This window comes from Camellia sinensis, chromosome 9 (assembly GCF_055761805.1).
Source record: "Camellia sinensis isolate YWXY chromosome 9, ASM5576180v1, whole genome shotgun sequence".
Taxonomy (NCBI): Eukaryota; Viridiplantae; Streptophyta; class Magnoliopsida; order Ericales; family Theaceae; genus Camellia; species Camellia sinensis.
Window position 1 is genome coordinate 200,102,022 of NC_138969.1, and position 72,089 is coordinate 200,174,110.

Below are 72,089 nucleotides of genomic sequence, written 5' to 3' on the forward strand. Positions count from 1 at the left end.
TCCCCCAGACTCTGTCACTTCATTTCACTAGCTCAGCAAATCTTTCTCGAGCCATTTCATCGGTGCTCAACGACAGCAGCATCTAGCGACTCAACTGCTAAATATCTGGCAAACAGAAAGGGAATTGCTGCGCAGATTTGTCACCCATTTCAATACAGAGGCCTTACAAGTGGAGCAAAATGATAACGAGGTCATTCTCACAACCTTCATGGCTGGCTTGCGCCCGTTGAATTTTCACTTTTCCCTTTCAAAAAATCTCCCATTCGCAATGTCCACCATTCTCTTCAAAGCTCAGAAATACATGAATACTGAAGACTCTCTAGCCACCCTTTTACTTTCCATCGATAGTACAACATCTTAATCAACAGCTCAGATCACCCCACGTGCATGGACGTGCTTTGCCACCATCATTAACTATATTTCCCTTCCCGTCTTTTCCACTTCACATTATAAAGTGTGTTTCTGCCCCCCGAGCCTCGTGCCCATCAAATGCCCTATCAATGACACCCTCAACGGTCAGTTGTTCCTCACGCTCAGCCACCCTCTCGGTCGGCCATCCTGAGGGTCAACCAACTTTGCCAGTCAGTCGACCACTGCCACAGTCACCTACCCCGACAGTTGGTCGTCTTGCCAATTGACCGCCCTCATTGGTCGGCCACTTTCATATTCGATCAACCCCACGGTCGGCCGCCTTATTCATCAGTCATTCCTCACGCTCAGCCATCCTGACGGTCCACCTCCCTTTGTTAGTCGATCACCTCGTCGGTCGGCCACGACCATGATTGCCCGCTCTCACAGTTGGTCATCCAGCCAATCAACTACCCTCGTTGGTCGAGCACCTTTACAGTTGATCACCCTCGCGGTCAGCCACTTTGTTGGTGGTTACCTACATGGTCAGCCGTCCTGACAGTGGACCAACCTCGTCGATCAGTCATTTTGTTGGTCAAGCACCTTATCAGTCTGCCACCTTCATGATCGACTCCCCTTCTTGAAAACGGAACTTACCTGCCCGCCCTCTATCACCTTTCCCGCCTTGGGTGACTATTTTCACCTTTCATATTCCCTTCGTTAGACTGAAACTACACTCAAGAATGGGGGGCTACTGATGGGCACGACCCAAGAGGGCCTAGCCCATGGCGCAGGGTCCAGCTCGCGGCCTAGATAGACTTAATCCACCCATGTTCTAAGCTTTCCAAGTAGTCACATGGTTAAAGCTCAGTAGCTTTGAGAATCTAATGTTGGGCCAGGACTAATAGCATTCAAACATCTGTTAGGCAGGGAATTAGCTACATAAGCAAATAAAAATCCTGCAAAGTTATTGTATCCATACATCAGCCATTAAATGAGGCATTCACGACATTAAATGCAGCAAGAGCCTTCACGTCGGAGTATGCAGAATCACCATGAACGATGGCAACTAGGCTATAGACTTTTGGCCAATAAGACAGCTTGGAATGGATAAGGAAATGATGGGCAAGGGAAATAGGGAAGCTTTCGAGACACGTTTGGGACGATATATGGTATTCTTCCCTTTCTTCTTCTACTCTCGCTAACCAACCAATATCTATCACAATTTCTCTACCCTAACCTAACTTGATCGTCGGAGTGTTCACGAGGTACTACCCCCTTATGAAACTTTTTGCAGCCATGCATCAAGAATTCGACAACCAGCAAACCCGTTGAAGGCGCAAACCAGTCTGACCCATCCACCATTGACCATATTGAATCATTAAGGTTCATATTCAAAATAAATCCCATCTCACCATTGCACTTTCTATATTCCATTTTGTGCTTTAATTCTATGTTGTTAACATTACTAAATTCAAAATCAACCATCTATAATTGTAATATCATTTTAAATTTTAAAATCTTACTATTAATTGTTTTTAAATTTAAATCTAATATACTTTGAAGTAACTCTTTCACCACTAGTGGTGATGTATGTAATAGGGATTTCCATTACAACTAGCACTGCTGGAAAATCTACTTTTAGCGGCGTTTTTTAAACGCCGCTATAGGTACAACAAACGTCGTTAATTCTTTTTGTGACGTTTAATATCAAACGCCGATGCTGCGGCCGTCGCTATAGCTTTATGACGTTTAAAAAATATCGTTATATGACTATAGGCGGCGTTTTTAAAAACGCCGCCAAATATCCCACCAAAGGTACTATGACGTCACTATCATTTTAGCGACGTTTTGAAAACGCCGCCATATCTTTTTAAAAACCTACCATTAGCTTTTAGAGGTTTAGGTGGCGTTTTCAGAAACGCCGTGATATCCCTTTTTTTTAATTTTCTTAAATTTTAAATGTATTATGAACAAGGACCTATTGACCTATTGATGTAATAATAAATAAGAAGGCAGCCTAAATAATAATACATATGTACGGTTTTAGAAACACACAAACGAAGAAATTTAAGCTCAAAGCATTAATCTTTACATGCTTACAAACTCCAAAGGCCTTGTTACATAAAGATTTAAAAAACAAAAAACAAAAGGTTGGGTCAAGAGGGTCTCATCAGAGAGTAAAATCAATTTTGCTGGTGTAGCCAATTTTGGGGTCGGGTAGTTATTTGCTGTGCGAATCCTGATGATGCTGCAGTAGTTGCAAACAGTTGCAGAGGATTGATGAACGGCCTTTGCTGATTGTTGCTCATTGACAGGGAGAGGTAATTGCCTCCGGTGGTGGCTCCAATTTGACCTCCATTGCTGTTGCTGCTAAGATACTGAACCTACAACCACACGATTAAAACAATTTATTAGCCGGTCTAATTAATTAACCCAGACTTGATAGTTTGATGAGGGTTAAAACATGTGAAGCATGTGAAGCATTGAGTTTTCACTCTCATTGACGAATTATAACAAATGTGTTACGTACAGGTTCTAAGCTGCGAAGTGAAAAATAGAACTAACCTTTTCTTGCTGGAGACCGTTCGTCGAAATTAAGCTGTGAAGTTAAAGCCGCTAGAATACCATACTGGAATTGGAATTGGAAAGTAATTTCATAGCTCAATAGAAGTTGACAACTATCATAAAACCATAAATGTAATTTCATACTTACCTGTAAAACTCAATTATATATATATAATCTCAAAAGCCAGACCATCTTCCATAATAAACATGACCACATATAGTCTGCCACGAAAGACAGTATTAACAAAAACATGAGCCATTTTTTTGTCTCACACAAAAAGGCTTTTAAAAAAACAACATATTTTTGTGTACTTTTTTCAAAGTATTTAAACTTTATAAAATCATCTAGACAGATCTAAAAAAAGTTTAAGCAAAATCGGACCTAACTTTAAAAATGGACAATAATTAATCCCAAAAAAAAAAAAATTAAATACAAACCTAGCTTATTCAGATGGCTTTCCAACAACTTGTCCCAATAACAAGCCAGCCAAAGCTTGTCAAGTCTCCTTCATCCAGGTCCAACACAGTTTATAGATGAGAACACTACACCCTCTTCAAGTAGCGTGGCTGGCTGTCCTTGCAAAGTAAATCCTAAATACTTGTATTCACCTACAAACTACAAATAATTGTAGCCTTTCTGATTTCCCAATAATTGTTGAACATTAATACAAAGATTTTCTATACATGCCCAAAACAAGAAGGAAATGCTGAAAAAAAAATATTCTACAGCCATAAAAAGCAAGAAAAAAACAAAAAAAAACAAAAAAAAATCTCATTTCTCCAATTAGCATCATCATGGTGTATACTAGTTCTCAAAACACTTAACCTACCCAAAAGAGAGATGAAAATAAAAAATAAATAAAAATAAAGGAAAAATACAGTAAGGTGATGTTATCTATACAAAACCTCATTACATTGACGAAAAAAAAAAGCAATCTATCAGACTTGGTGATACTAAATGACTAGTATTCCCTGTGTACAATCCCGGGTGGAATGCTTCCGAATATATGATTGTGGTCTAGATTCAAATATTCAAGGTTTCTCGAGAGATTACGGATGTATTCTGGAAACTTGCAACCAAAATTGTTAATGTTCACTTCCAAACGATGTAAATTGGTGGCATTGATCAAAGAAAAGATAAAGTTCAAGTCCTGCCTTAAGCTTTGAAAAGTTTCTTTTTGATCAAGTATTTCTTGCAGAACAAACCTTTTAGAGAAACAAGCAAACTTGAGTAAATAATAGATAGCTTTTAGAATGAATGAATTAAAAGATCACTTTGAAGAAAAGAACAAAACCTCAAACCTCTTGTACGCATACAAATGAGCATCCATCAAATCAGCGCGGATTGCCATCGACACAAGCAATGAAAAACAGAGCCCCCAGTAAGAACCAACTACCCAGTCGAAATGGTCTTTAAAAAGGCAACAAAACAAGGAACAAAGAGTTATTACACATTATTAGATATCATCTGTGCTTCCCCGTGAGCAATAAATCAAACTGGTGACTGAAATTTCTAATCAGTTACGCAGGCCCACAAGAGCAATAGATCAAACTGACAAATGATTTTCTTTTTTCTTTCCTTTCTTTTCTGGTACAGAATAAAATTATTTTTTTTGCCAGCAGAGAAAGATAAGAAATAGCTGTTTTAATGAAGGAGATGAAAATGAGGAGGCATGAAAATTTAGGGAAAAGAGAAGAATGCACTCAGCATGTGACAATAATTAAATTCTTTTTTTCCTTTTTCTTGGGTACAAAGACAACCAGAGAATATTAATATGAAGGTCACCAGTAACATCTTTGACTGCAAACATTCCTCTGCAGTGCGCCCCCCCCCCCTCCCAAAAAAAAAAGGTGGCCCCATGAGCATAGATGGCAAGGAATTAATTTAAAAAATAAACAAATAACAAGGGACAACAACCAATAAATAAATGAAGAAACTCATCTCAGTCATTGCACTAAGCACTGAAGAATATTTTTCTAACACAGGAGATTTACAGACCTGCCCCACTGCTCCAAAATATGATTAAAAGATTGTTTTCTGGTGAGCGCCAATAGAAACCTTGCAAAGCTGCCGGAAAGAGGTCACAAGCACCCAAAGCATAAATAATGAGAGCATTCATTCCCATCCACTGAATATATATATATATATATATATATAATTACAAATACAAATATAATATATGTATATAAATGAACATAGAATCGACTTACTATGTAAAAGATGATGGTTAAGAGGAATCCTGATGCTCCTGCAGTAATGCACATATAGGCAAGCAAGAAATTGTAGTAATATAACACAAATCAACAAAAGATCGATCATGTGATTGCACCTTGACATGTATCGAATTTAATAAATACACTTGAGAAGCAATTTAGGCTGCAAAAGCATGCTAAATAAAACCAACAGCATTACAACAGAATTATCATCCACATATATATATATATATATAAATGAGTAAAAAAGTTCACAAGCTAAACTCAGCTCAACTTGATAAATTTTATTTATTTCTATTAGAACAGTTGCAGGAAAAATCCTGACAATGGGGTATCTGTAATTTGCAGAATGTGAGGGGGAATCCATGTTTTTGACAAACCTCATGGAGTGTGTCTTTGTAATTTACCCAAAAATACATCAAAAATATATGCAACACTTCCAGATAAACTAAAAGACTTTTAGCATCATGGATCATTAACTGAAAACAAACTTTGGAAGCATTAGGAGATGACTCACTTGTAAAATTGTCCCATGGTTGCACTTTTTCAAAGGTAATGAAACAAGAATAGAAGCTCTTGAACTCATGTAACCTGCCAGATTAATGGTAGCCTCTCCAAGGATACTGGATCTAGCTGAACCCTACAATAAGCACATTGTTAGTTTGATGTTATCAATTGCTAAGACCATGAAGAGGAACCCAGTGAGAAAAAATGATGGTTGGCACACAGCTTGTCAAATCTTAATTAAAACGATATTGAAAGACACAATGGTAATCAACATAGGCATCAACCATCGAAACGACTAGCTTGAATAAGAATTGCTCAAATTCCTTTGGAGCTTCATCATGTGAAATCCAGACAGACTCTGACAAAGTCTCTGTCCATCGACACATCCCATTCCGTACTGATGCTTTCCCTGATTTGCTGACAGTTTTCCCTGTTTCTGTGGAGAGAAGAGAGACATAAAGCTTGTCCCATCCTTTGGGTACCTAGAAGGGAAAAAAAATAGAGAGAGCAAAACCATGAAAAAAATTAAAATTAAATGAACAATGTAACAGGGAAAAAAAAAGAAGTTAAAACAAATAAGCTTGGATAAAAACTCAAAACAGAAATCACTAGGTCATAATTCTAGGGCAGGGGAGACAATAGCGTAAGCCAGCCTGTTATTACATTAGATTACAAAGTCCATTTTTTTTTAAACTATTCAATCAGTCAACATTTTGTGATAGTTACAATTTCTTAGGTAGTGACATCCATATGCCTTCACTCTAAATCCAGAACCGCCTAGCATGACTGTAGTAGTGTAATTCAAGCTGATGTTGGACAGAAGTCAGCAAAATCTAATAGAAGTCCTACTTTGTATCACAGTTCAGAGATAAAATATCACTGGTGCATAAAAAAGAATGCATTGATTATTTGCTCTTGTTCTGTCATACAGCAGAACTCTCTAATTATAATGAGAGCCATGACAGGCTTGAACAACAATAATGTATCAGTGTATCACAAGTCAATATTGCTGGATGCCCAACCAGAGGGGATTTGACAATCCAATTAAAAGAACCCATGTATAATATATTGATTATCACAAATTCATACAAACAAAAAGAAGAAAGAGGAGGCAGATGATGAAGAAAGCAGCAGCTGAAAGCATCTTTACCTGTGATTCTACACTGGCACATACAGCATAAATGCCCCAGTTTCTGGTGTAATTATTATATAAATGTACTTTCCCAAACCTGACACTGGCACATACACTCATTTTCTATAAATGTGGGCTGTCCTAGTTCAAGAACAAGAACAAAAAGTCAAGGTACTCTTGATAGTAAGTTTAAGAGTTTTGTTAGGATGACTAACAAAACTAATCCCTTCACTAAGAAAGCTAACAAATCAATCTCAATACACACTTATCAACAGCCACAGAGTCAAGCAATTAATCTAAAATAGCTATCTACTAACATTTCACATCAAGTTAGGAAAACTACAAATATAAAAATAAAAAAGTTGTCCTTTCCCTTATCAAGTAAGAATGTCAATGCAGTATCAGTTTTCATAAGACATTGAAAGCAATGAATTCTTTGAGGTAGAAGGTTCAACTTACCAGTCAAGCCAAACATTGGACCTCATACTTTAAATCCTATTAAATATTAGGTACTTCAAATAAAGCTAGTAGGCATTAACTCACACAACTTTTGGGGTAACATCGGCAAACTAAATTCTTAATTATGGATTTGTGTAGTTAATAGACTGCTTCCAGAAAATAACAATAGCATAGAAAAGTTTTCTTTGTCCATGATGACCAAATGGGAAGAAAAACCAAAGTAAAATTCAATGAGCCAAACAATGAATAGCAGTATCAGCCACAAAAACAGACATTACTTGGAGAACAGATTGTTGATGGTGGAACAAATGGAGAAGGGGCAAATGGTGGAGATCCAGGGCAGGGTTTCCCAGTAACCGGTCCACATAGATTTATGTTATTAGCAAAACTGCAGAAGGTACACAAAAAATTAGCATAGCATTTTACATCAATCATTCAAGGACACTACAGAACAACAGTCTCTCTAACAAGAAACCTGATGGGAGTGAATAGTGAAAACGAGCCACTGTCTGGAATACGTCCAGATAAGGATGATTATTCAATCAATACATAGAGATACATATATAAATGCATATATATACTTGTATAGAGAGATTTTTAGGAGAAAAAAAATTTCCAAAAAAAAGTACAGATAATGTGTACGTAGAGAATAAGATTGTGCGAGAGAAACAGAGATCCAGAGAGATTGAGAGATCGAGAGAGAGGGGGACAGAGACAGAGGTCGAGAGAGAGAAGAATCGACGAAACTGAGATTAGACTGAAATCGAAATCGAAATCGTGCATATGGTTAGTAGACGATGCAGATGCAGATGCAGATGCAGATGGTGATGGCGGTGGGGGTGGAGCTATGAAATCAAAATCATTCTGACATTGGATCGACCGAATGATGAATCACCGAGCTGAAGAAGGTTGAATCAAGTTGAAGGAACTGAAGGGTTTAGAGAGAGAGAGAGAGACAGAGAGCGAGTGAGAGATTTGAGGGACCGATTTCTCTGAGGCTCTAGGGTTTCTCAGATTCAAATAAGTTGTGAGAGATTTGAGGGTTTGAAGAGAGAGAGAGACACTGTAACACATTTGGAGGCGCTTTTCAAACGACTTCATTACTTAAACGGTACCGTTTTAATAAAAATAAAATATGACGTTTATAAAACGTCGTTAAATATTAAAAATAGTGGCGTTTAAAAAAACGCCGTTAAATAAACGCCGTTAAACCATATATTTCCTGTAGTGTAGCTAGCCGACAATTAGCTAGGCGAGGATTTCGAAAAGGTTATTTCTTTTTTAATTTTTGTCTTAACAGTTGTATTCTCATACACTCGCCAGATTCTGGGGTGTATAAAATTATTTGGATTTATTTATTGGTGGCTAATTTGGCAGAAGGGAGATTAATTTAATGCATTCAAATCAATATATAATATATAATATATATATATATATATATATATATATATATATATATAATATTTTTATTTTTTCAATTAATGTATTAACAGAGGATATGATATCGTTTTATTGATGTTAAATATTTGTAATTTATATAATGGGTGTGACTTATAATTTTTAAAATACAATATTATAACACGTATTAGTATACTAATTGATATATTAAGAGTTAATCACTTACAAGTCTTATTTACAAATGTTATGGTAGTTTAGGTCTTATTTAAGATTTTTTGAACTAATAAGTTTTATTTAATAAAACTAAAAATATTATCAATTTTTCCTAATTTTTAAAAGAGTAAATTGCACTAACAGTCCCTATAGTTTGGGAGTCGTGTCACTTTGGTCCATGACTTTTCAATTGTGATACATTTGATCCTGAATTTTGAATCTTGTTCTAAATAAGGACAATTGAATATACCATTGTCTAATTTTAAGGGTAAAATTATCAATTTAATAAAATATAAACTAATTTGACAAAAATAAATGTCAAAAAATATTTTTAATTTTTTAAAAATTATTTTTATCCACTAACGATAAAATTGATAAAAATTAACAAAAATTACATGATTAATTTTTAAAAATTAATTTTACATGATCATCATCCAAACACATAATAAAAATTAATTTGGTAAAAAAATAAATAAATGTCTAAAAAGTTTATCAATTTTATATAATTTTATTTTTAGTGGATAGAAATAATTTTTAAAAATTTTAAAATATTTATTTGACATTTTTTTTGTCAAATTAGTTTATATTTTATAAAAATTGATAATTTTACTCTTGAAAAATCTAATGATATCTTCAATTGTTCTTATTTGAAACATGATTCCATTTTTAGGGTCAAATTCCTTATTTGGATTCAAAATTCAAGGTCAAATGTGTCACAATTGAAAAGTCAGGAATCAAAGTGACACAAGCCCCAAATTATAGGGACTATTAGTGTAATTCACCATTTTTAAAACTAAGAATATTATCAATTTTGCATAGTATTGTTTAAGATAATTATTTCACTAACTAATAAAAAAAATAGAATATGAGATTAAACGTTTTTGGCTTTTTACCTATTGGTTTGATTCAACTATCCAATAAAACTGAGAACATTAACAGTTTTTTATTTTTTATTTATTTATTTATTTTTCAATTTTACATATCAATGTTTAATCATTATGCTCCTTTATAGATACAAAATTTTTAGTTTTACATAAAAAAAATAATTCATTTTTTTCAATTTTTTCAAAAAAAAACATACTTTTTTTTGCACATAATTTTTATTTTAGTTTTTTTAATTTGAAAGTTGATATTTTAAATTTTAGAAAATTAAAATAAATGTCAAATCATCATGTTCCTTTATAGATAATCATAAATGATGAACAATCATTGTTTGAAAAGTAATTTCAATTATTAAAAATTTAATAAGACTTAAAAGTTTAAAAAATCTTAATTAGGACTTAATAAAATATAAGTTTATAAATTAAAATTTGTGTATAAATATCCCATATATTAATTAGTATGTAGCACCATTAAATTTTAGGGGCTGACTTCCCTCCAGTTTGTAATCAGAGTGGATGGTACTTGAACCGTTTAATTTGTATAACTCATTGAATATTATATGCTTGTACACAATCAAATTGATCGGATATCGATACCTATGTAATCAAAATAGTTTTGTATAAAAAAAAATAGACAATGAAAAATGAATAATTAACAAAAATTTAATCCGATAAAATAACTATCAATATTCAATTAACATAAATTTTACAGACATATAGTGACCTTCAGATTCGTTAATGGTGTTGAATGGAGTCTAGGAAGAGCCAAAAAATCACCGCAGAAGCCAATGCTAACGAATATTTGTTAATTGAGTTCGGCACCCTTCCCCATTCTGGCCAGGTGCAAATTGTACAATTATATTTAAAAAATTGATATACAAATCTATTTTATAAATTTATTTTTTTAATTTAGTTATGTGTTAAAAAAATAATTAGTTAATAATTAAAAAATAGATAAGAAATAATTTATTTAAATTTTTTAATAAAATATTATATCATTAAATTTAAAAAATAAATTTAATTTTTGAAACTGAATAACAATATTCATTAAATTTTAATCCCCTACCACCCAAGTTCCACTGTAATATATGTGTGTGTCAATTTCCGACCACACTGTCAAACTGGTACTCAGCTGGAGAACACTGGCGGAATAGATTGCTTGAACAACCTGTCACAGAAAAGAAGAGATTCCGGCGGTGGTTCGTTCACCCGGGAGCACTCCGACTATCAAATCAGTTATTTCTCAAAGATAGCAAAAGTGCTTAACTCACTATTTAGAGCATAAAAAGTATACCTTAGACCTATGAGGGTGCCTTCTTTTATAGCCAACACTAACCTCATCTCAATAGAAGCCTAGCTTCAATGGATTTAAGATTACTGCTAATCTTGGACTTCTAGTAGAATTGGGATAAACTCTCTAAGAGTCTTATCTTTACCCAAACTGAAGTCCTCTCTCATTCTAGGACTCTTGTCCCTTATCCGCTTATTCTGGATTCTGGTATCTTCGCAAATAACCTTGGCCTAGCCGAGATGATCTCGGCGTCATGACCAGGACACGTGGCACCTCGGCTGGCACTTTGGTGACACCTCGGCTACGTGGTTGTCATTCAAAAATTATGTCCCCACAACTACCCTATAGGTTCTATTATCTCAGCATCTTGAGGTGATGGAACCTATATCATTCCTTCCTTTAATCATGACCCCGGTTTAACTTCAACTTGTAAATTTTTAAAATTGCAACAAGTGTTAAACATGTTCTCGGTTTAACTTCAACTTGTAAATTTTAAAATTTTCAACAAGTGTTAAATATAACATCGGTTTAATTTCAACTTGTAAATTTTTAAAATTTCAACAACTGTTAAACATAACATCGGTCTCTTGTTTGTTGGATCCATTGTTACCTCGGCCTCGCTTCGGCTAGCCATTTCCCTTCTCTTGTTTTGTCGTCTTCGTCCCCGGCGTGCTGAAGGACTGTAGGAACCATTTTCTGCCCCCTTTTCTGGGCACCCTTCTTGGCTGCTAGAATCGATGTATCTTGTAACGGGAACGGTAGCTGCATGACATTCTACATCATGAAATTGACGACCGTTGGCAGGTCCGCTAATTTGTTTGCCATTCCCTTCATTTCGTCGTCCCTCCGCAGACATCTTTCTTTCCACACTTAGAGGTCGTTCTCGTTATAATACCCGCTTCGGTCTGATTTCTTTGGTGTGTCGTTGGCCATCTATTCTCCTTTCTTTCCCACAGACGGCGCTAAATTGTGTGTGCTAATTTCCGACCACACTGCGAAACTGGTATTCAACTGGAGAACACTGGTAGAATAGATTGCCCGAACGACCTGTCACAGAAAAGAAGAGATTCTGGCGGTAGTTCGTCCACCAGGGGGCACTCCGACTATCAAGTTAGTTATCTCTCAAAGATAGCAAAAGTGCTTAACTCATTATGAAGAGCATAAAAAGTATACCTTAGACCCATGAGGGTGTCTCCTTTTATAGCCAACACTAACTTGATCCCAATAGAAGCCTAGTTTCAATGGACTTAGGATTACTGCTAATCTTGGACTCCCAGTAGGCTTGGGATAAACTCTCTAAGAGTTTTATCTTTACCCAAACTGAAGTCCTCTCTCATTCTAAAACTCTTGTCCCTTATCCGCTTATCCTGGATTCCAGTATCTTCGTAGATGACCTCGGCCTAGCCGAGATGATCTCGGCGTCATGACCAGGACACGTGGCACCTCGACTGACATTTCGGTGACACCTCGACCACGTGTTTTAAATTTAATTTTTGAAACTGAATAACAATATTCATTAAATTTTAATCACCCACCACCCAAGTTCCACTGTAATATATATGCATTAACAATACTAGTGCTAGTCATACACCATTTCTTAATTATATCCAAATTCCCAAAATTTTCCCATAATCCACATGCTTGTTATCAAAATTAACATAACACTCGTGCTATGCATGGAATTAAATAATGATAGATAAATTTATTTGTTAATTAATTAAAATAATTTTAAAAAATAGATAAGTAAATTTTAACTATTTTAATTAAGTGGTTGTTTGAAATTAACATTTTAAATGACATTTTGACTATTTTAAGAGATAAGAAAAGTTATTGTGTTTAGGAATAAATTTTTTAATTGTATAAGAAAACGTGAAGAAAGTTCATTAAGAAAATTTTTCATCTTGGCCAAGAATATGAAATTAATCTCATTCCATGACTTGATTCAATAAAATCATAAAGTCAATTTAAAAAATCATAAATTAAATAATTTGAAAAATATTAGTATATCTTGATTATATTTTCTTATCTCTATCTTATAAGACTATGGATATAAAAAACAAATTTCCAATATTTAGGTTGAGTAAGTCATTCGAATTGTCTCTATGATTTTGTGAAGTTACATGCCATTTGTGAGCCCTTCATATTAATTAGAGATTTGAAAAAATTATGAACAAATGATATAAGCATCAAGTTTGTCTGTGCCAAATTTTTTTTTTTAAATAAACAAAAATCATAATAGTCATAGTCATGCACCTATAACAGTATTCATATATATGATGACTAAATAATCAATACATATACCAAATAATTTGCAAGAAAAATGTTCAAAGATTGCGAGAAATTTTAAAATGAAAAAAAAATGAAAAAGAAAGAAGAGGCAATTATCAAAAAATTATTGAAATAAAAGTATTGCCAAAACTAAAAAGTAATATGCTTAAATATTCATAATTTATAATAACAAGATAAATAGTATACTAAGTAATGCAGACTTAAGCAAAAACATGATCTCACATGCATAAATGATGATCTAAATGACTTTCATGGAAACTTTCAAATTATTTGTAACTCTACATTCAAGGACTTTCATGAAAAATTCAAAGACTTCATTTAAGGACTATCATGGAAAATTTCAAATGATTTGTAACTCTACATTGAAACCGCTAAAAAAAAAAAAAACACACACACACACATATACACAAAAAAACAAAAACAAAAAAAACACAAAAAAAGGAAAAAACCCACAAAAAATTTAAATAAGTAATAAATAAATAAAACAAAACTTACATGTTGTCAACCTAAGTGACCATCATCGTAATCCGGATCCTCGGCCGCACTCCCCTGCGGCGTCTCCCTACCGCCCTCCAAAACGACGTCGTTTTGGAGGTTTTTTTTTTTTTTCCCGTTCTCTCTTTGCCCTATTTCTTTTGCTTACCTTATCTTCCTCCTCATCTGAACTATGGAACCCCCACCTCTTCTAACAGCTCCCCTCCTTTTTTTCCCGTAGCAACACCTCTTATCCAACCCTTTCTTCAGTAAAACCCATCTCTTTCATCCTGCTGCCAAGATTAAATTTCTCCTCTGGATCTCAATGAGATCCGTATGTGTATCTTACGATGAGGGATTTGCTTTTGTTGTCCATTAATACAGATACTTTGATCTGCCATGAACAAATAGGTAGAGGCAAACTGTTTTTTGTTATCAAATATCCAAAAAACAATCGAAATCATGCCGTTCTGAACTGAAATTTCACATTCCAAAAACCGCCACAAAAATAGAGCACCGTAAAATTTCGGTATTTAGTGAGGGTTGTGAGTGTTTGAGTTTGATATTACTGTGGAGGCCGCTGTAATTCCTCAATCAAAAAATATATATATATATATAGAATTTCAAGCATTGAAGATGAACCTAGAAGAGGACTAGAATTTGAAGGCAGTGAGGCAATAAGCCCCTTCTCTCTCTCTCTCTCCTCTTCTTTCTCTATTTTTGCTGGAACATTTTTTTTAATAGTAGTAAATTTCTTAAAAAGTAACAAATTCAGACCCAAGCTGTGAAAGAGAGAAAAAACCATGAATATATGTTTATCCAGAAAGTGATAAATGTAAAAAAGAGGGGAAACTCAGATTTTGAAGAGGGAGAGACGGAAAAAAAAAATCAATATATATATATGTATATGAAATTGTTTTCAAATATTGATATGAGTTTGAAATTTTATGTGAATTTGATCTTTGAAATTTGAAATTATTTTCCTTTCAAACCCACTTTGAAAACTTCATGAGTCTAATCTTGACGTTTTCAAACCCACTTTGTTTTCAAATATATGTATGTATCCCAAAAAATAAAAAAACTTCATGAATAAACCCACTTTGTATTTCAAAAAAAAAACACAGATGATGAAGTGAGCCGAAATTGTTTGCATCTTCCTGGAAGTTGTCACACCTCCCATCCATAAATCGTTGGTTTCTACTATTGGAGACCATAACAACATACAACTATTGTCCAGATCTGCAATGTTGGGTTTGAGAGGTTGTTTTGATTAGTACAACTATTATTGGGTTTGAGAGGCTATCAAGATTTGCCCCTCTGGCAAGGGTTCAAAAATGAGAAGGGGAACCTCCAAAACGACGTCGTTTTGGAGGACGGCAGGGAGACGCCGCAGGGGAGTGCAGCCGAGGATCCAGACTCTCGTAAGTTTTGCTTAGTGAAGTTTGAAAATAATTAAAACAAATCACTTAAAATCAAAATTGGAGGAATTACAATTAAAACATGCAATTTTTTTTTTTTTTTTTTTTGTGTGGATAAATTCATCATTGTATCATCAACTTTCTCTGATTGCTATATATCTAACAAAAAATAAATATATAAATATAAAAACTAATATCTCATGGGTTAACATCCACACACACAAACACACACACAAAAAAAAAAAAAAAAGAAGAAGAAGAAAAGAAAAGAAAAAAAGAAAAGTATTTAAAAGCTGTATTAGAAAAATTAATAAAACAATTGAAATAGATGTTGATGCCATATTGAAATGAAGAAGAGATTGAAATATTTGGATCGTATAGCTGCTATGATTGTTTATGGTTTTTGAATTGGCAATTTGCTTTTTATTTCTTTATTATTATTATTATTTTTGAATGATTACATCTATCTATATATATATATATATATGTATGTATGTATAGATACATAATGTATAGTATAGATAAATATGGAATAATAATTATGGAATTTACCATAAAAGTGCCCTTTTTTAAAAATAGATTAGTATATTCTCTTTTGAAAGTCATAAATCATGGAATAATTAACCTAATAGAAATTTTTTTAATTGTTTAAAATAAAAAAAAAAAATCAAAAAATTAGATATTGAATTTTGAAATTGTGATAAAGCTTTTTGTTATGGATAGATATAGTATAAATAGAATTTTCTAAAATATTTTATTATTTCAAATTTTGTGTAACACAAGATTTTTGCAATTGGTAAGTTTTTTTTTTAATTTTTTTTAATTATTTATTTATTTATTACTGTTGTTGTAGTGCGAATAAGAGATTTGAAAATTTATTCTAAAGAAAAATTAAGTGTATGAATAGATAGAAATATATGTGCACAAAAACTCAATCTTTGAATATTTGATATTTTTATTTTTTTATTTTGGTGAATTGATCCTATATTTAATAGCAAAACAAATATGTATTTTGAAAAGCATCTATATATATTAGGGAAATATGTATTTTCCTTTTAAAAATTACATATCATGGGCTAATTAAATTTTATTTTATGTTATATGGTTAAATGGAAGTTAGTCAATGGAGATTTTCTTAATTATTTAAAATTAATAAAATTAGTATGAGATATTGAAACTCTCATAAGACTTCTCACTAATAACTCAATTTCCCTAATATATACTAACATATTACCCGCGTTATGCATGGGTATAAATAAATAATTAAAAATTAGTTTTTAAATTAAAATAATAATATAAAATTTATTCAAAATATGTAGTAAAAATGATTTATAATCAACTAATTTTTATTAATTTTTATCAAAGTTACACATAAGAAAAGGTTTTTATTCTAATGGATTTTTATTGATAAATCTCATTTAGAAGTGTTTTAACCCAAAAACTCTATGAAGAAATTTATTAACCCATTTTGTCCCATGTATGTATAGTTTTATTCCATAAAGTCCTTTTTCGTGATTTACACTCTTTTTTTGGACTCTTATACCCTTATATTTAATTTTGATACCCTTACAAATATTTTTTGAACGGTTAGCAATTTTATGATGTAAATATTCATATTTTAACATTCATATTGGTAAGAATGTAATTGGCCTATGGCCCGTGGGCGGTCCGAAGATCGCCCCCGGGCCGGGGCGGGCCCGGTCCATTGACAATGTGAATATTCACATTGACATGTTAACATTCATATTGATAGAAGTGTAAAATTGGCCCGCGGCCCGTGGGCAGTCCGAAACCCGCTCGTGGTCCATGGGTTGCTCGGAGCGGGCCCGGCCCGTTGAGAATGTGAATATTCACATTAACATATTAACATTCACGTTGATAGGAGTGTAAAATTGACCCGCGGCCCGTAGGCGGCACAAAACCTGCCCGCTGGCCCGGCCCGTTTACAATATGAATATTCACATTGACATGTTAACATTTACATTGATAAGAATGTAAAATTGGCCTGCGGCCCGTGGGCGGCCCGAAGCCCATCTGTTGCCCTTGGCCCGGGCGGGCTGTAAATATTCATATTTTAACATTCACGTTGGTAAGAATGTAAAATTGGCCCATGGCCCGTGGGCAGTCCGAAGCTCGTCCCCGAGTCGTGGTGGGCTCGGTCCCTTGACAATGTGAATATTTACATTGACATGTTAACATTCACATTAATAGAAGTGAAAAATTGGCCCACGGCCCGTGGGCCGCCCGAAACCCGCCCGCGGCCCGTGGGCTGCCCGAGGCGGGCTCGGCCCGGCCCGTTGACAATGTGAATATTCACATTAACATATTAACATTTACGTTGATAGGAGTGTAAAATTGACCCGCGACCCATAGGCGGCCCAAAACCCACCCGCAGACCTGGCTCGGCCCATTTACAATGTGAATATATACATTGACATGTTAACATTCACATTGATAGGAGTGTAAAATTGACCTGCGGCCTGTAGGCGGCCAGAAACCCGCCCGTAGACCCGGCCCGATCCGTTTTATAGTGTGAATATTCACATTGACATATTAACATTCACATTGACATATTAACATTCACATTAATAGGAGTGTAAAATTGGCCCGCGGCCCGTGAGCGGCCCGAAGCCCGCCCGTTGCCCGGGGCAGGGCGGGCTGTAAATATGCATATTTTAACATTCACATTGGTAAGAATGTAAAATTGGCCCGTGGCCTGTGGGCGGTCTGAAACTCCCCCCTGGACCGGGGCGGGCCCGGTCACATTGACATGTTAACATTCACATTGATAGAAGTGTAAAATTGGCCCGCGACCCGTAAGAGGCTCGAAACCCGCTCCCGGCCCGTGGGCTACCCGGGGCGGCCCCGACCTAGCCCGTTGACAATGTGAATATTCACATTAATATATTAACATTCACGTTGATAGGAGTGTAAAATTGACCTGCGGCCCGTAGGCGGCCCGAAACTTGCCTGCGGGACCGGCCCGGCCCATTTACAATGTGAATATTCACATTGACATGTTAACATTAACATTGATAAGAGTGTAAAATTGCCCCGCGGCCTCGAGCGGGTTCGACTTCTTGACAATGTGAATATTCACATTGTCATGTATTCACATTGACATGTATTCACATTGATAGGAGTGTAAAATTGGCCCGCGGCCCGTGGGCCACCCGAAGCCCTCCCGCGGCCCGGGGCAAGCTCGTTTGGGCCCGGGCCCGAGCCTAACCCGAGAACTTGGGCTAGGACCTGGGCCATCACTTTAAAGCTTGGCCCGCATAAGGCCCATTTAAGGCTCGGCCCGCCAGAGGCCCGGTGTCTTTTTTTGTGAAAAATAATAAAATTTTGGGAGAAAAAATTAAAAAAAATTTAAAAAAATGGCGAGGCTCACCCAAGCCCAAGTCTAGGCCCAAGCCCCTTGGCTTGACCTACCGGGGCACCCAAAGCTTGAATACCTTTGTGCCAAGGCTAGGGCCTAGGCCTAATTTTTTGGCCCGTGGGCCGGTCCGGCCCGGCCTGAATTTTGGCAAGCACCCACGGGGCTTTACATGGGTTGGCCTCGGCCCGGGCTGGGCCAAGCCCCTACACATTGATGATATGAACATTCACATTGACGATGTGAACATTCACATTGACGATGTGTAGGGGTATTTTGGTAATTATGTCACCCATAGGATATGAACATTCATATTAGGAGTATTTTGGTAATTATGTCACCCATAGGATTTATTGAAACATAAGCAAATAATGTGGACTAAATGGAACATAAGTAGATGAAAAGGGTATTTTGGTTTTCTTACCTCAAATAGGAACATTCACATTGACGGTGTGAACATTCACATTAGGGGTATTTTGGTAATTATGTCACCCATAGGACTTATTGAAACATATGAAAATAATGTGGACTAAATGGAACATAAGTAGATGAAAAGGGTATTTTGGTCTTCTTACCTCAAATAGGACCTAATGGAATAGTAAAAAAGAATATGAGTTGGATGGAATAAAACTCTTAGAAAAAAGATTTATCAAAAAAGCTCCCATGTTATTAACTGTGCGTTCTAAGTTCTCTCTGCATGTCATAATTTAATTGGTAAAAATTAAATAATAAATTACAAAAAATTTATTTACCACACTACAACATATAAGAGTTTAGAGATCAAATTGTTTGATCGCTAAAAGTGAAAATTTTGTTACAAAAGGCATTTAGAGACCAATTTCTATCGCCGTGCGGATAGTCACTAAAAGGTCGTCTTGAAAAGTACAAAACACGGCTTTTAGCAACAAAATTTAAAAAATGTCACTAATAAATAGACTTTTAGGGACAAAATAATTTAGCCTCAAAATGGTTTATTTTTTGAGGTAAAAAATTTGATAAAAAAAGGATAATAATTCATCACTAATGTCCAATTATTGTTACTAAAAATATAATGACATTTTTTGCAACAAAAATATTTGGTCCCTAAAAATTAATTTTGTCCCTAAATTTTAGTCTCTAAAATTTTAATTTTTTGTAGTGCCATATGATAGTAGTAAATTATATTTTTTAATATACTATTTTTTTTCTTATTTTGTAAAGCCCAAAAATTTATTTACTCAGAATTGTGAATTATTTTGTGTCATAACGACTACGTAAAAATATATTAGGATTGACTTGTGGCGTTGGACTAAACATTAGATATGACCTAAAAGTTAGTTAACTTAATATTTATGTCAATGTGACCTTTACATAGTCCTTAAAAATTGTTTTGATTATTTAAAATTATCTTTATCGGTTTGTGACTCCTATGAGTTAGTTTGGGGGTTCCAATATTAGATTAAATATTAAAAATGAGTCTAGAAAATCTAGTTCGAGTCGATTTTTTTTTTTTTTTTTTTTTTTCAACGATTCCTGGTTTAAGCCTATAATACATCCTATTTTAATAATTCAATATGATAAAAAAATAAAAATAAAATCTTAATGTTTACGATACTTTTTACCAATCAATAAAAAAATATTTATAAATATTAAGAGAATTATATTTGAACAAATTCTAACATAATTTTTTTACTTTAGGATAAATTACAACTATACCCCTGAGGTTTGCTTAAAATATAGATTGTCTCCTGTGATTTGAAAAATTACAAATACCCCCTTATTAGAATTTTTTATTTAACAGAATTAATTAAAAAAATGAAATTCAGAATTGCTCTCTTATAACATCATTAAAACTGTTAATTGACTTGATGATATATTAATAAAATGGGCAATTTATTATGAAATTAGAAACCTCAGGAGATGGAATGTAATTTTCAAAACCACAGTAGGCGATTCGTATTTTAATCAAATCTCTTGGGGTGTGTTTGTAATTTACCCATATTAACAAATATATATATATATATATATATATATATATATACGAAAGATGTGAATTAATTCTTATATTTTAATAGTATAAAAATTTAAATTTTAAAACTGATTAGTTAACTTTTCTTTTCAATTTCTAAATTTAAATTTTCAAATAAATTAATTAACTTTCTTTTTTAAATGTGTAAATCAAGGCATAAAAGTTATTAAATTTTTTAAATAGATTAACTAACTTTTCTTTTAAATTTAAATTTTTAAATGAATTAATTAACTTTCCTTTTAAATTTAAATTTTTAAATAAATTAATTAACTTTCCTTTTAAATGGATTAATTATTTTTTTTAAATGATTCAATAAAAGTTAACCAATAGAAATTTTTTCAATTATTTAAAAAATAAGACTTTTAAAAAAACTAGTATGAGAGTTCTGAGTTTCACAAGAGTCTTCTCATTAAAAATTCTATTTTCCTTAATATATATATATATAGATAGATAGATAGATAGATAATATTACAGCGAATAAATGCTAATTATCAAACTAAAAAAATTAATATGTTTGTTATTAATATAACAGTGACTTAATGTTAATAATCTTTTGGGAAAATTATAAGAAAAAAAAAAAGAAAAAAACCTAAGGTTTGAGTTTTGTAATAAAATAAATCCTACGTTTTTAATTTTGTCAATTTAAAGTCTAAACTTTTGATTGGTTTTCAATCTACACCATTTGCCTATTTTCGTTAAGTAAGATTGATGAAAAAATAACTATTTTAATCATTAAACTTAATGAAAATGATATTTTAGACATTTTATGTATATATACATTGAGTTTAATGATTAAAATATTTTTTTGTCATTTTAGTTAACGAAAATATACAAATAGTTTAGATTGAAAACAAATTAAAAATTTAAGATTTAAATTGACAAAATTAAAAACTCAAAATTTATTTTATTATAAATCTCAAATCTTGGAATTTTTTTGGTGGTAATTATCCCTAATCTTTTTCTAGTTAATAATTGTTTTTGCATTCTTCCGATAATAATATTGCGAATTTAAAAATAAGTATGTTATGACAAACATTGGAGGATTCAATTACTAAACATTAGACTACGAGTTTGGTTAGGAATTCCAAATAATTTATTAAATTTTCAACCAAACCTCTCACATAGGTTTTGGACTCATAGACATGTAGGATTGTGTAGGTCTCATACCTATGAGAGAGATTAGTAAAAAATTTAGTGAATTATTTGAGATCCCTAAAATTTTACTTAGACTACTATTCAGATGAGCTCTTTATATGACACTCAGTCCTTTTTAAGTGTGTGTGGTGAGTGTCTTTTTCTATTATTTTTTTTCTTATTTATTTATTTATATATTATTATTTTTTGATTATATTTTTTTTTATGAACATTATTTTTTAATCACATAGATAAGTTATTTGCTGCCTTAGGCCACAACTACATGATGCAAATGTAATTGGTGAAAACGGTGTGGCTCAGTAATTTATATTGGTAATTAGGGAAAAACAAAGGTGATGTCAATAGCGAATTGATTGGTGGTATGACCACGTGATACGTAGCAAATAATTTTGCACACAGAGAAAGCTACTTGCATGCCAAATCACCAAGAAATTGCATTTTTTGGATGTTTTATATTAAATTGTTTGAGTTTCCATTGGGCAACTTTTCTTATTTTTGTTTGGTAATTATTAGAAATCATAGATTTTTTTTTTTTTTTTTTTTTCCCCTTCTTCTTCTATCAAATCATAGGTTGAAATTTTCATACTTCATTCAATTCATATTCCATGTAGAACGAGTCAACTTTTGTTGGATTTAGGCGAAAATATTGCAACAATCAGAACTCACAGTTACTCTATGATTTAGGTCATATTTTAACTTAATTTTATCATTTAGACCTCCAACTATGCATTTTTTTAAATATATAAATTTTTTAATTCAAGAAAACTTTCTTTAGCAATTTTGTTTTCATATCATGCACTTTTCAAACCAAGTAATACAAGATGTAGGAAGCTTTATTAATCAAACTTGGCGTAGCTTGATTTTTAACACATGAACTTATTGAGCAAAGTGAACAGCTTTTAATAGTGAAATTAATTAATTAATGGAACTTTTAAATATCCATCAGAATCTGAAGACACTCGTAGATATATATGCACACAAATAGATAGATAGATACGTGGATGCATGCATGCATGCAGATTTTCCAGAGCATAAAGCGGACCTGCTCACTCTCACTCATCTGCTGAAAAAAATCAGATGAATCAAATAGAATCCCTATGTTTGAGGAATTCTAGTATTTTCAACCTTCCCCTTTTTTCATCCTCATCCTTATCATAACTATTTTCTCATGTGAAATAAATTACAGCATGCACATGACTCTTCTTCAGCTACTTCTCTCTTTTCTGTTGTGGTTGTGATTCGAGTATTATATATTATATATTGAACTCTCTCTCTCAACAACTTAAACACCGCTCTGCTCTTTCTTCTTCTTCTTCTTCTTATTTTTATTTTTCTTCTTTCTTTCAACAGAACAGAACAGAAATTTGGATTAAGAGAAACCAAAAATGTCGTTTTCAAAACTCTCACCCTTCCTTGCTCTATTCATTCTTTTCTTTCTTTTCTTCCAAACACCAGTTTTCGCAGCCAAACAGGTAATTTGGCTTCCTCTAAATTTTGAAACCCAATATGGTTGAAAAATTTCACCTCGCAATTCAATATATATCCCATAATTATATTTTTTTATTGTTTCTTTTAATATCCAATTTATGGACAATTTTTTTTTCTTCTTTTTCTTTTCATCTAATTGATGCTTATTAACATATCAAATGCAGTCATATATAGTGTACATGGGAGTGCATTCACATGGACTAGAAGACGCAGAGGCTACTGTTAGCAAGGTGAAAGATTCACATTGCCAGTTTCTTGCATCCTTCTTGGGAAGGTATGGAATTGAAAAATGTTTGGGGGCCCTAATTCTGTGACTCAAATGTGGCTCAAATGGCCAAAACGACGTCGTTTTGGCCATTTTGATGTTGTTTTGTACTCAAAACGACGTCGTTTTGGCCATTTGAGCCACATTTGAGCCACAGAATTTGGGCCCTCTACCATTGCTCTATGGAATTTATTATATTATATCTCTAATTCTATATTTGTATTTATTGAGTAACATGGTTTTAAATATTAGGGTGAGTATGGTCCGGATAGATTCGGTTTGGTATAATTTCATTAAAAGTAAAATCAAATCAATCCATTTAAATCATGAAGTCAATTCGTGCCAAACCTATCAAATTGGGCTGGACAAATTTGATTTGTGTATTTTTTAGATTCTTTACTCAATCTTATTAAATATTGTCCAATAAAGTATTGTGTTTATGTACTTCCGATATTTATAAATCGAAGCATATTGATTGAAATAAAAATCAAATGTCTATGGACAAGGGAGGCCTAACCCTTTTGGGCATGATAAATCAAATGCGTAAAACTTCCAAGCGAGGCATGATGCTAGTTAAATAATTAATATTTTACACTTTCATATATATATATATATATATATTGCAGGAATTGCTACATATGTATCTTATTATAAAAATATATAATTTTATTATAATATTTCGTAATGTGTGTAATCTCGTTACAAATTAGTATAATAAAAAATATCCTTTATCAAGTAACAAATTTTTACAATATCAATTACAAAATTTTAGATATTTTTGTTATACTAATTTATAATAAAATTACGTATTTTATAATTTTTATTACAAAATTTTATAATAAAATTACACATTTGTTGTAAGATGCATACCATTAGATTTCTCATTTTTTATCCATGTTACCACACTTTTACACATATACCAAAGTTATCTATTACCCTTAGTCTCCCTTTTAACATGATTTAGATTTTTAACAATTTTATGAAAACATCTTTAAGAATTAAACATATTTTAAAACATTATTTATATTTCAATACTATTTATATACATTTTTCAGGGCCAAAACCAATTTAAGGACTGTTTTAGCGTCTTATTTTACCAACTAGTGCTATGCACCGAATAATTTTAAATTTGGTTAACTAATTTTCTTAGAATAACAAAACTATAAAAATCTATGGTACACACTTTTATAAGTAAGTTATGACATTTGTGATACATATGTCATAACTCAATTCTATGAGTGACATGACCAAACAAAATGAGTTTAACCACACATTAAATGATGTATAACTAAAGAACTCTTGATTTATAACTAATATCACGTGTCGTAATTAATATTATGATAGATTATAACCAAATTCTATAAAGGTGTGCTTGATTGGGGGATAAGGAGGGAGAGATTATTCATTGTTGGGATTGTAATCTTACATGGAGTCCGGCTAGACTCCTTATCCCTCATATGAGAATGTACTATCCTAGGGGAATATGGGACAATTTTTATTAGATTATTTACTGTTGGTATTAGAATGTGAAATGACCATTTTGACCATCTATTATTTAATTATGTATTATATTTAGTAAAATTCAATAAAATTTAAATGTCTCAATGTAAAAATAAAATAATTTTGTTTAACTTTTTATTGATGTTTTATTTATTTAATTTTTTAAAATAATTTTTTATAGATATTTTATTGATGTTTTATTTTAAAATTTTGTTTATATTTTATTTAATTTCATTATTTAAATTTTAATAGATGTTTTATTTAATTTCATTGTTTAATTATTATTATTTTTTAAAATAAATGTATTTAAAATTTTAATTAAAAAAATAACATATATTTCTATTGATATTTTATTTATTTAATTTTTAAAAAATAAATTTATTTAATTGTGTGAAAAATAAAATAAAATAAAATTTTATTTAATCTAGCTAAAAATAATTAAAATATTAAAGATATGTTTAATATTGCTATTACTTAGTAAACAATTGAAAAACGATAAAATAGTCTTTTGCTCATTTATCATATCCAGTCCGTCCAACCAAAAATTGAATTCACTAAAAAAACACGGGATACACATCCAATCCAACCAAATAGTCCGTGGGATTCACAGTCTCAAGATTCAAGTCCGATGGATTCTAATCCCTTCTTATCCAGTCTGTAAACAATGTTCAGATTGTAATCCGATAGAAGTTTTTTATTCGGCGTTTGTTTTTTTTTAGTCCATATCCCTTATATAAGGGACTATTGTATCCTGGGAAGGTGTGAGCTTAGGTGGTGAAATGACTATTTTGACCGTCTACTATTTAATTATGTATTATATTAAAATTCAATAAAATTTAAATGTCTCAATTTAAAAATAAAATAATTTTATTTAACTTTTTATTAATGTTTTATTTATTTAATTTTTTAAAATAACTTTTTATAGATATTTTATTTTAAATTTTTTTATATTTTATTTAATTTCTTTATTTAAATTTTAATAGATGTTTTATTTAATTTTATTATTTAATTATTATTAATTTTTAAATAAATTTACTTAAAATTTTAATTAAAAAAATAACATATATTTTTATTGATATTTTATTTATTTAATTTAAAAAAAATAAATTTATTTAATTGTGTAAAAAATAAAATAAAATAAAATAAATTTTTATTTAGTCTAGCTAAAAATAATTAAAATATTAAATATATGTTTAATATTGCTATTACTTAGTAAACAATTGAAAATGGGTAAAATAGTCTTTCTCATTTATTCTATCCAGTTCGTTTAACTAAACATTAGATTCACTAAAAATAGTCATTTTCAGACATCTAATCCCATAAGAAAAAAAACACAGAATACACATCCAATCCAACCAAATAGTTTGGGGACTATTCAAGTCTGATGAATTCTAACATTTCCTTATCCAGTCCGTTCAATCAAACACAAGGGTCATAACCAATGGTTAATATGGGATGTGTACCATAGTATTAGTGAGTGTGTATAATGTCTAATTGTTTTCTAATGAATAAAAAAAACAACATTCAGAAAAATTATTTTTAAAATGTATTTATAGATGATAATCATTTTAAATATGACTCACATTTTACTAACTTTAAATCTAAACCATCACTACAACAAAAAGCACAATCGGCGACTAAAAGATCATTTTTCGTCGTGGAAAGTGCGGTTTTTGGCGACTAAAATGGAATTAGACGCCAAAGTTGATCAGTTTTGCCGACTAAAAGAGTTTAGTCGCCGAATATAGGGTTTTTAGCGACTACAGGTTGTTTAGTAGCCAAAAGTGACGGTTTTTGGGGACTAAAATAATTTAGTCGCCAAAAGTGATGGTTTTGGCGACTAAAAAACAACTTAGTCGCCAAAACCAGGTGTTTTGCCGACTAAAATCTGTTTGGTCGCTGAAAGGTCAAGAATTGCCGACTAAATTGCACTTTAGTCGCCCAAAGTAGAGGTTTTGGCGACTAAAATTCAGTTTAGTCGCCAAAAGTGCGATCCTAATTTTTTTAGTAAATAATTAATTTTTTACATAAAATATATTAAATAAAAATAATTATTTTTATATATATAACTTTGTATTAATTCCGGTCAATATAGTATATAAATAATATATTTTGCATTAACATTCACAGAATGTATTAGTGGCGTAGAGGGGAGAGAGTGTTGGTAAAGGTTGAGGGTTGGGAGGTTGGTGGTTCAAAACTTGGGAAAAGTAGAGGCAATTTTTTTTTTTTTCTAAAAAATACTTTTGGCGACGAAAGTCTGTGGTCGCCGAAAGACAGGGAATTGGTGACGAAAAGTTTAGTCGGCAAATGTATAAATAATAAAAAAAAAATTCAGTATTGGTGACTAAAAGTTTAGTCGGCAAATGTATAAATAATAAAAAAAATTTCAGTATTGGCGACTAAAAGTTTAGTCACTAAATGTACAATTTCACAAAATGAAATTGACTATTGGCGACTAATTCTTTGGTCGCCGAAGACACATGTATTGCCGACTAACAAATCTTTAGTCGCCAAAGGTATTCGCGACCATGTATTGGCGACCACAGCGGCGACTAAAATATTTAGTCGGGGAAAGTGAAAACTCTACATTTGGCGACTAAAAAAGGACTTTTGGCGACTAAAAATTTAGTCGCCAAAAGTGTTTTTTCTTGTAGTGCATCCACCTTATCTTATTTTTGGATAAAATTTGGAACACAATTGCATCAAGTTTTTATTTTAATGATGATTTTTTTTATTAGTTTGGGAACATACAAGTCACATTTTTTTTTCCAGATGTTAAATAAAAAAAAAATAAAAAGTAAAAAACCTTACAAATTTTTTCTGATTTTTTAATTTATTTTTAGTGGCCTCTTTTAAAAATTATGTAATATATATATATATATATATTTGGTCAATCTTGTGTAGATGAATTTAAAAAAAAATGAAAAAGCCAAAATAATTAATTGTATTTTCTGAATTTTTTTTAATTTTTTTTTTTCAGTTCATCTCATCAAGTAAAATCTAAAATTTTAAAACTTTTTAAAAAAATATTAAAAAAATTCACTAAAAACAAAAATAAATAATTTTTTTTTAACAAAAAAAAAAAAAAAAAAACCTAAACATCCCCTTATGTTGGTGCAGTAGTGAGAAAGCCAAAGAGGCAATATTTTACTCTTACTCTCAAGATATCAATGGTTTTGCTGTAACTCTTGAGGACAAGGAAGCAGCAGCAATTGCAAGTACGCACAAAACATTATAAATTTGTAGATTTCCTCCTCCATTTGCTTCTCTTCTCTTCCCTTGTCTTTTTATGATTTTGATAGTGACGGTCTCTTTCTTTGATGGGGGGCAGGGCATCCAAATGTAGTATCGGTTTTCTTAAACAAAGCTAAACATTTGCACACAACCCATTCCTGGGATTTCATGTTACTCGAAAAAAATGGTGTTGTTCACAACCAATCAATATGGAAGAGGGCTGCATTTGGCCAAGATGTCATCATTGCCAATCTTGATACTGGTTGGTTACTCTTTTTTTCTTACCATCTTTTCTTTTTCTTTCCCAACATTTTATTTTTTAATTATTAATTTGAAAGTTATAAAAACACACTACTTAGTTTTTCGCCTGTCACTTTGGTAGGTGTCTGGCCTGAATCAGAGAGCTTTAGAGACGATGGTTTTGGGCCGGTTCCATCCAAGTGGAAAGGCTTCTGTCAGAATGACACCCGCACTGGTGTCCCTTGTAATAGGTATGCTTTTTTTCCCTTTTTCAATTGCTTTAATTACAAATTTCCTTGAAATATTCTACTGATCGGTTTTGTGATATCAAATTCAACAAATTTAATTAAAAGGTTAAACTTTTGAAACATATGTCCAAATTTATTTGGACAGAATGGATTAAATTTGATTAGTGTTCTTAGGATTGCTAGCTACGTGATTATCAATCATTTTGAATATCCTACTCCATAGGATTATAGGGATTGTTTTGACAAAATCCTATCAATTTTTTAATTTAGCTCCCATCTTGAGATTCAATAGTCTGATAGTTTGTACCTTTTAAATAAACCGGAATCATTTAATTTAGTAGTTAGTTTAGAATTAGTGACATGATCAATTTCACAAATGATGCCATCTTTCTTTTCACCTCATATTTTGAATTTTATATATGCAAATTTAAAGAGTTTTAGAAGATTATAGATTTTGGCGTAAACTTTTTATTTATCATTCCTCGCAACAAGAACCTAACATACTTTTAAATGGCAGTAAGCATAACTTGTACATTTTTTATGGTTTTTATTTTAGTTAATTTATGACAAAATTTGCAGGAAAATTATTGGAGCTAGGTATTTCAACAAAGCTTATGTTTCAAGTGGAGGCCAAATAAACTCTTCAACAGACTCAGCACGAGACAATGATGGCCATGGATCTCACACGCTGTCAACAGCTGGTGGTAACTTTGTTGCTGGGGCAAATGTATTTGGCGTTTTCAATGGAACTGCAAAAGGTGGATCGCCGAATGCTCGTGTGGCTTCATACAGAGTATGCTTTCCACCAGTTAGTGACGATGGAGAGTGCTACGATGGTGATATCTTGGAAGCCTTTGATGCCGCCATACAAGATGGTGTTGATGTAATTTCGGTGTCACTTGGTGGAGATCCTGTAGACTACTTCAACGATACCACTGCAATTGGTGCATTCCATGCTGTTAAGAATGGCATTGTTGTCGTATGCTCAGCAGGGAACGATGGACCTAAGGATGGCAGTGTCACAAATGTTGCCCCATGGATCATAACTGTTGGAGCAAGTACCATGGATCGCGAGTTTGAAAATTATGTTGAACTGCACAATCAACAAAGATTCAAGGTTCAAATTTTCTTCTTCCTTTTTATCAGCACTAGTAATTTCCTCTTCTCTTTTTTAGTAAGGGTGGGAATTTCTGATCAAACTAGTTAACATGACACGAACCTTATATGAAACGAAAGGGGTCTAAAATGACTTGGCACTTTTAACATTAAAAACTAAATGATTTAGGGTTAAAAGAATTCTAACATGAACACGATCAACCAATATGGATTCTACCTCTACTTTTTTGTACACATTTGGTTTAATGTTTATTCTCTCTCATATTACATATAGGGAACGAGCATTTCTAAGTCTTTGCTGGATGGTAAACTCTATCCTCTAATTACCGGTGCACAGGCTGTGGCCACCAATGGCTTTGCTGGAGACGCGTAAGAATAATCTTTCTTAAAACACTCGTCTTTTTAAATTTGATTTTTTTTATGAGGCTTATTTTTAAGATTTGTATATGGTGAGAATTTAATGAATGTAAAGAAGAAATATATCTTGGCTATGTTAATATATGTTGTTGTTGCACAGTATGCTGTGTAAGGGAGGAACACTGGACCCTCGGAAGGTGAAAGGTAAGATAGTGGCATGTCTAAGGGGGGAGATAGCAAGAGTGGAAAAGGGCATGGAGGCTGCTCAGGCTGGTGCTGTCGGTATGATTCTTTGCAACGATGAGCTCAGTGGTAACGAAATCATCGCTGATCCCCATGTCCTTCCCGCTTCACATATCAATTACACGGACGGTCTTGCTGTTCTTGCATACATCAATTCTACCAAGTATTTCTCTCTCTCTCTCTCTCTCTCTCTCTCTCTCTCTCTCTCTCTCTCTCTCTCTCAATTGAACCTAGATATGGTAAACTCCGTTTTCTGAGTCTTGCTATCTGGTCAAAAATAGAAAACAGAATGACACAGATAGGGTCCACAATTTTATGAGTGTATGCGTCTCATTTAGTGATTTTTTATGTCTACTTTCTTAGCATTATTATTTTCTTATTGATACCATGTTTTAAAAAGGGATCCATTGGTCTCATTCAGTGATTTATTTATTTATTTATTATTTCTACATTCTTAGCATTATTATTGTGTTATTGATACCATGTTTCAAACAGTGATCCATTGGGATTTATTACGAATCCAATGGCAAAACTCAACACAAAACCTGCTCCTTTCATGGCTTCTTTCTCCTCCAAAGGCCCAAACACAGTGACACCCGAAATCTTGAAGGTTCGACTTGTCAACGAGATTGTGATTTTTCGTTTTATTTGCTTGACTACCTCAACTGTGATTTTTGTGAAAATGTATCTTAATTGACTACTTGCTTTTCTGTTCATTTTATTGGTAGCCTGACATAACTGCACCAGGAGTAAGTGTTATAGCTGCCTATACCGAGGCGCAGAGCCCAACAGGGATTATGCTTGATACGCGTCGGACTGCCTATAACACAGAATCTGGCACATCTATGTCTTGTCCCCACGTTTCAGGAGTCGCTGGCCTTCTCAAAAAGCTTCATCCTGATTGGAGTCCTGCTGCGATTAAATCCGCCATCATGACCTCCGGTAATACGATGTATTTATTTTTATGAATTGTTAATTTCTTTTAAAGATTGGTTATTTTAAAAATAATGATTCAAGATTTGATTCGCAATTTGATAACAATATTTTTTTTCCACTATGTATGTGCTTAAATTTAACAATTTGTTAATTTGGTGTCCCCTGTATCTGTTTTACAGCAAGAACCAGAGATAACACAGTGAATCCAATGGTGGACGGTGCCTCTGTTGAGGCAACACCATTGAGTTATGGTGCTGGACATATTCGACCTAACCGTGCCATGGACCCTGGATTGGTGTATGACTTGACCGTCAATGATTACTTGAACTTCCTGTGCGCTCTCGGTTATAACCAAAGCACCATTCAACTTGTTTCTAAAGAACATTACAATTGTCCCGCGAATGCCAGTCTCCTCAACTTCAACTACCCTTCAATTACTGTCCCTAAACTCTCTGGCTCAGTCACTGTGAAGCGAACAGTGAAGAATGTTGGTTCACCAACAGCTGTCTATGCTGCCAGACTTCGCCAACCTGTAGGATTTTCAGTTTCGGTGGAGCCCAAAATTTTGAAATTTGACAAGATTGGCGAAGAGAAGAGCTTTGAGTTGACTCTAACAAATAGGAATGGTGGTGGTGGTGGTGGTGGTGGTGAGGCGGCAGCGGAAGACTATGTATTTGGTGAATTATTGTGGTCCGATGGCCACCACTACGTGAGGAGTCCGATTGTTGTTGCTGCCAATATAAAATCAGCACAACAAGTGGTTGTAAACAATATCAGGAGTAGGATTTAGGATTTCTTCGTTTTTATTCTTACAAGAGGTTGTAGACAGTATTTCTTTATTTTTATTCTTTAACTATTTGTCTAGATTGGTCAAATTAGAGTATTTATTTTAAAAAATTAAAATTGCTTGTGGATTTGTAGGAGGTTTTTTGGACTAGGTCTCTACCAATTTTCACATCAGGATGCGTTTGATTTTTAAATGTTTAGTTGAATGGTCAAAATCAAAATTCAGTGATGAAATGGCATTATAATGAGGGAAAGCCTTGATTGACTTTAAGCAAAGCCTTGCAAAAGCATGTATAAATATATATACTACACCCTCATGTATATATATATATATATATATATATTTTTAACGGAAAAAAGGTTCTGTGAGGCATCACAGCTTCGTCTCGGAGCTATGAAGTATGGACACTGTCCCAAGTCCTGCGTATCAATGTTGGGCATGGACACGTGTCGAACACGTTGTGACATGTGTCTGACACTTTTTTTAAGGTGTCTCTTCCCTTTTTTATTTTTTTGAATTTTTTTTAGTTGGACACGTTTTGGACACGCTCAGACACGTTTCGGATGCCATAGGGTACAAAATGTAATCTATGAAACTTTTAAATGAGGCCAAACTATAAAAAACAAAAATAGAAAAAATGAGAATCGAATCGAAGAAAGAGAAGAGAAGAGAATAACAGAGAAAAGAGAAAGAGGATGAAGAAGAACTTGTACCTGTTGAAGCTCAAGATGGTGAGAACCAATTGTAGCCTAAATTAAGGTGTGTCGTTCATTCATTTTCTTTGCTTCGTTTTTCTTTTTATTTCTTCAGTTCGCAGGTCGTCTCTTTATCTGTGCATTTTTCAGTTCTCTCACTCTTGCACTTCATCTCTCTTTCTCTCTCTCACTTTTTTTCACAATTTGTCCATCTACCTCTCTTTGTGTGTTTTGTGCCGTCTCCGTTTTGTATATATATATATATATATTATTCTCTTATGAGAGATTAAAAATACCTTTTTTATTTTATTTTTCTTATTCTTCTCATTTTGATGAGAGATTAAAAATATATTTTTTTAATAACGAAAATTATATTTTTTTATTAGTTATATTTGAGCCCCTCTTTTCTTTTCTTTTTTTCCCTCTTTTCAGTTTTTCTATTTTTTTTTTTTTTTTGATATTCTTGTTTGCTTAACCTTGAACATAGATAGAATTAATTATTTTTATTTGTTAGAAAAAATCAATTTGTTGAATGTGTTTATTAATTTTATTGTTAGTGTAATTTCATAGGAACCCATTTTTTATTCGTAAATATGGCATTTGATGTTAAAGTAGTGAAATGTATCTTTCTTTTAATTTTTTTAAAGTGTTATTTTGCATTTTTAATTATCTTCCAATGAACTTTTTTTCTTTTCAATTTTAGACATATAATAAATAAATAAAATTATACATATTGAACATGTCCCCTATTTATAAAAATTTATGTGTTTGTGTGTTCGTATCGTGTTTCATGTCTGTGTTCGTACCTCATAGCCTTAGGGTAACCGGTTGACTGCTAGATTTAACCCAACCAAAGGAAGGGGTCCACTATAGGGGTATCCACACCTACTCTACAACAAGGGTCATAAGGCTTTACGACAGGAGTACAATGCTATCCATAGATTGCGCCGCCGAGCGTTTCCACTGAAACACCACTCCCAATGGTCTACCCCTCGTACTTGGAGGAGATGTTTGTGCATATTATGAGTTGTTGTAAAATATGAATATTTTTAAAGAGAGTCGTATCCATATCACCTCTTGAAATTTGTTTAAAATATATATTATCTCATATAGTTTTGAAAATTATAAATATCCTTTTATAAGAATTTTTTATTTAATAGAATTAATTAGAAAAAAAATGAAATTCTTAAATACTCTTTTATACAACAATAAAATTTTCTGAAATGTTAATTGAAATATATTTATGACATCATTAAAAACTATTAATTACTTAATAATTTATTAATAAAATGAGTCATTTGTTATGTGATTAGAAATTTAAAAGGCGAAATGTAATTTTTAAAACTATAAGAATAATGTTAATCCGTATTTTTATCAAATCTCATGAGCTCTATTTATAATTTACTCTATCATTTTTTGAATCCAATTAGTGGAGGTAATATATTATCATTTTTAATACAACTCTTAAAGCATGTGATATATTAAGTTGTTAATCCCTTGGCATTTCTATAAATCCACAGCGAGAACAAGAGACAACACTGGGCACATGCAATGATAGATGAATCAACCTTCCTTAAGGCTACACCATTTCTCAATTACCCTTCAATAACTGTCCCTAACCTCTCTGGCTCAGTCACTGTGACTCGAAAATTGAAGAATGTGGGATCTCCAGCTGCCTATAGAGCCCAGATTGTTGAGCCACAAGGAATTTCAGTATCTATCGAGCCAAATATTTTGAAATTTGACAAGATTGGTGAAGAGAAGAGATATAAGTTGACCCTCAAGGCTAAGAAAGTTGGTTTTCCAAGAGACTACTATTTGGAAAATTAACATGGTTAGATGGTCACCATAAAGTGAGGAGTCCTGTTGTTGTTGGTTTTACTACTGCTTTGTACAAATAACGTCTCTTTTAACCTTGAATTGCATCCAAACCAATAATGGAAGTAGCATTTTTCTTTTGATGATAGAAGCACAAACACATTCATTAATTGTGCACGAATTCTCTATCCCAAAAAAGTGTCAATCCTCATGTGCTTATGACAACTTGTTTTGATTCATGTTGTTATGAGTGATTGTCCTATCAAATAATGTCATTATTACACCATGTATGGATTCACAAGCTTATACTGATGTAATTTGACTATATATTTTTTATATATATAATTTCATGTTCATCTTATATCAAACTACACAAATATTTGTTTATGACAATTTTAAAATTAAAATTGATAAAATCCTATTTAAAATTGATTGTATATCACTACTAAAAAGGTGACTTTTTACCTCTAATTTTTTGCGATCGGCTATTTAACGGTCGCAAAAAATCAATATTTGCAACCACAAAAAAATAAATGAATTGAAATATATTCGAAACAACATGATTTTCCTTCCTCAATTTATTATTCCTATTCCTTTTATTTATTTTATATGCCAATGCCTAGCCCCTTTCACTCTCACGACAACTCTCTCTCTCTCTCGCTGTCTTGCTCACCATAATCGCAGCTTCAGTGGTTTGAATCTCTATCTCTCGGTCTCTCACTTTCTTCATCATGCTTTGTTTCTCTAATCTTCAATTTCATTTTTCGACTCGAAATTCGATTTTCCACGTTGAATTTTCTCGAGAAAGTTGCAGCCTCTGCGAGATTTGATCGACGATGAAGCAGAAAATTGTTGAGTGAAATTAGGTTAATTGTTTGATCGAGCAAAGAGAAAAAAAAAACAGAGATGAGAAGCGTAAACAACAACGCTCTACATACAATAAGCGTTGCTGCGATTGCGATTGCTTTAGTCAGGACTCAAGCTTCGGTTCAGGTAAACAATTTGATTCGAATTTTAACTATAATTTACGTTGCCTGTTGTGGTTGATGATTTGATTATCTCAATTAGATACATGAATCTCTCGAGTTTCGATTTCCAATTCTAAGCTCCGTATAATCTGAACATTTAGGTTCAAGATCTGTCGATTATCTATGTTACGTTGATCATTTCACTTTGTTTGATGTAGTTTTTGGAAATTATATTTGTTTAATGCTTTTTAATTTTTTTTTTTTTTTTTGTTGCAAGTCATCCTGATCATGTTGAAATTGAGAAGGCAAAGAAGATGCTGAGGGTAAAAACCTGAGATGTATCCTACAATATATATATATATATATCACTTTGTTAATGTTTTTTTTTTTTTTTTTAAGTGCTTGAATGAACAAGCACTGATTATCCCTTTTGAGAATATGTGAGGTCTTTCATTCATCTCATTTGCTGTCTATTTTGCACTTCTTATTGCATTTCCTTAATAATCATCAAATAATATATGTCTCTGCTAATAAGCTTTAACAGAAGTAGTCACAAAAGAAATGTTCATGAATTTCTTGTCGTGTTATATCCTATTTGTGTTCAGTAATTCATGAACCACTTCTTCCCAATGGATGGCTGTTCAACACAACAAATGCGTAACATCACTTGAATAGTTTATCTTGCTCTTTACAGTGTTGGTACATGGCATTTTATTAACTACCAGCTTAGTGCATTTGCTACAGCCTCAAAATAAAATGTTGTGCATATTGCTTATAAGTGGATTGTGTTTGTCCTATTTTTCGTTTTCCTCTTGCATTTTTTTTAATATTTTTTATTTTTAGAAAATTGCTGTTTGCTTGATTTAGGATAATGCCATCTGTTTTTATAGTGTCATTTTTAACAAGAATAGCTTTGTTTTGTGTAGATTCGTATGTTGGATTTAGTGCTTAAGGCGTCACCTGAAGATTCTAAGAGCCTCAAACCGCTCGCATCCTTCTTTACAAGTTATTCTATGATCAACCTGATCAAGGAATGACTCAGTTCCTTTTGAACCAAATCAAATCATTTGATACTCATAAACAAGCCAAAAGGTTTTGTTCTTGCACTTTAGCACCTTAAAATGTTTATTCTCAATATGTGATTATGAATTTTGTGTCAAGTAAGTTACTTGCACCTATGGAACTTCATATAATAGAACTTGTGGCTTTGCTTTGGAGGTAATTTATATTGCTGTTATCTCTTTTGAAGTTGATAATGTTAATGTTGGCCTAAATTAAAAGTTCATGTATTCTCTGTTTTTATCTTTGTTGATCCTTGAACATGTGTGCTGGATGTAGCTTAGTTTGCTTGACATATTGCTTCCCTCCAAATTGTTCATTGGTCTCTTCTCATTGGTGCTAAATTAAAATCTTACAAATATTGTTATGATGAGTTTTTGTTTGTTTTGTTTTTGTTTTTGTTTGTTTTTTTATCATTTCTTGGATTAATGTCGTCAAACTTACTTGACACAAAGTGTAGAAGAAATGTTAATGTCGTCAAACTTCCATGAGGCAGTTGAAAAACTTCTGTGCTTAATTCTTGCCTAATATGCAGTCAAACTTAATTGAGAATGAAAATGAATTAAGATAAGACAAATAAGCATTCTTGTCCATTGATCTACTCAATAAATATCATATTTTATTATGACCTCTTTTCTTTTCATTTATTTTTTAGTTTTATTTTCTATGAAAGATACATTGGTCATCAGCATAACTTTAGTTGTACCTAAGAAATTTAAAAAATAAAAAATAAAGAGGGTGAAATCATGTGCTGACAATTAACATTTAAATATATATATATATATATATATTTCCTGAAAATTTGCGTGGCAAAATTGAAAGATTGTGATACATAACAATTTATATCCAATTTATTTGGAGTTTTGCTGAAAGTTGGAGGGGAAAAAACTAAAACTAAAATAGTTTCGTCTCTTACCCTCTATGATTGACATTTGAGTGACAAATCCTATATATTTTCCAGTGTATATGTCAGTTTTATCTGCTGTGGGAGGTATTAAAGAAGCAACATCCTCCATGACAGAAGGGGTATGAATCAAAGATAAGGCTTTCCCCACGGCATGAGTTTAAGATGCTAGTGCTATATTAGTTGTTGACCCAAACGAGTTGAGTTGGGCCGTTTTTAAGTAAGCCTGTTTTGAGTGTGGTGGACTGGGGTTGTTTTTGTTTGCAGATACGATTGTTGGGATATCGATTGGGATCCTAGTATGCCTATTCATGGTTCAAAGATTTGGAACAGACAAAGTTGGGTACAGCTTCGCCCCAATAATATGTGTTTGGTTCCTATATGTGTTTGTGGATGTTGGTCATTTCTCTATTAGTTCAATACAAATAAGTATGTGCGCTGTGACTTATCCAGCACTCATACTAGCTTACACCAAACAAGCCTCTTTCCTTAGGAAGCACAATTAGTACGACTACGTTTCAGATACCTTTTTCAAGTCCACACCAGGTAGGTGCGTAATTTTCTTCTTCATTATACTTTTTGTTTTATTCAATTAGATTTTTCTATCTATTTCATTCATTCAATTAGCAAATTTATTTATGCAATATCAAATTGTTGGTGCAGGTCCTATGTATTGGCTAATGTTTGTGGTGGCTGTTTTGGCAGCAATCATAGCAAGTCAAGCCATGATTTCGGGAACTTTCTCAATTGTCCAACAATCCCTCCTCTCACTAGGCTGCTTTCCTTAGGTTAAAATCATTCACACATCGGCCACGTTTGAAGGACAAGTTTACATACCCGAAATCAATTATCTCCTCATGCTGGCTTGTGTTGTCGTCACTGCTGTATTCAGAGCTACTGCCAAGATCAGAAATGCATACGGTAACTAATATACATATTAATTAATATTTCTGTTCTATCATCCCTTTTTTCAATTGGGATGATTTTTATTTATTTATTTTTTATACATATGGTCACTGCGGTTGGTTGTTCGGTTTCTACTGTTGTAGTTTTTGCTCTGACTTTGTTTTATTTGCCCATTGATCCACTAGTAAAGAAGTTTATGAGTAGTCAGATGAAAAGAAACCAATAGGTGGTTTAACAAAGCCAATGGCGCCCAACTACAATGAATAGAGTTGAGGATACCAAGGTTGAGCTGCTTATAAGGAAGGAACATCGTATGGCAACCACTGCTGAAGGTTTTGCAAATTCTGATAGCAATTTGGTTGAATGGATCATCAATCTTGTAAGTACCTCTTTTAGTCTGCAAGATGTAGTTGATGACACTCTGATTGGGTTGGGATTCGATGGTGAGATCTTTGAGTTCATGAATATTACATGCAAATGCGTTCAGTAGGTGCCAGAGCAGAGGCTAACAATGCTAGAAGTGTACCAAATAATGAGGGCCTGTCACGACCCAAACCCGCCCCTATGGGTTTAGTACCGTAACCGGCTAGTAATCCGAGATTACCGAAGGCCTTCTTAACAGTTAGACAATAATACAGAGTACATGGGCATGGCGGAAGCCAAAACAGTAAATAGACAATGTCCAATGAGCTGTGACAGTCTGTATGCAAAAAGGCTTTTCATATATATCTATATACAATCAGTACCAAGACAGTATGTACAATGTATACAATCATTCAGGACAAGGACTTAATCCCTATTAAACAGTGCAGTACAAAAACATTCAGTCTAAGCAGTAGTTACATAACAGATACAAAAAGGGAGAAAACTAAAACACCCTAAAAGCCCTGGCTTGACAGGCTCGGAACCTCGCAGTAAGGCACAGTGGTTGGCTTAACAAAACTGGAGTTTATCCCGACGCTTCTAGCAACGGTCCGGTGCTTGTACACCTACATATATATATGAGCAGTGAGCTAAAGCCTAGTGAATAACATAATGCGTAAAGAGGTTAAGAATGAATGTCCGTACAGTATTGAAAACAATCATTTTAATCAGTATGTCAGTTATTCAGTCATTACAGTCATATGTGGTACATCCAGTAGGTCAACAGTACAGTAGGTCTTATCAGACCAAACAGTCAGTTGATGGCCATCATATCAGTAAACAGTAGTGGTTCCAACGTGGGAATCGGCAGAGATCTCTGTGACAGTAGCAGTACAACACAGTAACAGTAGGTTGCTAAGGATGCCACAATACAGTTCACAATTAGGACATCATTCATTCAGTAACAATATCATTTCAGAAAACAATATAGTTCAATTGTTCAGAAGGTAATCATATTTGAACATATCTTTACACAGTTGTTACTCACAGAGTTCTGGGCTATAGTTAAGCTAGAGCACGTCCTCAGATGTCAACCCTACACAGTTACAGAGTGAACACACACTAAGCTATATAGTTGGGAAAATAGTAACTTAATTCCTAATTTGCCTCGGTGTGGTTCTACATCTATATCCTCATTAAGATACCTTAAACTAGGCCTAGGAATGCCTAGAATGGAATGAGGATGCAAAGATGCACTTTAAAAATATTTTCAAAATTTTCAGAAAACAGGGGTCTTGCTCGAGCGTGGGATTCCCCGCTCGAGGGGACATGCAAACAAAAGACTCCGCTCGAGCGTAAACTTTCATGCTCGAGCGTACTGAAAAAGTACTGGATATGTGAAAATCACGCTCGATTGGGCGCTCGACACCCGCTCGAGCGTGTGACACAAGTCCTCGCTCGAGCGTCCAATACCCCGCTCGAGCGGATTGTAAAACAATGCAAAGTGTTGGGAGCACGAATTTCACGCTCGAGTGCTAGTCACCCCGCTCGAGCGTGAGTTCAAAATCTGGAATTTCCAGATTTGAACCTCAAGCTCAAATTCAATTTCAAGTGTATCAAATTCGATTCCTTTGGGCCCATTTCCTAGAAAACACTTGTAAATACATAGTATGACATGATTTAAAGCTTAATTTGTAAAATCAAGGCCCAAAGGTGAGGGAATTAAACCCAATTCAAACAACATTTCAAGAACATGACTTCAAATGGACATGCATAACTTTAAACAACTTTCAAGCCTCAAATTCATGCTCTATTGAGCCAATTCTTTCAAAAACAAGATGAAATCATGAACTTTAACATAAACATGAACATGCATGCAAGATTTCCATGGAATCAAACCTCCAAACTCAAAGATGCACACATGCATGCATGATTCAAGCTTTAATGCAACAATTTAAACCAATTCTAGGCTCAACTCTTCAAATTAGCATGAAATATGCAAGGACTAACTTAAATTCACAGTTAAAAGGATGAACTCCTTACCTAAGTTCTCAAATATAAGTCTAGAAGCTCAATTGATCACAAACTCTTCCAATTTTCTCAATTTCCAAGCAATACAAGATGAATTCACTACAACTCCCTATCTCTCTCTCTCTAGTCGGCAATAACAAGGAAAGAGGCTGATGAAATGTTTTGTTGAATGTATAATAAAGCTTAGATATGTGTTGCCTAAGTGGTCCACTAAGTGGCATGTTGGTAATTAAGCCAACTATTGCAATTTAGCTCAATTCAATCTAATTTAATCGTACCAAATCACTTTTCAGATAAATACTCCATAAAATCCTATAAATTCTAATGATCATAAAACATCAGTCAATTTCTGGTTCGGCCGCCGATAAGGCCTTCAATTTGCAGTTTAATGCATAAAACACGAACAGATAATTTAAACAGTCAACAGATAGAAATGCATTTAAACTAGCACCTTCAATCAGTTAGTCCAGTATTTCAATCGATTCAATTACTTATCATATTCAGTCTCAGTTTAACAGTAATCAGTAGGGTTATCAGTAATCAGTGATGAGGGTTATTACAGGGCCACTGGGGAGAATCATGGCCTTGTGGACGATTCTGAGATGTGGAAAGAAACATAAATTGCTACTGCTAGTGCTAGCGAGGGAGATGTTGAAATAATAGGGTAGACAAAATAGGCTGGACATGTCAAATTCGATGGGAAACATTGTGTTGATTTATTTAATTTTTAATGCAATACTATCGTCATTATTAGAAGCACAACTTATAATAAGTTGCTGGAGTTGGTGACATGTATAGAAGTTTATATTTTGTATGCACATTTTTTTTTTTTTTTGAAGAAAGATAATTTTGTCGAGGGAAGTGATGGAAAATAACACATGAGTATTAGAATTGTTACAAATGTCACTTTACATTTATTGTATATAATATTTGAATATATATATACATATATATATATATATGAGAATATAGATTGTTAAAATATTGTAGGTTTTTTTTTTAAAATTTTTTTGCAACGGTAACAAGATGGTCGCTAATACATTGTAGGTATTTTTAAATTTTTTTTGCGACGGCAAAACATTTTTCACCATAAGTAGATTAGGCGGTCGCAAATAGTTTGCGACCGCTATTTTGCAGTCGCAAAAAGTATTTGCCACCACCACATTCGCGACCCTCATTTGCCGTCGCATGGGCTGTCGCAAAAGGTCTCTTGCGACTGTTTTTTTATTATTTGCGACAGCTTGTAGCGGTCGCAAAAAGTACTTTTTTAGTAGTGTATGTCACATGAAAGTTCACGTAAATTAATCATATTATCGAATAAAGATGATATTTTGACAAAACTTGAATATAAGATTTAATCATTAATCATGTTATATATCAAAAAAGAGAGAAAAATAAATTTTATATAAAAAATTATGATAACATTAGTAGATATAAAAAAGTCTTATTTATCTTTATGATTTTAGGGCTCAATTTTTGTTGAGCTAACTAGGTGCAGGTCAAGTTTTTTTTAATAATGAATTTACACAAATTAACGGAACTACTAACTTATTAATTTAAAGAATATTGGTCATCGAACTTTTTTTCTTCTTCTTTTTTTAGGATAGCAAATGCTACGGTGAGCCGTTATTGGTGAGGTCAGCGAAATATTTAGAATGGCGATTATATTCGGAATTGATGCTATGAAATTGATGCTATGGTGAGTCTTTTTAGTGTGGCATTATATTTGGAATGGAAATTTTTTGATTCGTTTGCTTTACCATTTACAGATGGAGATTTTGTCGAGGGATTGTCACTCAAGTGTGTCGGATTGGGGGGGGGGTGGTTAACTGGTTGCAAGGAAGCATTTTTGATAGATGGTTTGGTAGCTCAAATTTCCTACTAAAATGAAGGTCTTTACTTTGAATGCGAGCTCGAATATCCTTCCCACACGTGAGCGTCTCAGGAATCATCGTGTTCATCACTACTAAAATTTTAGCTTTTTGCGACGGTAAAATGACGTCGTTAATACTCCTAATGTTGTCGCAAAAAAATTTTTCCGACGGCAAATGACTTTTTGCGACGGCAAGAGGGGGGTCGCAACTGGGGGGGTTGCCGTCGCTAATGTTTTGCGACGACATTTTTGCCTTTTGTGACGGCACTTTGCAGTCGCTAATAATGTTTGAAATTTCTTGACTTTTTGCAACGGCACTATTTTACCGTTGCTAAAAATGTTATTTGAGACGGCAAAAAATGCCGTCGCTAATAGTCTTTTTTTTTTTGCAACGGCAAGAACACGGTTTTTGGCGACGGTGTGGTGCCGTCACAAAAAGTATTAAAAATATGAAATTTCTATTTTTTTGCGATAGTGTACTGCCGTCGCAAAAAGTATTAAAAAAATAATAAAATTTCTATTTTAAATAATAAAATTTCTATTTTTTGCGACAGTTTAGTGTCGTCGCAAAAAGTAAAACCTGTAACAAAATCAATAAAAATAATAAAATTTTCTATTTTTTGCGATGGTGTAGTGCCGTCACAAAAAAGAAAAAAAATCCTCTGATAAAATTATTAAAAATATTAAAATTTCTCCATAATAATTGCATAATAATATAAAAATTCTTGTATAAAAATAACAATTTCTTCATAATAAAATATTCTTCCATTCATAATTACACATCAACAAAATTATCTCACTACATAATGTTCCATAATACATATATAATGTTTAAATACATGATTTTGTTCATAATTCAAAATAACATAAACCAAAATTAAATGTTTTTCTCATCATTCTTCGTAGATAACAAAAACAAAAGTTAGCCACATTCTCCACAGGCATGCATTCCACAAGAAGCACACTCCTACATGGGAAATATTTGAAAAATAAAAATAAAAATAATTAATGACAATATAATTATGTGTTAATGTTAATTACAAAAAAACATAAAAATTTAACTACTATAGCATCAAATACAACATTTTTTTGTTAGTCATCAAATCCCACATGGAACTAGTTTGCCTAGAGTGATATCCGACTCTAACTCTCAAATCGGAAACCCAATTGGAGTCCCATCTTCTCTCACAAGTCTCTCGTACCTAGGCGGTCGTGTGTGCCAAGTTTTTTTTTTTTTGAAGAAATGCTAGAGATCCACAATTTTAGACTACTGGGTGTAACAAGTTGACACCAATTGTACCACAATTCTAGGTCAAATTGTGGTAGTTTTTGTGGGTCTCAAACATTTTCCTTATTTTTTCTTTGATTTGACAACAAAAACAAAACCCAAACTCCATTGAAGATTCAAATCCAAATCAACATACAGAGAGGTGTTGAATAACAGCAAAATCCCACAAAAACATCACAATTCTCTCACAAAACATTCATACAAGGGTTGTAATTTATAAATGTGAGTGCATATATATATATATATATGTATACATATGAATCCATACATAGAAAGATAGAGATATAGACCTGAGGAACATCAATGGGCTGATTAAGTTCTCCAGGCTTAATATCCTCCAAAGGCCCTTGATCTTTGGTCAGCTTCACATAATGAGATTGAACTCCCCCTTCAGCCATCCGATCTAACACTAAACAAACAGTAATCAAAAAAACAAGAAAGTCAAGAAAACAAAGTGCTTGTGAATCGGATTTCAAAAATCAGAGGCTTTGTTTACCTTGGAAAGAATAAGACATGTGAGAAAGGTAAAATCATGCATTTTATTAACATATACAATATAATTTTATCTTGTTTTTGGGTTTTTAGGTTGGACTTCTATTTTATTAGAGTAAATCAATGGGGAGGGAAATCCTTCAATTGACTAAAATTTCTAAAGGCTATACATAATTGACTTAGATGTGTGAAATTGTATAAAAAATTAGAGACTAATTACACTAAGCCCCGTTAATTATTAATGAATATTATTTTATTTCACTCAAATGTGTATATTGTATAAACACACCATATTTTAAAGTAGTTTGGAGGGATCCGAGGCTGTGTTTGAGATGTGGATTGTTTTTTGGATTTAATCTGGAGCTAAAAAAATTTATTTGGGATGATTTTTTTTGACTTTTATGAGAAAAAATAAAATGACTATAGTTTGTATGTGACATTTTTTAGCTTGAGATTAAAAAATTTATTTTATCTTTTTGTGACTATTTTAGTCTAACCCATCTAAACCTATCATGCCAAACCTGAATATATGAAAGTGATGCATAATTAGGATGATCAAAATGTATGAGTTGAGAAATGAATAGAGAAATGGTATTCGTGATAGTTGAGAAAGGTTTTGGTATAACTAATCTTAAAATGATTTATGATTAAGATTTGGAAAATGTTAACATACACACTCTTTGAAGGGACGCATTATATACACTTTTAATTATGTTATTTTATTATTTAGTCATGATTAATTTTATTATTTAATTATAATATTACTTTAATTATAATTTACGAATTCTTTAGTTATGTTTCATATTATATTTAATTATAATATTTTTTACTTTTTAATTACCACTCAAAAAAATATGAAATTATACAATACAATAATATTTCCCTTATATATCACTACCGAAAGATTTATCGTCGATAAAATTTTTGTAATCCTACTATCCTATACATTCTGGATTGTACGATGCAGTGCGAATGGGGAAGAATTTCAAAACACAACCATGAAAGTGCATTGGACAATGTTTGGGACTTCTTTTGAGAGACTCTTATCATTTTTACAGTGATGTGAATTAAAGATTTGTTTGTATTATTTTTTTTCTTTTTCTTATTTGAATTAATCACAAGTGAGTGGGAGTTGTAGGGTAATATTTTGTGAGATCTGAATCATTACTGAAAATGCATTTAGCTTGGATGTAAAAAAATTTTAGATACAAAAAATTAATCTAATGGATTATCAATTTTCTCCTACAGTATTATTCTAATTATAATTACTCTCTCTCTCTCTCTCTCTCTCTCTCTCTCTCTCTCTCTTGTCTGTCTCTCTGGTTTTACGTCGGATGGCAGATGAAACCGCCCCATTCCCCCCATTATAACCATCCACCTTCTTCTTATTCTTGTTCTCTTCCCAATGACAAAAAATACAAAAGAAATAAACAATGTAAATAGGCTCAACTTTATCAAACATAGAAGCATATTGATATTCCTCCTACATCCAAATGACAAAAAATACAAAAGAAATAAACAATGAAAGGAAAGTAGTGAACATACATGAAGATCAAGCATCAGCACCCTCCCTTCCAGCAAAAGGATCATGAGAAGGGCCAGCATCCTGTCCGATGTGGCATTGTACCAACCGCTGCAGATTAGCCATAACCTTCTGTTCCCGCTTTGCCTTATCCTCATAGTTAAACATTGCCAAAGCCCTCTTATCTTCCGCACTATAAGCCTGGTTTTCTTTCCTGAAACGAATATCATTCATCCTTTGATACCTACTACCACTCATCACATACCTAAGGCTCTCAAATTTCTGAATCTCCTCAGCTGAAAGACCGACTTCACCTCCCCATGGAATACGTTTTCCTTGTTGTACGTACTGAGCAATGGCATCACCTTCACCAGGCCTGAGTGCCCCTTCATAGCTAATATGTCCTTCAGCCCTAGGCAATGGCATTGGTCACTCAACTCATCCGATTCACTATCACCGACTGATTCCGATTTCCTACTTCTACGCCTAGAACTCCTGCTCTTCCTCTTCCTCCTCGACCGTGAATCATCCGAATCAGCATCTGAAACAAATTGAGACGGAGAGAGAGAGAGAGAGAGAGAGAGAGAGAGAGACGTAAGAAGAGATTAGGGATTTTGAGATTGGGGATTTTGGGTTTGGGTTTGGGGTGGGGGGAAACCCGAGCGGGAATGGAAAAAGGGAGGAGGGGGAAGAGATTAGGGATTTTTGAGATTGGGGATTTTGGGTTTGGGGGTGGGGGGAACCCGAGCGGGAATGGAAAGGAAGGGAGCGGGAATGGAAATTTTTATGGAATTTTGTTATTTATTTATATTTTTATTTTCATTACAAATGAATATTTAAATAATAAAAAGATTCTTTTTTTTTTTTTGCAACAGGAGGATGCCGTTGTCCAAAAAAAAATATTTTTTATTAAAATAATTTTTTTTTATAGTTAATGAATTTTTTTTTTTTTTTTTCATTTAGTAAGGTTGAAAATTTATTTGTTTCATATTTATTTTAATGAATAATTTTTTTTTTTGGTAGAAGTAGGGATAATATTTTCCATTAAAATAAAGTTAATTTTTTGTGGTCAATGAAAAATATTTTTTTGCGACCCATTTTTTTTTTTTTTGTTACTAAAAATCAAGAACTAATTTTTTGTGGTAGACGATAGGAAGTGGCAGTAGTGGTGAAGGTGGTGGATAAGAGGTGATAGTGGTGGTGGTAGTGATGGTGAATGAGATAAGTGGTGAAGTTGTGGTACTGGTAGAGGAATAGAGTAGCGGTGGTGGATGGGAGGTAATGGTAGTAGTAGTGGTGGTGGTGGTAGTGGAGTGGTAGCGATGGTGGTAGTAATGATAGTTGTAGAGGTGGAGTGACAACAGTGGTAGTAGTGGTAGTAGTGGCATTTGCAGTAGTGGTGAATGTGGTAGAGAAGATGGGTGGTGAGAAAGAGAAGAGTGAGAGACAGATAGAGAAGAGAGATAGAGAGAAAGAGAATGAGAGAGAGAGAGAGAGACAAAGCGGTCGCTAAAAGTGTATTTTCTTGTAGTGGAAAGCTCGGTAAATAGAGAAGAGATGAGGGAGAGAGTGAGCAAGGTGAACACAAAGGGGAAAAGAGACAAACAGACAGACCGACACATAAAGAGAAAGAGAGAAACAGAAAGAGAGAGAGAAGAGTGAAAGTGATGAGCGAGAGAGAGACAAAGTGGTCGCTAAAAGTGTATTTTCTTGTAGTGGAGAGCTCGGTAAATAGAGAAGAGATGAGGGAGAGAGTGAGCAAGGTGAACACAATGGGGAAAAGAGACAAACAGACAGACAGACACATAGAGAGAAAGAGAGAGAGAGAAGAGTGAGAGACAGACAAACAGACAGAGAGAGAGAGAAGAATGATAAGTAAGAGTAGATAGAGAAATGACGTTTGCAGTAGTGGTGAAGGTGGTAGAGGAGATAGGTGGTGAGAGAGAGAGATGAGTGAAAGACAGATAGAGAAGAGAGCGAGAGAAAGAGAGAGGCAGAGTGGTGAGCGAAAGAGAGAAAGTGGTGGCTAAAAGTGCATTTTCTTATGGTGGATCGATAAATCGAGAGGGAGCTCTGTAAATAGAGAAAACGGAAGGGAGAGAGTGAGCAACGCGAACACAGCGGGGGAGAGAGAGAGAAAGAGAAGAGAGAGAAAAAAAGAGAGAAAGAGATAAAGAGTGAAAGACAGAAAAAGAGACAGAAAGAGAAGAGAGATGAACGAGAGAGACATAGAGAGAGATAGAGAAAAGAGAGATAAGCGAGAGAGACATAGAGAGAAAAAAGATGAACGAGAGAGACAGAGAGAAGAGAGATAAGCGAGAGAGAGGTGAGAGAGATAGAGAGAAGGGAGATGGGTGAGAGAGATAGAGAGAAGAGAGATGAGCGAAAGAGACAAAGAGAGAAAAGAGATGAGAGAAGAGATAGATGAATGAGAGACACCCAGAGAAAAAGAGAGAGAGACAAATAGACAGAAAGAGAGAGAAGAGTGATGAATGAGGGAGAGAAAGAAAAGAGAGAGAAGAAGATGAAAAAATGAGTGAAAAGATATAGACAAAGAGAGAAAGACAGAGAGAGAGAAAAAAAAAGAGCGAAAAGAGATAAACGAGAAAGAGACAGAAAGAGATGAGCGAGAGAGAAAAAAAAAGAGAAACAAAGAGAGAAGATAGATGAAAGAGATAGAGAGAAGAGAGATGGACGAGAGACAGAGAAAAAGAGACAGACAGACAGACAGAGAAGAGTGATGAGTGAAAGAGAAAAGAGACGAGACACAGAGAGAAATAGAGAGACGGACAGACAGAGAAGAGTGATGAGTGAGAGAGAGAGAGAGAAGAGACACAGAGACACAGAGAAAGGGAGAGACAGATAGACAGAGAAGAGTGATGAGTAAGCGAGAGAAAGAGAAGAGAGACAGAGACAGAGAGATAGGAAGATGAAAAAATGGGTGAAAAGAGAAATGTTCAAAAGAGTAAGACAACGTCGTTTTTTTTTTTAATTTTTTTTATGATAGAAAAATACCGTTGCATTTATTTAAAACCATTTTGTGACTATATATATATATGAAGCCGTCTCAAAGCCACAATATATATATATATTTATTTATTTTTGCAACGGTACCTATTAAAGTCGTTTTTTTTTTTTTTGCGACTGCAGCTTGTACCGTCGCAAAAACTTTATTTTTTTGCGACAGCAATCTCTACCATCGCAAATACTCTATTTTTTTTTGCGATAGCATTTTATGCCGTCGCAAATACTCTATTTTTTGCGACGGCAAGTTGTGCCGTCTCAAAAAGTCACATTTTTTTGCGACGGCAAATGTGCCGTCGCAAAAAGTTTCGTCTCTTAAGCCCAGTTTTCTTGTAGTGCATATTCCGTCAAGTTGTGAAGTGTGTGATCATGAAATTGAGTCTTTGATGCACTATTTGCGAGATTGCCAGGTGGCTCAACAAGTGTGGCAATTAGTCCTATTAGTGTGGTTTTGCAAGTTGGTGGTGGTTCTAATTTTGGGCAATGGTTGGAGAAAGTGGGTAGGTTAGTTGATGAAGGTGGTTTGGGTTTGTTTGTAACTATGTGTTGGGGGTTATGGACGTCGAGAAACTAAATGATTTTTGGCAATAATCGAAAGAGTACGGATGAGATTGTGTCCATGGTCTATGAATTGGTACAGGAGTTTAGCGTGATGCAGGGGCGGATAGACATCGAGCAAAGTATTGGCAGAGCTCATCATCATATTCGTTGGTCAGTCCTGATGGAAGGAAAGTTTAAGATCAATTTTGATAGGGCCATGTTTAGGGAGCAAAAGGTGATCGGGGGGTTGGGGTGATTGCTAGGGACTTCAAGGGTTCTGTTATTGCTTCATTGTCTGAGAAGATCCATAGTTGGGTGGATGCGGACTGCGCTGAGGGGAATTCCATGTCTGTTGTGAAAGCTCTTATCAAGAAGGATTTCTAGCTCGCCCATTTTGGGCATATTCTACAGGATACCTCTCATACATGTTTGAATTTTTGTTGGCATAGCTTCTCACATGTTCCACGCGTCTACTGCTCATGGTTTGGCAAGAATAGCAAGTCGTTTTTTTGGCTTGAAAATGTGAATGGAGAGCTTTTTACTGTAGTTTCTGAAGAGTTTGTGTAGCCTTCTTTGGGAATTTCATTGCACAACAACTTGGGAAACTGAAAACACGAGATAACGTACATAGAAATGGCCTGCACAACTGATTTGATAAGCACTTCTCGTCCCACCGCCGACAGGAATTTATTGTTAGCTCCAACATATAAGAATTATCTCTCATGTGATGTGTTGTGCCAGCTTGAAAGGTGAACGACACCTTTAGTAAAGGAACTGAAAGTAAAGGAACCAAGAGGCAAGTACAACTGGCCATGTGTTGGGCCAGCTATGCTCTCTACCTTCCTCTAGGTATGGTGTATAAATGGAAAGGCTGAGAGGAGAGCTGTGGGCAGAAAACACAGAGAGAACACCAAGAGTGAGAGTGTATGTGAGTGAGTACTGTAATCTTTCTCCGGATAATATATCGCTCTCCGTGGACGTAGGCAATTGCTGAACCACGTAAATATTCTTGTGTTAATGTGTGGAATTGATTCTGGTGTCCCAATAGTCCTAACAAGTGGTATCAAAGCCGAATCGGTCGCGTTTCGGAACAAAAACAAAGTGTTTTTCGAAACTGTCCAGAAATCAAGTTGCTCAAAATTCTATTTTGAGCAAACTAAGAGGAAGTCCTTAAGCAAAGGAGTCCAGAATTGCAAAGCCGAGTCCCAAAACAGGTGAAACGAGCTCTCATTCCCTCTATGAAGTTGGCTAGTGAAGCCCACTCTCCCCACCCGCCTCCACGCGCCGAGCAGCAGACAGAGCGTCGATCCACTCGTACGCACGCGCCCACGCGCAGCTTAAGGAAGAAGACGACCGTGTGGCAACCACGCCATTGCCACGTCCTCTCACGTCAGTGCCACATGTGCCACGTGGCTGACACGTCATCAGAGTTGACCAAGTCGCTGACCGAGCCGACGCCGAGCCGTTGAGCAGCGCCGTTGACCAGAACCGCGCCGCTTCCAAGCCACGTTGACCAGCCTTTAACTGAGCCGTTGACTCAGCCAATCCGGGGAAATCATTCAGTGCTTCCGAGGCGCACTAGATTCCACTGATCTGAACCGTCAAACTATTTTGGCCTGATCTGAGCCATTTTGAGTCCGTTTTTGACGATCCAATAGTGGTTTTCAACTATTTGGAGTATTTCGGACACATCCGTACGATCATATTTTTTATTTGGAGTTTTCTGTAAAAGAAAAGAATACGATGGAGGATTCCACATCAACTTCAAAATCTATGTTCAAGTTAACTCCTTCTAATTATGCAATTTGAAAGTCACGGATGGAAGACATCCTGTTTTTAAAAGACTTGTTTGACCCCATTTTTATAAAGGGGGTTAAACCTGAAGGAGTGAAAGATGATGACTGGATAACAATGAACCGCAAGACTATCGCTTGTATTAGACAATAGATAGACTACAGTGTGTTCCATCATGTTGTCGAAGAGACAGATGCCTATGCTCTTTGGACAATGTTAAACGACATGTACCAGTCAAAGATCGCCCGAAACAAAGCCTTGGTGATGAGAAAGCTAGTAAATCTAAAGTTGAAGAATGGTGTGTCTATCGTCGAGCACACCAGTGAATTCAAAAATCTGGTGAATCCGCTTGCAACCGTCAAGATGCGCTTGGACGATGAAATGCAAGCCGTACTACTGCTCAGTTCTTTACCGGACAGTTGGGAGGCATTGGTGGTTTCTCTCTGCACTTCTGCACCAGAAGGGAAACTGACCATAAGTATGGTCACAAACGCCATGTACAATGAAGAAACAAGAAGGAAAGACATGGGAGGTAATTAATCCCATGCTCTTGTCACAGAAGATAGAGGCAGAGACAAAGGTAAAGGAAGAGGTAGAGAAAGAAGCAAGAGTAGAGGCAGCTGGAACAACAGGAGTAAATCCAGAGACAACAAAGGTCGAGGTAACTCCAGCTTCACTTGCTTTCACTGTGGCCAGTAGGGTCACATAAAGAGAAACTGCCTAAACTGGAAAGAGAAAGGCCAAAGCAGTAAGTCAAAAGAAGATGAGAACATAACAGCCACAACAACTGATAAAATACTTCTTGCAGTTGGTGAAGAGAAAGATTGCCTTCACGTGGTTGACCACAACTACACAGGATGGGTGATAGGAGAGTTGCATCTTATCACGCCACTTCCCACAGAGAACTCTTCAGCTCGTACAACGCTGGAGATTTTGGCACTGTTCGAATGGGAAATTCTAGCTATTCGAAGATTGTGGGTATTGGAGACATTAGTATTCAAACTAATGTCGGGAACAAGCTGGTTCTTAAAGATGTGAGGCATGTTCCAGATTTGCGCCTCAATCTTATCTCCGGATGCGCCCTGGACCGACAGGGCTATACAAGTACATTCGGAAATGGCCGTTGGAAGCTGACATGAGGAGCTTTGACAATCGCCAGAGGAGAGATGTCTTCAACACTGTATATGACTCAAACGAAGATCTGTGTGGAAAGTCTTAATGCAGCAGAAGACAAGGAGTCACCGGACTTATGGCATAGAAGACTGGCTCACATGAGTGAGAATGGATTGCATCTATTGGCAAAGCAATCCAGGATACCCTTATCCAAAGGGAGTGTCTTGAAGCCCTGTGATCATTGCCTTTAGGGTAAGCAACATCGAGTATCCTTCAGTTCAACGAGCAAGAGGAAAACAAAAGTGCTCAATATGGTATACTCGGATGTTTGTGGCCCAATCGAAGTGGAGTCACATGGCGGCCGCAAGTATTTTCTGACTTTCATTGATGATGCATCAAGGAAATTGTGGGTGTATTTCTTGAAGACAACTGATGAGGTATTTCAGCACTTTCAGGAGTTCCATGCAATGGTAGAAAAAGAGACTAGGAAGAAGTTAAAGTGTCTTCGCACAGACAATGGAGGCGAGTACACTTCCAATGCTTTTGGAGCATACTGTGCCAGCAGAGGTATTCGGCACGAGACAACAGTTCCCGACACCCCACAACACAATGGTGTGGCAGAAAGGATGAACCGCACTATTACGGAAAATGTCAGACGTATGCTCAAAATGGCAAAGTTGCCAAAGTCATTCTGGGCTGAAGCCGTCCGTACAGCCTGTTATCTCATCAACAGGTCGCCTTTAGTCCCGTTGAATTTTGCGATACCTGAGGAAGTCTAGTCCAGAAGAAAGGTATCATATTCTCACTTGAGAGTCTTCGGGTGTAAGGCCTTTACACACATCTCCAAGGAAAACAGACAGAAACTTGATGAAAAATCCACTCCATGCATATTTGTGGGCTATTCAGATGTAGCATTTGGGTACAAGGTGTGGGACCCAGTGAACAAGAAGATGTTCAGGAGAAGAGATGTTGTGTTCCAAGAAGACCAGACAGTAGCAGATTTTGAAAAATCTGCAAAGTCTAGAGATGTCATCACTCCAGACTTGTTTCCATCTCCCGAGCCATCACAAAATGCTACATGTGATAATGTGCAACAAGAAGTGCCAGAGTTGCAGGATCCAATGCCAGAAATTGAGGATCAAGAGGAAAGAGATGAAGACCCGAATGAAGAGGTGTTGAGCAGAGGGAGCAACCCCTTCAACCAGAGGCAACTGGGCCTCAGTTGCGGAGATCTGGAAGAGTTGTCGTGCCATCAACCAAATATCCCGCTTCTCAGTATATTTTGATTACTAATGAGGGGGAGTTCGAGAGTTTTTCGGAAACCAAGAGTCATATAGAGAAAGACTATTGGATGCAAGCCATCACAAAATGCTACATGTGATAATGTGCAACAAGAAGTGCCAGAGTTGCAGGATCCAATGCCAGAAATTGAGGATCAAGAGGAAAGAGATGAAGACCCGAATGAAGAGGTGTTGAGCAGAGGGAGCAACCCCTTCAACCAGAGGCAACTGGGCCTCAGTTGCGGAGATCTGGAAGAGTTGCCGTGCCATCAACCAAATATCCCGTTTCTCAGTATATTTTGATTACTAATGAGGGGGAGTTCGAGAGTTTTTCGGAAACCAAGAGTCATATAGAGAAAGACTATTGGATGCAAGCCATGAAGGAAGAGATGAGTTCTTTGCAGAAGAACCACACTTATTTGCTTGTTCCACTTCCAAGAGACATGAGAGCCTTGAAGAACAAATGGGTGTATAAGTTGAAGAAAGATGGAAACGGTAAACTATTGCAGCATAAAGCTCGTTTGGTGGTCAAAGGCTTTGGGCAGAAGAAAGGAATTGATTTTTATGAGATCTTCTCCCCAGTTGTGAAGATGACTTCTATTCGAGTAGCTCTGGGATTAGCAGCTCGCTTGAATCTGGAAGTAGAACAAATAGATGTCAAGACTGTCTTTCTCCATGGTGAGTTAGAGGAAGAGATCTACATGGAGCAACCAGAAGGATTTAAAGTTAAAGGAAAACAGAAACTAGTTTGCAAACTGAAGAAGAGTCTCTACGGCGTGAAACAGGCGCCGAGACAATGGTACAAGAAGTTTGATTCATTTATGGTGGATCAAGAGTACACAAGAACGGTGGCAGACCAGTGTGTATATTTCCAAAGGTTTTCGGATAGAAACTTCATTGTCCTACTGTTATATGTCGATGATATGCTGATCATCGGACAGGATACTACTATGATTAACAAGTTGAAAAAGGACTTGTCGCAGTATTTTGACATGAAGAATTTAGGCCTAGCACAACAAATTTTGGGCATGAAGATTGTTCATGACAGGAAAGCCAAGAAGATATGGCTGTCACAGGAGAAATATGTTGAACGGATGATTGAAAGGTTTAACATGAAAGATGCCAAACCAGTCAGCACACCACTAGCCAACCATTTCAATATAACAAAGCCTTCGTGTCCCACGACCAGCTCTGAAAGGAAAGAAATGGAGACAATTCCTTATTCTTCCGCAGTATGAAGTTTGATGTATGCAATGGTGTGTACCCGGCCAGATATAGCTCACGCAGTTGGTGTTGTGAGCAGATTCTTCGCCAATCCAGGAAAGGAGCATTGGAAGGTCGTCAAATGGATTCTTCGATACTTGAAGGGAACTTCAAAGATGTGTTTATGTTTCAGGGGAGCTGAACCAATTTTGGAGGGTTTTACAGATGCCGATATGGCAGGTGATCTTGATGGTAGAAAGTCTACATTAGGATTTCTGTTCACCTTTGCAGGGGGAGCTGTTTCATGGCAGTCCAAACTACAAAAGTGTGTTGCTTTATCTACAACAGAGGCAGATTACATTGCTGCCGCAGATACTGGAAATGAAATGTTGTGGTTAAAGCTGTTTCTCCAAGAATTGGGTCTACAACAAGAAGAATACAAGTTACATTGTGATAGTCAAAGTGCAATTGATTTGAGCTAGAATTCCATGTACCATTCACGTACAAAACACATTGATGTCCGATATCATTGGATACGAGAAGTGATGGAAAAGCAGCTGATGAAGCTAGTGAAGATTCACACAGACAAGAATCCTTTTGACATGATGACCAAGGGTGTCACCAGAGATAAACTGGAAGTTTGCAAGAAACTAATCGGGATGGACTTCAAGTGAGAAGTCAGTTATCCTTATGGGCGTGGATGGGGAGAATTGTTAGCTCCAGCTCATAAGAATTATCTCCCATGTGATGTGTTGTGCCAGCTTGAAAGGTGAACAACACCTTTAGTAGAGGAACCGAAAGTAAAGGAACCAAAAGGCAAGTACACAACTGGCCATGTGTTGGGCCAGCTGTGCTCTCTACCTTCCTCCAGGTATGGTATATAAATGGAGAGGTTGAGAGGAGAGTTGTGGGCAGAAAACACAGAGAGAACACCAAGAGTGAGAGTGTATGTGAGTGAGTACTGTAATCTTTCTCCGGATAATATATCGCCTCTGTGGACGTAAGCAATTGCTGAACCACGTAAATATTCTTGTGTTATTGTGTGGAATTGATTTATGGTGTCCCAATAGTTTCTAAATTCAGTTTTTAACATAGCGAAACACCTTATTCTTAGACCTAATAATAATGTAAGGCAACCCCAAATACTTTCCCAACTCAACCATTGAACCCACATTCAGCACATCCTGAAGCTCATGACGCAACTCGACCCCCATATTAGCACTAAAACACATAGAGGATTTGTTGAGATTAATCACCTGTCCCGAAGCTAGCTCATAAGCATAAAGGATTTCTTGAACAACCAAGATCTCTGCCACTATGGCACCCCCAAAGAGTAAGCTATCATCTGCAAAAAATAAGTGCGAAATGTTCTGACTCCCTCGAAAAATACCAATACCAGACAACCTCTTATCAACTTCCGCCTTTCAAATATCCTTTAGCACATAGAACAAAGAGGTATGGCGACAATGAATCTCCTTGTCGGAGACATCTTCCTAGCCTGAATTGATGAGAAGAAACCCCATTAACTAGCACCAAATAAGATACTGATGTAACACAATGCATAATCAAATCCACCATCTTCATACACATCTTCATCCGAACCATCATCCCTTTCAAGAAATCCTATTCAATGCGGTTGTAGTCTTTGCTCGTATCTAACTTGAGCTCAAAAAAACCCTTCTTACCCACTCGCTTATTCTTCATAAAGTGAAACAACTTAAAAGCAGTGAGCACATTATCACTAATGAGGCAACCTGCAACAAAAGCGCTTTGATTACCTGAGATGAGAGAGGAAGTACTATGTTTAGACGATTCGCCACAACTTTACTGACCACCTTGTATATCACATTACATAGACTTATTGGTCTAAACTCGAACATCCTATGTGGTTACTTCACCTTAGGAATCAAGACAATGTAAGTATCATTAATACCTGTCAGATCCTCACCATTGTTTAGCACCCCCAAAACAGCACTAGTCACTCACCGACCAAAACCACTAATAAAAAAGAGCATGCTTTCCGTTTGAGCCAGGTGCTTTTGTTGGATGCATCTCCTGAATGGAAAAATGGGCCTCATCTGCGGTGTAATTGCGTGAAAGCATTGAATTAAATTCATCCAAACTCGAGTATCGACTGCATCGAAAACCACATCCATTCATTGGGGGTTAGAGCATCTCCAGAAGCCTCTATATTCCTCTATTTTTGTTACTAGCTAGCTAAAAGTAGAAAATTCATCTCCAGCAGCCTTGCCGGTGGCTAGCTACTTTGATTTTCAGCTATAGTACCTCGCCAGGGAAGACGAGGCACTGTTCAGTAGCCTCTCAATTTTTTATTAGTTCCTTTTGAGCACTCCAAGCTTTGCTTACGATCGACGATCGACGATCGACAATCGACACCAGAGGAGGAGGAGGAAGCCAAAGGAGGAAGATTGACGCCAGACAACTCACGATCAATGCTGGAGGAGGAAGGCCAAGCCAGAGGAGGAAAATCAACACCAGAGGAGGACGATCGAGCCGGAGGAGGAGAATCAACGCTAAATGAGTCACGATCGACGGCGAACGAGAATGCAACGAGAACGATCGCCGCTGACCTACTCACGATAGCAGACGAAGCTCTCTGTCTCTCCCCCTCTGTCTCTCTTTCCCTGTGCTTGTATTTATTAATATTTTAAAGGGAATAGTTAAAGTAGAGAGTGTCATTGGAATGTGTATTGAAAAAACGGTTAGCTAAACTAATAAAGTGGAACTTTGGGTAGCTAATATGAGGATGGTTGCTGGAGATGCCCTTACATGACTGGAACAACTCTTCAAAATATCCAACAGAAAAATTTTCCAACTCAACATGTTTAGTGCACTATTTCCTTTCAACATCTTCTAACTCGTTGACCTTTTTACTCATTTGCCACTATGAAGCCTTCGCATGGAAAAAAAATTATATTTCTGTTGCCATCCTTTATCCAATTGGCATAAGACCTTTGGAACCAAAACACTTCGGGTATGTTTGGTTTGGTTTTGGGAGAGTAGTTTTTAAAAATTGTTTTGAGAAGAGAGTTTAGAATTTTTTTGGTTTGTTTGGTTGTGTATTTTGAAAGAAGTTTTGGAGTTTTAACTCCGGTTGGTAGCTCGAAAAAGGGGTGGCTCGAATGGCCCGAGCCCAAAATAACGTCGTTTTGATTTTTTTTTCTTTCTCGTTTTACTAAAGATGAATGTGAAGAAAGAAGAAGCAGAAGAAGAAGAAGAAGAAGAAGAAGAGGAAGAAGAAAGAAAAGAGAGACAGAATCAACACATCATCATCTTCAACAAACATCAACACAGAGAGAGAGACAAAATCAACACATTATCATCTTCAAGAAACATCAACACAAAGAGAGAGAGAGAGACATTAACACACTGAGAGAGAATCAACAACATCTTCATCAACATCATCATCATCATCAACAACAAGATCTAGATCCAAATCCAGATCTACTAGAAAGGGAAAAAAAAAAAGCAGAGAAAACAAAGGAGGGATACCCATCGACATCACTGATCTTCCTTCTCTTCCTCCTTCACCATCACCGTCATTGCCCCCATCGCCTCTTCTCTCTTCCTCTTCTCATCTCTTCTCTTCTGTCTTCTATCTTCTCTCTCTCTCTCTCTCTCTCTCTCTCTCTCTCTCTTCTTCTCTTCTCTTCCCTTTATCTGTTTGTATTCATTTGAAAGCATGAAAAAGAAAAGAAAAAAAAAACAAAACGACATCGTTTTGTATATTTGAGCCAATTTCGAGCCACCGTTTTCGAGCAATGGATCATTTTTCTTGGAGTTTGGGAGTTTGGAATGATTTGATATTTTGTTATAATTGAGTAGATGTGTGTGAGAGAAAAAGTGATTGAGAAGGAGAGAGGAGAGAGAAAAAGTGATTGATTGATAAGTAAGAGAGAGAAAGTGATTTTGAAAATATTGTTTTGGAAAATTTACAAACCTAACAAATTTTTAAAAAAAAAATTTCCCAAAATCACTCTAGAAATCCAAACCAAACATACCCTTCATCTTTCTCAAGCAACTCCTCAGCCTCTTTCTGCAAAATATTACACTTCTCTATGCCATTCACATCAGAAAGAGATAGGCCTTCTAAACGCAACAACTCCCACTATAACAAAAACAGTTAAAGATCACATTTTGACAAACGAAAATTTCTCACTTTTATTGAAAGTGTGATAAAAAAAATAGATTGATATTTTAATCACACTTGATTTGATTGAGTGTGATAATATTTATTTTTTATGTCACTTTTCAATTAAGTGTGATTATATATATATATATATATGTATATTTTAATCACACCTTTTAATTAACATGTGATTGTATATATTTTTGAATATATTATTTTTATATAAAAATATATTCCAAATTGGCACCTTTTTCTCTTCCATGACTCTCAGCAGACACGAAAGAAGATTGAATTTATAAGGACAAAACAACGTCATTTTGAGACTATTTCCGAATAAAACCCTAGCACCTTATTGTATGCTCAATGTCAACATCTCTTCAGCCTCTTCCGATCTCCCTCACAGTGGACTCGCCATCCCTTCTCCCTTACAGTGGTCTCTCTCTCTCTCTCTCTCTCTCTCTCTCTCTCTCTCTCTCTCCCTTTCTTGTAGTTGTTTAATGGTGGGGTAATAGTTTTCGGTAACGTGGTGGCGCTGTGAGGATGAAATGGTGTAACAGAGGTACAATGTGAGAGAATGAGGGCTAACGGTGCTATAGTAGGGAAGGAAAGGGCAAGCATTTTAGATTTGTGGCTATGGATAAAAGGGAATAAAACAATGGGTCTATGGTAGTAGAGGGCTGGAGAGGCTACGGCAAGGAGCGAAAGGGGAAATGTAACCAGGTGGGATAGGGGTTCTTAAGGGGAATGAAGAGGCTGGGGAGCTAGAAGAAGGTTGGGAGAGGGAGACGGTGTAAAAGCCCTTCTTGTGTTTGATAAAATATCTGTGTGAAACATTGTTGTATTGTTGGGTATTTTAGAGTTGAAGGGTCATTTCATTATCTTGTGTAGAGAATCCTTTGTTCAGCAGGTTTGAGTTGTTATGATTGAAAAAGTTTCCATCACAAATCCAAGACTTGCATTTCAATTCTCCTTCATCACATTGTAAAATTGATTTTTTTTTTTTTCAAATGTATTCTATGGCTTAATATTGGTTTCTTTTGTATTGTTATGCATAAAGTGTTAAGATATGAACATTCAATTTGGTTTTTTTGTTCAATTAGCATGTAGGTGCTCTCTTTGGTTTGTAACATGCAAAACTGTAGAAAGTTCAATTTTAATTTATTGTGAATTTCCAAAGATGTATAACCTCTCACTCACCTAACTATTTATGTACTTTTGCTGCTTTCAGTAATACATGTTTGCTTTATTGTCACATAGAATAAATTTTTTTAAGAACACACTGGTCCATGTTTGCAAACTGTGTTTGATTTCCTCCAATTTGTTTTAATATTATTGAAAATAGCTAATCATTGTAAACCACATGCTACTACCAATATTTTTCCTAGATTAAAAAAAAAAGAAAAAAAAAAGTGATTCATTAGGGCTCTAATTTTTAAAGCTATAACTAGTAAATAACTAGCTTTCAGTACTGTTTTTCTCATTTAAAGCTTTAAAATGTTAGAGTTGGTGGTGCCATTTGAATATAGGACATCATATATGTAGTTTACCCTATTAGAAAGGGCATAACGTTGTCATGTCAGATTAATCAAACAATTGTAACTGCACATTACAACAAACAAAGGTCTATGGTGACGAAAATGCATGATGAAAAAATATTTCGTCTCCAAATATACATGTGTTTAGTAATAAAAATAAGATTTTGCCTCCAATGGTACTATTTTTAGAGACAAAAGCCAATTTTTGTCACCAAATTCTTAAAATCAAATAAAACAATAGGTGATGAAAATTTTATTCGTCTCTGAAATTTATTTTTCGTCACAAAACAATTTCCTGTACTTGGAAAATTTGGCAGGAGATTTGGCGCCATTTTGGAGACGGAATTTTTCGTCACCATTGTAAAACATTTTAGAGGAAATAATTTCGTCTCCAAATGTATTATTTTTAGAAAGGAAAACCAAATTTTGTCACCAAATGCTTAAAATCAATAAAAAATAAAATTGAACTAAGAGATAGATAGACAACTATTTTACTTTCTATATTTCTCTCTGCACTCCTTCACTCATTCATCTCCCTCACACCGTCCGCCCATCTTTGTCGTATCGGCTAACTCGTACGTCACCGGGCCGGCACTCGCTATAACAGGCATCTCTTTCTCTCTCTCTCCCCCCTGTCCTCTTCTCGCTTTTCCGATCTCCGTCTCCCCTCTTCTCTATCTCGCTATCCTCATTCTCGTCTTTCACTTTCGTAACTCATTTTTCTCAAATTTAAACCCTAATTTGTTGGATGAAACCATGTTTGCTAAGTAGATCTTGAACTAATGATCTTAAGGTGTGTAATTTTCACAAGGTCAAGATTGTTTTCTTTATATCTAATGTTGTTATTTTGTTCGACGGAAGTAAATAAAAAGAGGCGAGTTCTGGGTCTTTTAATCACAGATTATTCAACAATAAGCCTTAACAAGAAGTGCACTCAACTGAATGGGTCAACCAGAGCTCCAATATAATTATAATTCAACACAGGCAGAGAGGCTAGCGACGTATTATTACAAACAGAGACTTCTATCCCAACTACCAAAAAAAGACTAAAATTTATTTATTGTGTTCCTAGACATTAAGTGAAATTAGATGCTGGCGATAATCTGCTTCCACAGAACTAACACAACTGTAAGCTTCAAAGAATTTCCACATGTTAACCTAAACAACAATAACTTCATGCATTGACTAGTTATGTAAACTTAGATAGAACCAAGAAATAAAATATTTCTAAAAGAAAAGATTGGATCATAATGACAAAAATACAGATCTTTGCTATTTTTTTTTTGGAAAAAATAATTAGCAAGTTTTTTTTTTTCTTGTGAACCCGAATTTTGCTTGGTTTGTTGTTTTGTTGTAGCTCTGTTGTGTCTAGATGTTGGTTATTTGATTTATTTTCTTTGGTTTTTGTTATATTTGTGTGTGAGTGATTTTCCGATCACACTGCCCAACTAAGTATTCAGTTGGAGAACACTGGCAGCATAGATGACACCTGGTTGACCTGCAACAGGAAAAGAAGATTTCGGCAGTGGTTCGTCCACCCGGGGGCACTTCGACGATCAAGTCAGTATATCTCTCAAAGATAATCAACAGTGCTAAACTCACTGTTTAGAATATAAGCTGCATACCTTAGACCCACGGGGGTGCCTTTCTTTTATAATTAACTCAATCCTTTTTCATTAGAAGCCTAGCTTCAATGGACTCTTGCTCAGTGCTTATCTTGGACTCTCCAAGAGATAAAGATAAACTCCCTAAGAGTGTTATCCTTATCCATGCTAAAGTCTTTCATCATTCTAGGACTCTTGTCCCTTATCCACTTATTTTAGATTCCGATATCTTCGGAGATAACCTCGGCCTTGCCGAGATAACCTCGGCGTCACGACCTGGACACGTGGCACCTCGGCTGACACGTCAGTGTCACCTTGCCACGTGTTGGGACTTAGAAAATATATGTCACGACCCGAACCCGCCCCTATGGGTTAAGGACATGACCGGCCAGTAATCCTGTGATTACCTACGGCCTCAGACCGAAACAAGAAGAAGACTTGTCAGAGTAAAGGGGCCAAACGGAAGCAAAAATTAAAAACTTTGTCCATAGAGCCGTGCTTATATGCACATCAAACAAACCATACTCAGATACGTTAATAACCCACATCAAAGGTACAGTTTCACAAAATTCATTTCAGATAGGATCATCCAAACTAAGTCAACCCATGAAAACTATATACAGACGTATTCAAAACTTCGCCAACCTGACAAAATGTAAATATATAACAAAAGGGCGAAGACGGGTCTCGTGCGTGAGACACAAGGGCTGACTCTCTCAAAACCTTAGTTGCTCCCTACAGACTTCACTGAGGCTGGGTCTGGACTTCTCTTGGCTCACCTACAAACACATAAATGAGCGTGAGCGAAAGCCCAGTGAATAATATCAAATATGACAGTTACATCACAATATGTAGAACAACATGCTCCAAACGGCCTTGGGCCCAATTCATACCTCTAATTAGCAAATATATATGACTATATGAAATACAAATCAAGTAACTGTAGTTCCAATATTCTGGCCTTTGGCCCATTTGGGTTTCCATTCATGGCAAAACGGCCTTCGGCCCATTCACTTAAGTCGAAACGGCCTTCGGCCCATTCATTTTTGTCAAAATGGCCTTCGGCCCATTCATTCATGTCAAAACGGCCTGTGGCCCACTCGTTCATGTCAAAACGGCCTTCGGCCTACTCATTCATGTCAAAACGGCCTTCGGCCCACTCACATGTGTCAAAACAACCTTTGGTCCATTCATTTACATCAGGATGACCTTTGGTCCATTCATTTATATCAGGACGACCTTTGGTCCATTCATTCACATCAAAACGACCTTCGGTCCATTCATTTATATCTAAACGACCTTTGGTCCATTTATTCACATCAAAACAACCTTTGGTCCATTCATTCATTCCTGTCAGACTTTTGTCCACAATCCCAATTAACAACTCATAAAGTTTATAAGGGAATAAACAATTGGACATTGACAAGCTTTCAAATATTGATATTACTCACAGTGATCGGCTTGTGGATTCGCCCTGGAGCTTGACCCTACACATTCCATGCACACAAAAGGGTCATTAACAATTCAATCTGTCCCTTAATTCACATATTCCTCTTTAGGCTTTATTCTTATCTCATTAACTCATTTATAATGTTTAACACACGCCTAAGAGTGATTACAAGTGAAAGAGAATGGAAAACGAAACACAGAACGCATGAACAAAATTCCAGAAATTAGGGTCCCCGCTCGAGCGTGTACTTACCCGCTCGAGCGGACCCTTAAGGCCTGCAAAAGTACTGGTTGCATGAAAAATGCGCTCGAGCGTGGAATAGAGCGCTCGAGCTGAAGGCTTATCTACAAAACTCCACACTCGAGCGTGAGGTGTCCCGCTCGAGCGAACATCCAACTCTGCAAAAGTGCTGGGAGCACAATTTTTCCGCTCGAGCGGACATCAAAATTTTGGGTTTCCCAAATTGTGTTCTTGAGCTCCAAATCGGTTTTCCAGCTACAATACTTGCATGCAATGGCTCAAATTACACATTTACACATGCTAACATGCTACTAATACAAGATTACAACATCAGGAAGCTCAATTTCATGATTTATCTACATGCATGTCCCAAAATATCTCAAACCCATCATCAACATGCTCAAATTCAAACATCCAAGACTTATACTCCCATGATTTGTACATGCATGTGGGAGATGCTCATCATTCTCAACTTAGATGGTACAAATGGTGATTACCACATGAGCTTTAACCAAAACTCTACATGAATCATGTGTTTCAAGCTCAAATATGCAGATTCAAAGTAACTTCTTACATGCATGAGTTCCAAGACTTCAAACTCAACAAAAATCAACTTATTACATGCCCTTGATCACAAACAACTCTTGAACTCACAAGGTTACAAGTTCAATTCATAATTTCAAGAGTCAATGGCTTACCTAGAAGTCCAATTCTTCAATCTATGGTCCAATTTGAGTTGGACTTCAAGATTCCAAGCCCTCAAGATCAGACACAGATTCCTCTCTCTTCTCTCTCTCTAATGGCCGGCCCTCTCCTCTCCTTAGAGTGTATATCAGCCAAGTGAGAATTAGAGAGGAAGTTTAATTGAGTAGTGCTCATATACAACAAGCCCCACTAAGTCAATATAATAATATAAAATAAATGGGGTACTTAATTTATCATTTTAATCAGTTTAAATTGACCAGAATCAATTTTCAATTAAATTTCACCGTAGGCTCTAAAAATTATGCCAATCACAATGGCGCATTCAGTTTCAGGTTCTGTGGCCGATAAGGCCCTCAATTTAATTTCCAAAGCGGATTATTCAAACAGATATTCCTACGGTGAACAGATAAAACTTTCAAAATCACATATATTCATATAATGGCACATAAAATCATGGTAAACACATAATCACACTCAATTTAAGGACCAATTAGCATATTACAGAACAGGGGTATTACAATATATCCCCATAACTGCCCCCTAGGTTCTATTACCTCGGCATTCTGAGGTGATAGAACCTATATCGGTACTTTCTGCCAATACATTGGCTTCAGCCGAGATCATTACTACAGACCGACATGTCTTCTTAAAGATCAAGATTTCCAAGAACTTCTTCACGCGCATGAGCTGTCATGCATAACAACTCAACCGTTTTTAGCCACGCGTCTTTTTCTTACTGGATCGTACCTGATACGCGTCTGTTAAATCGAATCATTCTCACGTGCACCGTCTGACGCTCACGTTGTTTTAGGCGCATTAATTCCGTTTGCCGCCGTTTCAAGTTTTAACAAAAACTTTTTTCCCTCTTTTCGTCATTTCACTTTTTTGTTTAATCCTTTAGCTTTTTCTCTCTCTAGTTTTTTTCCTTAAATCTGCCATTGCTCAAGCTTCTTGAGTTCTGCAACTTGCTTCGTTTACCACCTCCGGCGTGATTTCCATCGTTCTTCCGCCTCTGCAACCGTCGTCAGACTTCGGCAAATCCCATTCCGGCTTCCCTCATTCTAGTAAGCCACTGTTCTTCCTGGTTCTTTATTTCTTGTTGCTTTTCAAGAAATTCTACTTTAGTTGCCATTGCTATTTTACTCACGATTTTGCTCTTGCTCACATCTTGAATGCACACACTGTTCACAATTCTTCTGCACTTTTGCCACTGTTCTTAATAGTTCATATTTGTTCTTGATTCTGAAGCACATTCTTACTTTTCTGTTTTCCAGATTTTTGCGCCTTCAATCTTTGTTTCCATAGATCTAGGTTTGGGTTTTGCCTGTAGAACCCTTGATTTTTAGGAAAAATTGAAACTATTTCCGCAAATCCTTACCCAGTACATTCTTTAGGTTTTTTGCCGAGGTCCCAATAACCCTTTTTAAAACATTTGAAATCCAGTTCCTCCTAGCTAGGCCGATATCATGGGTATGTGGAAGCATAGGGTAGACACCCCGACAAAATTAGACTACTTTAGGTGAGAGTTTTCCATCCCTGCCGACGTCCATCTGAGGTTGGCTGGGGATGACGACTCCATCATGCCCACCACTGATTCTATGCCCTTCCCTGTAGTGGCCTTTATTGAGTGCGGACTCCGGCTTTCACTCAATATCCTTTTCCGCGAGCTAATCCACTACTATAAGTTGAACACAATGCAACTTGCCATCAACTCCTACCGAGTTATTAACGGTATCATAGCCTTAGCCAAACAAGAAAACGCTAGAATCACCTTAACCGACATCCAATACTGCTACACCATGTGTGGCCTCAAAAGAGATACGAGCTACGTTTACTACCTCAAGCCAAGATCTACAGAGTACAAAATCGTAGCCAACCTCCCAGACTCCAACAAGGGAGCTGGAGATGACTACTTTATTACCTCGGGGAACTGGGAGTTCGCTCCAGATGAGGACCTCCATCTTTGCCCTCTTCCTCGAACCGTTTTTGTAGAGGGCAATGGTAAGAGTCCTGCATCCATACTTGTTTGTTTTTTTCAAAATTTTTCAAAGCCTTTAATATTTTATCTGCTTCTAACGTCGGTTTTGCTTGCAGCTCTTCCTCAGCCACCAAAGGGTTTCCGTCAGTCTTTCTTTCCCAGCAAAGACTTGAGGAGACTTTTGGATCTGCCAGTTCTCAAGCGGAAGGCCCCTTTGCTTCTCAACTTTATCCTCATGTATAAATCGGCTCTTCCCGACATCCCAAAAAAGAAGAAGAAAAGCCTTTCTCTACCTTCTGCCACAACTCCACAAGTCGCGTCCACATCTCGGACAGACCAGGGATCAACCTCTGATCCAGCTGAGCAGCCGTCAACCTCGGCTCCATACCTGATCCCAATATTCCAACGACAACGCCGGCGACGAACTGTTTTTTCTGCTGAGATGGGCCGTCAAAAAGCTATTGCAAAAGATCTCTTGGCCAACATCCTACCAACTGTCGATGCTCCACCAGCGCAATCCCAGCAACCTGCGAAGCCGAAAAGAATAAAGAAGGCTCAACCAAAGGCGAAGGTGACTCAGGTTGATACTGAGGATACTTTGCCAATTTCTAAATTGGCTGAAAGCGATAAGTTTCAATCCGCTGCTGGGAAGAGGCATTCTGAGGCCCAACCATCCGAATCCCCAAAATCAAAGAAGCCGAGGTCATCCTCTGCAACCACCTCGGGGTCCAAAAAACATGATGCCCCCTGGGTCTCCAACATCACTCTGGAAGATAAGCCAGTTATGGCCAACGATAGTGCTGATGACATCAACGTCGGCGTAGCCCTCCGTACCGCTCTACTTCTCCCCGGCGATCTTAACCGAAATGCCGAGTTAAGCGAGTATGAAAACTACGCTCTGATGCTTCAACGCTCCGTTCAAGTAAGTGTCTTTATTTGGAAACTTTTTCTTTCTTTCTTGTTCATTCCATACTTGTAATTTTTTCTGACAACTTCTGTTTTGTTTTACTTTCAGGCCATCCAGCATGTCCATTCTTTCTCAATAGAATCTTTTGAGAACCGGGAGAAGCTAGCCGAAATGAAGAGGGAGCTCTCCAGTCTTCAAAAGACCAACAAAAACTTGCAATCAAAAATGAAAAAGTTGGAAGACCAGGCCGAGGCAGCCATCAAAGCCCAAAACGATGCCGAAGAAAAGGCGGACTCTGCTGAGGCCATCAAAAAGGTGCTTGAGGCCGAAAAGAAGGATGCCGAGGAGAAAATGGCCCAGGCCCAAAAAGAACTGCAAGACGCTCTGGCCACCAAAGAAGCCAAAGTCAAGGCAGCCGATGAAAAGGGCTACAACGAGGGGGTGGCCGACGTCACGGTGAACTACAAAAAGCAGGTGAAGCAGGCATGCAACAGGGGTTTCACCCTTGGCTGGATGACCTTGCTGAAAAGGCTTGATGTCCTCGAGGACTCCTCCATCAGGAATGCCGATGTCCTTCTGCTGCCGTTCCTCCCAACTCCAAGCCAACCCGCCGACGACGACTCTGAGTCCGAGGAGGAGGTTTTGGTGAGGAAGCCCAAGGAAGCTGCTGGGGCCAAGTCACCTACTCAAAATGAGCAAGTCCTGGACTTGACTCAGGATGAGGAGGTTGAGGAGGTTCCCAAGGATGCTGCGCCTCAAAAGGCCATATCGAACGTGACTATTGCTGACAAGAGCATTGATCAAACTTTGCAAGAAATTGACGCTGAGCTTGCTGCCGAGAAGGCCGCCGAGATGTCTTCCTAGTAGTCTTCCGAGGTTCAGCCCCAGCCTGCTAATGATGCTGAAGAATCTTAGCCTTATGTTTTTCTTTTCCTTTTTTGTACTTTATTTCTCCTTTTCAAAGTAATGTAAACTCTTTAAGTTGCCGATGTAACTTTTAATGAATACAACTTCCTTCTTTCTTGAATGTTTGCATTGTCTGTCTTCCCTTTATTGCTTCTTGTATGACTTTCATACTTAAAATAATTTTGTGTCTTCCAGATGCGCCATAGTCTCGTGCAACCTTCTCGGGGTGAAACACTTTAGTTTACATCGGCAAGTACATAAGTATTTAGCTCAATACTCCCTTGGTTTTAACTTGTAAATTTTTCTCAAATTTCAACAAGTGTGAAACATCATCTCGGTTTAACATCAACTCGTAAACTTTTCTGAAGTTTGAACAAGTGTAAAACATCACCTCGGTTTAACATCAACTTGTAAACTTTTCTCAAGTTTCGACAAGTGTTAAACATCATTTCGGTTTAACTTCAACTTGTAATCTTTTCTCAAGTTTCGACAAGTGTTAAACACCATCTCGGTTTAACTTCAACTTGTAAACTTTTCTCAAGTTTCAACAAGTGTTAAACATCATTTCGGTTTAACTTCAACTTGTAAACTTTTCTCAAGTTTCAACAAGTGTTAAACATCATCTCTGTTTAACTTCAACTTGTAAAATTTTCTCAAGTTTCAACAAGTGTTAAACATCATTTCTTCTCTCTGCCCCCTAATGTGAACCTAAGTTCCACTTGGGGTCTCATTATGCACGTATTCTGAAACAACGTTATGTATCTTCATCAGTCACAAATATAGAAGAATTCCGCTAAAATTTTATTCATTACGTCGACAAATAACAAGGAAAATCTAATGATAGAAAAACTTCAGATTACAAGTATTCCAGGGTCTTGGCAATTCTTTGCCCTCACTATCTTCAAGCCGATATGCCCCGTTGCCCAATACCGAAGTGATTCTGTAGGGTCCTTTCCAGTTTGGGCCAAGCTTGCCCTCCCTGGGATCCTTCTTGTTGCCGACGACTTTTCTCAAGACTAGGTCGCCGACTTGGAACTCCCTTAGGTTGACTCTTTTATTATAAGCCCTAGCAAGCTGTTGCTGGTAGGCTGCAAGCTGAATTGCAGCTTTCTCTCTTCTTTCTTCTAGTAGGTCCAGATCTTGGGCTAAGAGTACATCATTAGTCTCATTCTCTACTCCCTAGGTTCTGATCCCGGGGATGCCGACTTCAAGCGGAATGACAGCTTATGTGCCATAGGTCATGGGAAAGGGGGGTTCCCCCGTTGATTTTCTCGACGTAGTCCGATATGCCCAGAGCACACTTGGTAGTTCATCCACCCATTTTACTTTTGCTGCCTGTAGCCTTTTCTTTATCCCATGTAGGATAACTTTGTTGGATGCTTCTACTTGTCCATTGCTTTGAGGAAAGCTTGGGGTTGAAAAGTAGTTCTTGATCTTGCACTTTGCACAGAAGTTCTTGATCAGCTTGTTGTCAAATTGTGTTCCATTATCAGTGACTATTGTTCTTGGAATCCCAAATCTAGTGATGATGTTCTTCCACAGGAAGTTCTTCACGTCTACATCTCGAATCTTGGCTAAGGGCTCAGCTTCTATCCATTTGGTGAAGTAATATGTTGCCACCAGCAGGTACTTTTCTTTGTCCAGTTGCTTGGGGCAGTTGCCCAACGAGATCCATGCCCCATTGGGCAAACGGCGAAGGACTGGATACTGGGTTAAGGTCTGCTGCTGTGTAACAACCCTCACCACTGTTTACCGATTAACCACTGATTACTGCTAAACTGAGACTGATTACGATAAGTAATTGAATTGATTGAAATACTGAATTGACTGATTGAATGCGCTAGTTTAAATGCATATCTATCTGTTGACTGTTAAACTTATCTGTCCATGTTTTATGTTTTAAATTACGAATAGAAGGCCTTATCGGCGGCCGAATCTGAAATCGATTAATGTTTTATGATCATTAGAATTTATGTGATTTTATGGCATATTTAATTAAAAAGTGATTTGGTATGGTTAAATTAGACTAAATTAAGTTAAATTACATAAGTTGCCCTATTTATAATTTTGCCATAGAAGTGGGCCATTACCTACACATTGTTTGGAGCCTTATCACACTTAGACAAAAACATTTTCTTCAGCCATTCCTTGAGAGCATAGCCGACTAAGAGAAGGGAGTGAGAGAATTGAGTTGTTCATCTTGAATTTTGCTTGGAAACTTGAAGGAATTGTAAAGAGTTTGTGCAAATTGAGTTTCTACATTTGAATACAAGACTTAAGGTAGAGTAATTACCTTCTTGTTTATGAATTGAATTCCTTCTTGCATGATTTAGAGGATTGTTGAAGATTAGAGCCAAGATATGGCTTATAATGTTGAATTGTACCATAAATCATGCATGCATGCTTATATCCTAGTATTTTGAGGTCGAATACATGGAATTTGGTACATGCATGTTTATATTTTTGCATTAGACCATGAATTCATCTTGTTTTTGGAACAATTGGCTCATTAGAGCAATTATTTGAAGCTTGAAAGTTGTTTAAAGTCTTGCATGTTCAATTGAAGTTATGTTCTTGAAATTTGGTTTGAAATTGAGTTGAATTGATCTTCCTTTGGGGCTTTGGTTTTACAATTGAGCTTTAAAACATGTTGTTCTATGAGTTTACAAATGTTTTCCAGCAAATTAGCCCAAGAGGATCAAAATTCATGTTTTAAAAGTTGAATTTGAGCTTGAGGTTCAAATCTGGGAATTCCAGATTTTGAACTCACGCTTGAGCGGGGTGATTGGCGCTCGAGCATGAAATTCGTGCTCCCAGCACTTTACACTGTTTTGAAGTCTGCTCGAGCGGCGTAATTTACGCTCAAGCGGGACCTTGTGTCTTACGCTCGAGCGGGTGTCGAGCGCCCAATCGAGTGTAAATTTCACCTATCCAGCACTTTTGACTGTTTTGCAATACGCTCGAGCGGGTAAGTATGCGCTCGAGCGGAAAACTTTGTCTGCATGTTCGCTCAAGCGGGACCCCTGTTTTCTGAAACTTCTGAAAATGCTTTTAAAATGCATCTTTGTATTCTCATCCCATCCTAGGCATTCTTAGGCCTAGTTTAAAGCATCATAATGAGGATATTGATGTAGAACCACACCGAGTCAAGATAGGGATTAAGTTATATTTTCCCAACAGTATAGCTTAGTGTGTGTTCACTCTGTAACTGTGTAGGATTGGCATCCGAAGACGCGCTCTAGCTTATCTGTAACCCAGAACTCTGTGAGTAACAACTGTGTAAAGATATGTTCAAATATGATTATCTTCTGAACAATTGAACTGTACTATTTTCTGAAATGATACTGTTACTGAATGAATGATATCCTAATTGTGAACTGTATTGTGGCATCCTTAACAACCTACTGTTACTGTATTGTACTGCTACTGTCACAGAGATCTCTGTCGGTTCCCATGTTGGAACCACTACTATTTACAGATATGATGGCCATCAACTGACTGTTCGGTCTGACAAGACCTACTGTACTGTTTTGCTACTAGATGTACCACATATGACTGTAATGACTGAATAACTGATATACTGATTGAAATGA

General features: G+C 35.7%; 2 protein-coding genes and 2 long non-coding RNA genes across 7 annotated transcripts; 3 read left to right on the plus strand and 1 right to left on the minus strand.

Moving 5' to 3' along the window:
• Window positions 1-2,372: 2,372 nt before the first annotated feature.
• Window positions 2,373-8,259, minus strand: LOC145798966 (uncharacterized). Of its 4 annotated transcripts, none has more exons than XM_082888467.1 (7): window positions 7,704-8,259; window positions 7,507-7,616; window positions 5,922-6,119; window positions 5,128-5,770; window positions 4,916-4,984; window positions 4,219-4,327; window positions 2,373-4,122 (listed from the first exon to the last, which is right to left on the minus strand). In XM_082888467.1, the coding sequence occupies exons 4-7, from the start codon at window positions 5,252-5,254 to the stop codon at window positions 3,879-3,881; spliced, it is 549 nt and encodes a 182-aa protein (XP_082744593.1). In that variant the 5' UTR covers window positions 5,255-5,770; window positions 5,922-6,119; window positions 7,507-7,616; window positions 7,704-8,259; the 3' UTR covers window positions 2,373-3,878. The 4 variants fall into 4 exon arrangements, with proteins under 4 accessions (XP_082744593.1, XP_082744594.1, XP_082744591.1 ...); XM_082888468.1 differs by having other exon boundaries at window positions 5,128-5,165; window positions 5,648-5,770; window positions 7,507-8,259; XM_082888465.1 differs by having other exon boundaries at window positions 5,128-6,119; window positions 7,507-8,259.
• Window positions 8,260-23,116: 14,857 nt separating this feature from the next.
• LOC114273470 (subtilisin-like protease SBT5.4) lies at window positions 23,117-32,236 on the plus strand. The gene is made up of 11 exons (XM_028215260.2): window positions 23,117-23,203; window positions 23,384-23,493; window positions 28,108-28,205; window positions 28,319-28,483; window positions 28,604-28,712; window positions 29,289-29,826; window positions 30,100-30,194; window positions 30,343-30,588; window positions 30,921-31,035; window positions 31,154-31,367; window positions 31,541-32,236. The coding sequence occupies exons 1-11, from the start codon at window positions 23,117-23,119 to the stop codon at window positions 32,149-32,151; spliced, it is 2,388 nt and encodes a 795-aa protein (XP_028071061.2). The 3' UTR covers window positions 32,152-32,236.
• Window positions 32,237-32,767: 531 nt separating this feature from the next.
• Window positions 32,768-36,906, plus strand: LOC145798967 (uncharacterized). Its single transcript, XR_014340902.1, has 3 exons — window positions 32,768-32,907; window positions 34,364-35,654; window positions 36,556-36,906. It is a non-coding gene; the product is annotated as an uncharacterized LOC145798967 (long non-coding RNA).
• Window positions 36,907-37,649: 743 nt separating this feature from the next.
• LOC145798968 (uncharacterized) lies at window positions 37,650-40,695 on the plus strand. The gene is made up of 2 exons (XR_014340903.1): window positions 37,650-38,513; window positions 38,684-40,695. It is a non-coding gene; the product is annotated as an uncharacterized LOC145798968 (long non-coding RNA).
• The last annotated feature ends 31,394 nt before the right edge of the window (window positions 40,696-72,089 follow it).

Bases quoted from the DNA above. Each gene is read 5' to 3' on its own strand.
- LOC145798966 (XM_082888467.1), bottom strand. From the start codon at position 5,254: ATGTCAAGGTGCAATCACATGATCGATCTTTTGTTGATTTGTGTTATA. The intron at 4,328-4,915 runs GTCTGTAAATCT...GCCTTTTTAAAG, and splicing joins ATTTTGGAGCAGTGGGGCAG to ACCATTTCGACTGGGTAGTT. The intron at 4,123-4,218 runs GTTTGAGGTTTT...TTTCTCTAAAAG, and splicing joins CATTTGTATGCGTACAAGAG to GTTTGTTCTGCAAGAAATAC.
- LOC114273470 (XM_028215260.2), top strand. From the start codon at position 23,117: ATGTCGTTTTCAAAACTCTCACCCTTCCTTGCTCTATTCATTCTTTTC. The intron at 23,204-23,383 runs GTAATTTGGCTT...TATCAAATGCAG, and splicing joins CAGTTTTCGCAGCCAAACAG to TCATATATAGTGTACATGGG. The intron at 30,195-30,342 runs GTAAGAATAATC...GTTGTTGCACAG, and splicing joins AATGGCTTTGCTGGAGACGC to TATGCTGTGTAAGGGAGGAA.